This window comes from Topomyia yanbarensis, chromosome 2 (assembly GCF_030247195.1).
Source record: "Topomyia yanbarensis strain Yona2022 chromosome 2, ASM3024719v1, whole genome shotgun sequence".
Lineage (NCBI taxonomy): Eukaryota > Metazoa > Arthropoda > Insecta > Diptera > Culicidae > Topomyia > Topomyia yanbarensis.
In genome coordinates this window covers 332,828,798-332,885,509 of record NC_080671.1, presented here as the reverse complement: position 1 = coordinate 332,885,509, position 56,712 = coordinate 332,828,798, and the positions used below count along the sequence as shown (strand labels likewise).

Below are 56,712 nucleotides of genomic sequence, written 5' to 3'. Positions count from 1 at the left end.
ATTCAACTTGTGTAAAATCTCTAACGGTTTCGAAGGTAGTTTGGATATCTAAACCAGGTGCGCTACTGTCGTCATGTTTTTTTGTGGCTGAGTGCGACAGAATTGACAGCGGTTATTCCTCTACCCAGTCAAACTAGTCCGGAACCGATTCGGACTTCCAGCATGAATTCCAGCTTAAATGCGTCAACGGATAGAGTCGGAATCGGTTGTTTTCTTTGAGCTAGATTCCATGCTGAATCCATCCAGGATTTCGAACCGGTTCCGGAATCGATTTGACGGATAATAGGGATAGGTTGGTGTGACGGCGCTAGTGTTTTTCGTATATTAATACAAATATTTACACACGTTTTTTAAATATTTTTGTTCGATCATGGATGTCTGTTCTCTGTGTTTATATTTAGTTATTGCAATAAAAGATTTAAATAAAACGAAGTAAATCGTTTTCGTTTTTTTGCAATGAGTAATAATTTAAAATACCTGCTTGCAATATACGGCTTCACGTAATAATTACGTTTGGCTTCAAATAATTGTTATACTTCTTTCACATAATTGTTACGTTTGGTTTCATGTATATGTTACGTGAATTTCCGTTAATAATTATGTCAAAAACACGTAACTATCACCTGATTAATCCAATATTGAAATTGGTTTTATTTTACCGGCCCATCAGATAGAATTTACGTGAAAAGTGCGGTGGAAGAGATTCACATATGTTTTCATGTAAAAGCAACATGATTTATTTTTTGAGTGTAGCATTTCGTCACAAACCTCCAAATGACGTAACCAGGGTAATGACGTAGCTTGACGGTAAACCCCTCCCCCTAAAACTGAGTATGTATTGTTAATTCTCGAAGAAAAAGCCGCGTTTTTAACTTCACACATTTTCAAGAATTTTCCATTGTAATTAGCAAAACTTGAAAGGTTAAAAAATAACAGACGGAACATGAACCATCCAGTACAGGAACCAAATAATTTGCTCACACTTTGATTTTGGAATCATATACAAGGAAACAGGAATCGCTTACGAATTGAAAATTGGCTTATCTTTGTACTTGCAAGTATTGCATTAACAGGTAGTTCTGAGCAGTTAGATGAAACGGGTAAGATTGTCGAGATATCTGGTCAACTCCTATTCCTCCGTAAAAAGCTGCTTTGCATGATATGACCCCCTACTCCCAAATAATGCTAGTCCTTTATGGATGGACCCTAAACTATTCGACCGTCAAAAAATGCACCGCACCTGGCCTTATTTTCACCACATGCTTACAAGCTTTGTTTCGATTGGTGGGGCCTGTTGATGTTATTATCCGAAAGCCATTAATAAAGCAATAGCAAGAATCCAACACACAAAAAACGGCATATGTTTTCACCTCCTATTTTATCATCTCGCAACGTGATATTCTTGCCACCAGGGCGATTAAACCAAATGAAATATTTCGCATCGAACAAAATATTTCAGGATTGCATCAAGCGTTATAAGCGTTACTATTTAAGTAACTTTTGAACTGCTTTGATAAACAAAACTATCCGGAAAATAAAAAGACGTCGATTTCAAAACTGTTCATTTGGAAGCAAAATAATTGGATGTGAACTAAAAATGAGTAGTGAAAATTCCAAGCAATCTTTATTGGACTTCGCGAGGTATTTAGTTACAAGAATGTTGCAACATTTACTTGAACTTTTCGTACCCTTTCAGATCGCTTGACGCCGTTGAAATTTTTTCCCTTAGCAATGCTTCCAATCGCCAACTAACTGCCAAACACTCGACTCAAACGTTCCGTTACATTATCGTCATAGATCTGGAGGCAACCTGCTGGCCGAAAGAGACTCAGAAATGGAAAACTCACGAGATTATAGAATTTCCTGCAGTTCTGCTAAATCTAACTAGCGGCCGAATTGAGTCAGAATTCCGTCAGTATGTTATGCCACTTGAGAACCCTCGCCTGAGTGAATTCTGCACCGAGCTAACCGGCATCCGGCAGGAACAAGTCGATGCAGGAGTACCGCTTTCAACATGTTTCATGTTATTCAACAAATGGTTGAAAAAGGTCCTCACAGAGCGTAACCTTTATTTACCGAAAACGGATCCACGGGACAAGACAGGCAACGTAGCCCTTGCCACGTGGTCCGACTGGGATTTGGGAGCATGCTTGAGCAAAGAGTGTACCCGGAAGCGAATCAGCAAGCCGCCCTGTTTTGATTTGTGGATTGATGTTCGGGCGATCTACAGGGTGATGTATTTTTGTTATTTGATAGGTGTTCATATTCATTTTTATTTCTGTTGTAACAGCAATTTTACCAGGGACGGCCGACCAACTTTGGAGAATCTCTGGAACGTTTGGGAATACGATTCGAGGGACGACCTCACAGTGGGCTGGATGATTCGCGAAATCTTGCCAGATTAATAGTACGAATGTGCAAAGATGGTGCCAATTTTGTAATTACAAAGGATTTGAAACCATTCGATGTAGTAAATAAACAATAGACCAGTCATTGGTGACTTAACCGGCGTACTTAACATTAAAGCTGTACGCACACGGAGGTTACACACCACAAAAATACCATGAATTTTGTTCTAGCTATTCCAACGTGACAACAGCAAAAGCATTGGAATAGGTAGAACAAAATGATAGCCAATATTTTTTGTGGTGTATATGTCCTGTCGCCTCGTGTGCGAGCAGCTTAAAGTTTTTCGGTTACATAATCGATTATTATTGCGGTTTCATAATCGATTGCAAGCTGGAATCCATTCAGGAATACCGAATCGATTGACTTTAGAACAATACTAGCGGATAGACATTTTCTTTTTTGTCGCTAATTTTATCTTTCGTCTCGCATAGCCTCTGATTCGGCTGCATTTTAACAGGACTGGCTGTATTTGACGTTAAGAATTTTCGTATTCGCCGAGTCCCGTCCAGACTTTTTGGTCGTATCCAACGGAGCTCTGGCAGGTTTAAACGGGCCATGATGTATTTGAGTCTGACGCAAGAGGGCGCCTTTTTCTATGTGTGAGTGCGGTTGTAGTATTTTTTTGAACGAAAAGGAAGAAGAAAAGCACGTGGTGTGTTTCTTTGTTTGGATTGGTTAATGATGTAAATATTTACTATTCGCGGGCCTGGCCACCATACATTTCGATTGGTTTTTTTTATATCATCCTCCAGAGGCCCGGGAAGCTAGCAAGAAACCAGCACACTCAAAAACGGCGTATGCTTTACCTCCTATTTTATCATCGTGACTCTAACGGAATTATTAAACACGGATTGAAATAAGTCGCTAAGACGACGCAAAGCAACGATTCCGACAGGCACATAATTACCACAGTTTATAGGCATTTGATAATCATATTTCACTGAGAAACAAAAATATACATAGTAAGCATACTTTCTATTCCCGTCTCTTTTACTCTACTGTAATTTTTATGCACTTTGTAGCATATACTTTTAGTAAGCATTCAATGAGTGGATAGACCTAATATGTCCAATGCATCAAATTTGCAGCACACGAAACAGCAGGCAAAAGTATGCTATCGATGCATACATAAATTTCTGCGTGTATGTTTTCATACTAGTACCATCTGTTGGTGCTTTAATTAAACTCTATTTCATTTAACCAATTTTGACTAGATTCGGGGGTAACTGGATTATTTGGAATCGACAACTGCATTTGAGTCGCAATTTCAGTTGGATCTAACCAGAATTATTGTTTAAAACCTGGCGGAAACTTTTGCTCTTTCCCAAATTTTATACTAAGCCATTATGAAATCCATATTTGTTCCAATCAGATTAACACTCCTAGCCCTAAACCCAAAAAAGTTACGTAGAGCACCAAGCCTCAAAATCGTTCAATGAAGGACGTTCATTGGACCAACGTTGAACGACGTCAAAATAACCGTTCAACAGATTTCCATCCGTTGGACCCGTGTTAAACGATTTTGAAACAATTTGTTGAGCTTCTCAGTGGGTCGTAGATGTGCACAAGTTTGAAAATGGGTTAATATTACGGAATGAAAATACAATTTTTCCATGACAAGTTTTTTACTCAATAAATGTACTGCATGTATGCAATACACAATGCATTTTTTCAGCATTACGACTAATTTTGTGGCTTTTGTGCTCCGCGTAATATTTATTTTGTGACAGTGTTAATACACCGGGCCTTTAACGTAAAGGCTAAACTAACGTGGTAGCGTGCGCCCATAGACAAAAACCCGTTATGGTACTCGACTGCGTAACACCTCTAACGCTTTGCTGCCAACATGAACACACCAAAAAGCATAAATGATAACCGTAGGTACGCATACACATCAGCAAATGGCATAATTTCGTGAATGGCGTCTGTCTGATGCTTGCCCAAAAAACGGTGGCTCGTATCGCTTCAAATTTGCATTTATTTCCAGTGAAAAATTGTTTCAAAATAGTGTAATTCGATTGCTAATCGATCCGGGCATAGATTAATCAAGTAAGTGCAATAAATTCTATCGATACAAGTGAGTTTTCCGAAGTAAATTCCATAGCTCGGTAATTGTTTTGGAAGAGACGCGCGTTTTTCTGCCTTATTGTCTTTCTCACTACGATGGATGGGAAAATTTGAACTCGATTTGCGAGACGAGAGAACGATCTCACCCGCCCAGCAGCATATTTACCACCACCAATGCTGCTCATGTCGCTTCTAATGTGAAACTAGAAAAGCGCTGATTTTGCACCGCCGTCGGGTGGTTTTCGCTTGCTGCTATTTTTGTGTCCCTTCCTGATCTGGTTTAATACTGTGTCTCTCTCTCTCTATTGATTCAGGTGAAATGGAAAAACGTCGTGCAACGAGAGGCGGAGGGTCAGTGGCCTCGAGCGTATCATCAACCGCTGTTGTTCCCGGACCCGCGGAAATAGCGAAACGTGGTCGAAAATCGACAGCCCGCAACAGATCCCCATCACCACCCCCAGCTCGTAAACCGTCCCCTGGCCGTAAACCTTCCCCTGGAAGATCACGAAAAAATTCACCTCCCAGAAAAGCGTCCCCTGGTCGAAAGGCTTCGCCGGGACGAAAACCATCACCAGCAAGAAAAGCATCCCCTGCTCGGAAGGCATCTCCGGCACGAAAAGCATCGCCGGCACGAAAATCTACTCGGATAGTACCTGTTGCGAAAAGCGTGGTGTCCACAAAAATCTCTCCTGAACAGAAGGATGAACCAAGGCGATCTACGAGGATAAAAATTTCCGAGAATCGGGATAAAAGTCCAGCACAGAAGAAGCCACTTCGCGACCAGCATTTATCGGTCATTCTTGACGAAACGGAGAGACAACTGAAGAAGAGTTTGTCACCGAATACAAGTCAGAGGTCAACTGTAACGACGACGGGTCGAAGCCGTCCCTCTGTTTCTCGCTCAGTCAGCGTAGTCAACGAGTCTCAAGAATTTTCCGATCAAGAGGAGGTTGAATTTCAAAGCTTCCACAAAGACGACAATGGAATATCCGGTAAAAAGTCGTACTCCAGGCGAAGTGCTACGAAACAGCTGCAAGAGCTTCGTGAACTCGGTGGTAACTGGGGAGCCGCTGCCGTTATATTACTCGTACCAGCTTTCATTTTCTTCACAAACCATTTTTGTTCAGGAGCCGCCCATCGGGACTGCACCTTCAAGATACCGGAGAATTTGGACGAGTTTAAGATGCTATCTACTTATTTCAACCGAGAAATTGGTGTTATTTTTCTACTGTTCACCTGGGGAATTGCTTTAGTAACTGCCATTCCTATTGGGAAAGCGATTAAAATCGTGGACGATATTCGAGGACAACAAAACTACACATTCACCGGACTGTCCTGTGCTTTTTCTGCAGGTTTAGCCATATTCGTTGCCGAATACTGTTACAAATATCCGATAATCTCGATCATCAGTAAAGGCTACAATCAGCTTTTGGTAATCAGTTTGGCGTTCGCTCTAATAACTGCCGGTTTAGCATTCTTCAAATCGCGGTACATATCGCAGCTAAACTGGAACCCATACGCGAAGACGGGCCACTTTATCTCGGACTATTTTGTCGGGCGCGAAATAAACCCGCTGGCCTTCAACGTTGTGAATTTAAAACTGGTCCACTACCACATCTCAGTCGTTCTTGCCCTCATCTTTAACACTATCATTCTCTATCGTAATCTGCATTTCCCTATGCTGCCGGCGGATCAGGAACTAACTTTTCTGGAAAAGATGACCTTCACGGCGAAAAACTTGGAATTCGAAGTCACTCCGGTGCTAGTCGCAACCCTCACCATCCTCTACCTGTTGGATCTGCTGTCATACGAACATCATCTTACGTTTTCCTTCGATCTACAAAGCGAAGGTTTCGGTGCCTTGTTGCTCCTCCGATACGCTGTTTTTCCATTCACGCTAACCCTGCTGCCGAAGTACGTTGCCGCCCACAAGCTGGCGGATGTGCCCCACTGGGTTCTCGGACTGGTGGCTCTGCTGGCGATCATCGGATTAATCATCAAACGCTCCAGCAACCGGCTCAAGCATCAGTATCGACTTAATCCCCTTGGCGAGAAGTTTATCGGTGAGTACAATATTATGCTTTCGTCTACGATTGTATAACATTCCCCCGAAAACTATTCCCCAGGAGAAAAAATACCGAAGCTTTTTCCCCAGAAACACATATTCCAGAAAGCACTAATTCCCAGAAAACTGATTCCCAGAAAGTACCAAAGCCCAGAAAACTTTCACCCAGAAAGAACCATAACCCAGAAAACTGTTCCGCAGAAAGTACCAAAATCCAGAAAATTATTTTACCGAAAATTTCGTTACATTTAGATCATGTGTACTTAAATATTATAAATATGCTATTCACAGTATTTTTTAAATATTTACGCATTGTGTATAAATTTAAACGCATTAAAAAGATGGAAAGATCTACGGGTGATGATTATATGTAAAATGAAAGCTTTTGATTCCTATTTGATAGAAAAAATATTATAATTGGTTTTGAACTAATTTTTGCATTTAAAACCGCTTGCTCCGCATGAGTCAATAATGACGCAATTGCTAATTCCGGTTCCTATAGATGCAAAACCCATTGATTACTTTTGGAGCATGCAACTCTGGGTACATTTGGCCCACTATAGCTGCAAAGGGGCTCAAAAATCAAGGAAAACTCACTATTTCAGTTGTTTTTTTTTAGCAAATTTCTATAATAAAACTTGTGTTACCTTGCGAGTTTAGTGCGAACTACAAATCAAGAAATAATTAACGGCGGTTGGCATGTTAATCAAGCGTTTAGCTTACTACTGCAACTAGTAGTACACCGCGGCTATTGGAGCACCCACCCTATGGTTTGTTAAATATTCAACAATCGTCGATTTTCGATATTTGCGGCATCGCGCCGCGGAAATATCCCAAAACTCTATAATACATTTGAGTTGCAAACACATGTAATATTACCTGAAGATCTAGAAACAAAAAGAGCTCCATTAGGTTAAATACCTAATAGGACATCTCAAATCTCTATCGCTTTGCGTGCCATTGACGATGATTGAGCACAAAGCCTAGAGCTAATTTTTTTTTCGATTTCTTGGTACAATGGCAAGCGACGTAGGATTTTGTGAAATGATGTTGTTAATGAAAAAGTGCTGTAAAAGCCATTGAAATTTTTTTCGATTTTTTGAAAATTCTACTAATGTAACCCCTTAATAACTCGATATTTCCAACAACAGAGTACTTAGCATAGATCAATAACAACGTTTTCTAGCTTAATACTACTTCATTGATTGCATAGTTTCAATTTAATAAAAACTGTTGCATACGGACAGTTTTTAGAAGAAATGAAACATTTTTTGGTAATGGCTTTCGAATTTCACTTTTGAAGACGAAAACCCCATTAGCCGAAACTTTACTACGATGTAATTAACCCATCAATGTCACAAATGACGTTTCAAGGTCGCAGAGATGTTTGTTTTCGTCGTTTAAAGTTTGAAAAGCCGAAACATGTATCTTCAAAATAAAAAAACAAGATCCATTCAGTAGATCTTTCGCAAATTATTCCCAAAAAACACCTCAATTTTAGGCCTCGAGAGTAGAGGACCCCCTTGAAATTTCGATGGTACATAATGCAACAAACATCGAAGAATGTTATAAAAAATCTTTAATATGATAGTTCGAATATGTTTTTCCTATTTTAGCCAACTTTTTGCTCCAGCTATTCCTTAGTGTGCTGGAAAGAATGAATCAACCCCTATGTTTGAGAAAACCGGTCAGACGAGTGGATAACAAGTGTCATTCCGAGGGCTATTTGGCATACATATTCAAAGAATTGCTCATGTTTAAAAGAAGGAGTCAACTCCTATGTTCGAATAAACCGAGCATACGTGTTGATCACAGGTCATGCCCTTATTGATTCATCTGCTACATAAATTGCCATCCACGGGTCAATCGGAACATTGTGCATTGAACGAACGTTCCTGCCCTTAGTACACATGCTCCTTCCAGATAAATCAGAATTTAACTACAAAAAAGCTCTAGAACTGATAAAAACCATAGCAGCCAACAACAATATTATAATTAATCCGTCGATTGTATTGGCAGGTTTTGAAACCGGTGAGATAAAAGCTATAGCAAGGATTGTTCCCAATTCTTTGCGATATGGTTGCTTTTTCCACCTAACGAAACATTGGTGGAAACGGATCCAAAAATTGGGATTATCTGGAATTTATTTGAAAAGCATGCAAATGCAGATCTCTTTCAGACAAACCCAGGCCTTGGACCGTTTGCAACCTCAAGATGTGCCTGAAGGCTTGGGTATTGTCCGTGCTTCAGCTCCGGAATAAATGTCCCAGTACTTCGATTACATAAAAAATACATTTTGGGGAAGCGAAGGGTTGGAAAACACTGCGCACAGCCACAGGCCAGATTTTCCCTTGAATTATGGACCATGCGACACCCTCAATGACATACCCAGAGCCTCAAACGCAATAGAAGGGCATCACAACCAATTAAATGCACTCTTAAAAGGTACCAGTGACCTTAAACTTTATGCGGTTGTGAAAGCATTCAAAGAGGAAGAGCAGTCCACGTAGGCGGAATATATACGATATCTGCAAGGAGATATGATAAACCGGCGTCGCTGTAAAAAACAGGTAGGAGTGACAAAAAATTAAAAGAAGTTCTAATTGCCGACCAGGAAGATGGTACAACATTAAGGTTGCACAGAGAATGCGCAAAATTTGCAAACGAAAAAAGCAGTTTTTTTCCACACCGTATGTCAGATCTTCATAAAAATCAATCAGCGTATGTAGAATGTTGTTACAGTACTGCTGATTGATTTTTATGAATATCTGACATACGGTGTGGAAAAAAATTGCTTTTTTCGTTTGCGAATTTTGCGCATTCTCTGTGCAACCTTAAAAGACACCATTTTATCAATAGATCTTATATTACAACACCAAACCTGAATAATAATACTAATAAATAAGTTATCTTCAGTTAAAATACCTCAATTTCTGGGAAATGGTTTTTTCTGGGGTATGAACTTCTGGGTATTTGTTCATTCTGGGTAACGGTTTTCTGGGCAAAAATACTTTCTGGGAAAAGGTTTTCTGGTGATTGGTACTTTCGACGGAATGGTTTTCTGGAGAATGGTTCTTTCTGGGGAAAAAACTTCGGTGTTTTAGTTTCTGGGGAATGGTTTTCGGGGGAAAGTCGTACAACCTTCGTCTACTTTTGCTGTACGATAGAGCGACGTTTTGGTACCGTTATCTAACGTTAGCAACACTTGCTGGTACGTACGTTCGAATTTGCATCGGAATGTGAACGACCTTCGCAATCGAGAGTGGGAGCGGGAGATGCAACAACTGTATTGTGTTGATGCGAACAGTGCTTAGCACCTAACATAAATTACCGATGCCGACTCCGACTGATTTATTTCCTATTACACGAACCTCAATCAGCGGAGAACTATCTAATCAGTAGTAGAAAGTACGACTTAGCTTTGTATATCCAGCACTATACTGCCGTTAGCCGTATATTTGTCCCATGTTCTATGGGATTCCCTGTATACAGGGGACAATTATGTGTAGAGCGTGTGGTTAATATTTTAAAGTTTTAACACTATTTTATAGCTCATCAAAAAAAATCAATTTATTTTTTTCGCAGATCTGGAAACCTTACCCACCTTCCAGGGCCGGCGTCTTCTGGTGGCCAAATGGTGGGGATGCATCCGCCAACCGAACTACGCAGGAGACATTCTGCAAAATGTTGCCCTGCTGCCGCTGCTGTACTGGCGCTTCGCTTGGCCTCCGCTTCTGGCAGTTCTTTTCACTGTTGCTCTGCTGATCCAACGGGCCCAGCGGTTGAACGATCGAAATGCTAAGAAGTACAACTCTGCCTGGCAGCGTTACTGCTCCTCGGTGCAATACATTCTGGTGCCCAAGGTGTTCTAGATTTAGCCAGGGGAACGGCTCCCACACAGACACACGGAACGAACCGAAGCGATTCAATGCGTTTGTATAAAGTGTTTTTTCTCGTACAGTTTGTTTGCTATTTTAGGCTCTAGAGTGACGTTCTATGTTAGATAGCACCAAATCTTGATGCAGACACAGACACAGAGTTTAGACAATTAAGAGAGTGCGACTTCACTTGTTCGTATGTAGAGATAGACAGCAGGTAGTGTGTAAGCTAGTGAAATGAAACCAATCATTGGTTGCATATTAAGGTTGCACAGAGAAAGCGTAAAATTTGCAAACGAAAAAAGCAGTTTTTTTCAACACCGTATGTCAGATCTTCATAAAAATCAATCAGCAGTACTGTAACAACATTCTACATACGCTGATTGATTTTTATGAAGATCTGACATACGGTGTGGAAAAAAACTGCTTTTTTCGTTTGCGAATTTTACCCTTTCTCTGTGCAACCTTAAATGGTTTGTTTTCTTTAATTTACATTTTTTACATTCATTTTTAAATGGTTTAAAGATTAAGATATAAAAACGATAGGCTTCGTTAGTAAAATATTTTAATATATCGAAGTTTTGATTATTAGGGCTCTATGTACTCCTAATAAAAAATAATTGTAAATTATATGCATTTTGAGCATTGCAAAGGCAATTTTACAATACGACTGTACAAATCGGATATAAGTTTAACAAAATCGAACTAAACAAAATTAGTTTTGCGTTAAATATAAATAAGAATTAAAATTTTACAAAAGACATTTTAAACACTTCATTTCTACAATTAGTTTTGCTGTACTAGTTTTAGTCTACTTTAATGATCTTCGCAAGGAGAAAAGATCATTGCACGAAGCACTCAACCGAATACACATACAAGCACACATCTATCGTCCAGCAGTGAGCAAAAGCCATTAGATAAACGAGATTCTCTAATTACGCTTGTGTTTTGAAACGATCTCACTGTACAGAATTGGTGTTCTAACAATATTTTAATTTGTGAGTTGCTTACTAAAGTTTGGTTAAGTTAGGTCAGAAAGCTGTGTCTCATCTACGTTCTTGCAAAAAAGAAAACAAAACAATAGGACCCGATTAAGATCACTCTTTTTAGGATTAAAGATTTACAAACACAACACCCAGGTTTTTTAGATGGAATTGACAATATCACAAAGTCATAAACAGTGATGGATTAAAAAAGATAAGTCTAAATATATATTTTGATCAGTATACGGCCGCAGTCGGTTAAATAATATTTCACAGGGGTAGTGTTTTACATCATCTTTCGCTGTTAATTCGCACATGGAAACGGTCAATCGATATCTACTAAAATACCATCACTGACGTTGAACAGATCTTCTTCATTGGTTTCCATCGGAGTGCTCACGAGGGACTTTTCCAAGTCAGTGCTTCGATTATGGTGGCAGGCGATAGAGAGCTTATCGAAACCCAGATCAACCAGTGTGTTGGAGAAATCGGATGATATACTGTCTTGCTGTAAGAAAGAAAAAAATATTTCGTATTACAATCATTACATTTTGTATCGTGGAGAGATTGCATTTTTTTAGAGTAAACCTCACAAACTATAGTTGGAGACGTGCCGGGAAATATTATTCGTCAAAAGTCTACCTAATACCAACTGCAGCTGTGAGTTTGATTCAAATCACTAAAGATCGTCCCAGCGAAGAAGTTAGTGGCACGTCACAGAAGCGCCTCACGCAGCCGAAAGCATATTTATCTCTTAAATGCATGAATTTCGTTTTTACTTGGTACTCATTCGGGATGGATGCGATAGGGTAAAGTACCTATTTGGGTCCTGTTAGGGAAGGAACTATTTTATTAACTAGAGGAAAGTGAGGCAACGTGAGCATCCTAAGGTTGAAGGCTAAATCTGTAGCAAAAAAAACAATCCCAAATTTCTTCCTCTTTTTAGAATGCAACATATTCTTCACATTCAATTATCGAACATGCTGGAGAATTTCCAAAGTATTTGAAAATAATCATTGTATGCAAGCCTGGGAAAAATCGCATCACTGATCATTCCTTGGCAATTCACTAGTAATAATATTTCTGTTGTGAAGCGCCCAGCTTGCATAAAAAACGAAGGGGGCTACCCTGTTTGGCATAAAGTCACTTGGCATAACGTCGTTTGGCATAATGCCCATATGGCGTAAGAACTAATTTGATAGTGGTCATTTGGCATAATGGCCATTTGGCATAAAATGTACAAGGTATTGAATGTTATCAGGGCCATTTGGCATAATGGTCTTTTGGCATAAAGGTCGTTTGGTATAAGAGCCATTCCGCGTAAAGTATGAAAATACTCGGTCAAATTTTTAGTGAAAAAGCCTGTTAATAAAATTATCTTTCAAAAAATCTTTTATTGTTGAGCAATTTAATGTTTAATAATTTAATAGTTTATCAATATTATCATCACTGAGCTCTCAATCCCAAGTTCGCCGTAATTGATTCTAGATATTCGAGAACATTATTGTAGGAGTCCATGTTGTCCACTATCTTTTTGATGTTCTCGTCAATTTTCTGACTAGTAACTTTGCGTTTTTACCAGTGTTGCACGAGAGGTAGCTACTAATCGTTCCTGCTGTATGAATATTGTCATATATCGACCACAACTAAGGCGGATAATGTTATTCCGTTCGAATTTCGCGTCCCTCAAATGTAATACGCCGAACTCTGCCTTTTACGTAGTTTTCTTCTACAAATCGGGAAAAAATTTGAATCTTTGGGTGCTGACGCTTTTTGGAGGTCATTAGGGCGTGCACCATAGGAAAAATGTTCATTGGAGGGTGCACAACTATCATGAATGGTAAATACAGTGAAGACCCGATTTTATCAGCACCCGATTTTATCAGCCCCCGATCTTATCTACCCCCAATTTTATCAACTTTTCGACCCGATTTCAATTTTTGAGAGTTGGTAGTTTGATGGGCTCTAGCCGGCGAACTAAGTTGAATTCGAGTAAATCCTTTCTTGATCCTATTTTTCTTATCTTAAGAGATCCGAAATATTCAAAAAAAATTTTTTTTAATTTTTGCTCTGTCAGACCTCCTTAAAGGAAGTTTAAGCTGAATAATCAGGAAAGATTGTGAGGCTATATTTAAGGATTAAAGAAGAATATTTTAAGAGCTTTGGTTTCTTAAAAAGAAAAAATTATATGTCCCGATTTTATCAATGTCCCCATTTTATCAGGATAAAATTCACCAAAGAGCTGATAAAGACGGGTCTTCACAGTAACTGGCGAAATAAACCCGGTACACTGTCAAAAAAGCCATCTGTCATCCAGTACTTTGCAGAAGCTAATTTTTTTAAATGTTCGTTCGTTGAATATATGAGCACTCTGAACTTGTCCAAACTGGTATCAGCTAATAGAAATTTATCGCCATCTATCGAAACAGTGAGCTCTTGCGGGACGACAAATTCATTCAACGTTTTTGGCTTCTCGTATTTTTTGTGTGAGCCGGCTCGAGCGCGCTTCACTATTTTCCGTTGCGCATTCTGGGAAATACGTTGTTGAACTTCGTTTGGAAAAGTAGCAGAAACTAATCGTATCATTTTTGCCGGTCCACTACGATCTTCCGTTGCTTTTCTTTTTAATGCAGATCGGTATTTAATTTGTAACACGTGAATTGGATCATATTCGTGGTTATGTTCTGTTTTGGAAACTATTTTATGTATTCCATCACATTTTTTCGTAACCACTCGGGACCGACACTTCCGATCTGCGCCAGAGCTGGACAATATCAGTTCAGTTGTATCAGAACACGTGAAATTGATAGGCGAACAAACTGAGCCATCACTCATTTTACTGAATTTTCAGTTGAATGCATCAGTCACTGACATTGACTGCCGGCGAAGTGATATTTTAAACAACATACCGTTCGACATTGATCCTATGTTTGTCTGACAATGATCCGATGTTGGTCCGACATTAGTCCAATATTGGTGCGATATCGGTCTGACATTGGTCCGACACAAACCCAATATTGGCCCGACGTTGGTCTGACATTGGTCCGATGTCGGTCCAACATTGCCCGATATTGGTCCAACCTTGGTTGAACATTCCATCTTATATCCACCATCATCGTTTTTTAATTTTCTTGCTTGATCACTATCATTCAGTAAGTAAAATGATATTAGTGTTGAATTAATATTCATCCGAAAAGGTGATAGCTCAAAACGGGAGGATATCAGCTGTCAACTGATTTCACTGAAATTGTTCAGCTCCGATCTGCGCTCCCGGTCGAGTGACTTCTATCTTTACACTCCCAGTAATATATACTTTCCACCTGTGAATACAATAAAAAACTTTGTGAGACAACGTGATGTGTTCATAATCTTGATGAAAATGTAACGGCATGTCATCATGTGACCAATACTTGGGCGTTTTTTCTAAAAGACATATCTACAATGAGTGACTCTCATAGTTTACTTTCTCTTCTGTTAATAATTCGGTCGCTTTAACATTTATCCCTCAACTCTTTGCGTAATATGAGTCAAAAACAGCGTCTTTCTATCTGTACCAGCCCCCTGTCAAGGACGACGTCTCTGTACAGCCAGCATCACCGCCATGAAAGGCAAAACATTGATTTTGAACCGAATGATTAGAAGCTGTATTTAGTTACAAAATGTCGATTTTCTGAATGATATGATATTAAATCATTCCACAAGATGCAAAACGTCGTATGGAATGCTTGAATATCGAGCATAGTGCCGAACATAATTCTTTGTTTGGGGCTTTATAGCTATAACGCCCCATATATGTAGGTCGCTGTCAAACTCCATATGATGGTATAGGGTTGCCAGGTGGCAGATCTGTACTGTAAAATAAGTGAAAAGTGCTATAGTGACAACGTTATAATCGAAAGAGAAAGTAAACAAAGATAGTCACTCATTGTAGATATGTCGTTTCGAATAAAAGCTCTAGAATAGATCAAAAAATATTTCAAGCTAATATACGTACCTGTTTTCTGTTAGAATAGTACACAAATCCTCGGTAGCTTAGCACATAGTCTTTCTTTGAACTTTTCAGAATTTCTGGCAATGGCTCTACAGTCTCTTCGTCGAATCCAAGAAAATCCTCTTCATCTGACATTTTGGATTACAAGCACGTATGAGCTCTCCAACCGTTTTCCACTAAATGAATATGAATATATCGTGGAGAGAGCAGAACTACGATAGAGTGTACTGAGCTAATGAGTGCTGGATAATTATCGGTATCTCAATTGATTATGCCAGCAGTATATCACCACGCCACGTTTTTCACTCTATACGAGCTAACACGTCACACATGTCGATAGGTAATGGGATTTTCGATTGATGTCCCCCGGTGTAGTGGAGTGCACTGGTTTTGGACTTTCTAGCAGAAGTGTCAATGGAACATACCCAGTTTTCTGCACTTCTGGTAGAAAGTGCAAAAATGGTGCAGTTCCAGTGCAGTCCACTATACCGGTATCAATCAATGGAAAATCCCATAAGAAAGTTAAGAATGCGTTATTTGATAATAGTTCGTTTGGCATGACAATAAATAAAATAGGCTTTGGTTCGGCAACATGGTCATTCAAACTTCCAGAAAGCTGAGAGTGCTTACGCTGAACCTGCACCTATGATTAAGTATACCAGACAATCGTGTTGATCACAAGTTACCAGACAATCGTGTTGATCACAAGTTTACTAGTGATTTTGAAGAAAACCGGCGAATTCTCAGAGGCTTTGCGCCGATTCGGATCTTTTTCGCTGCATATTTAAATGAAACAGAGGAGTTTGTTTGCCATAAACTTGTCGTAAACCCAAACTAATTAAAAAACTAATTCATAGCCCCTATGTTTGAGTAATCCAGTCAAACGAGCGGATCACAGGTTTGCTTGCGAGGGGCCGCCGCTTCCGACGGCTGGTCGACGGTCACCCCACCCAGCGTATCCACAGCGACTTTGTACCGCTTGGCTCGGTTATGCTAAATGACTTTCAGCATGATCACTTTGTCAAATTATGGCAAAAGACCGTTTTTCCGAAGTTAAAAATAATTATACCGAATGTCTGTTATTCCAAATAACCTAATATCCGATAGTTTCAAGTTCCAGTAAAGCTTAAAAATTCGCTTGTGTACTTTTTAAGTATTTTGCGAGCTGCTGGTTGCTTGTGTTGGTTTCAATGCAATGTTGATATCAACCTTCGTAAAACTGTGCACTTAGTGCGATTCCAAGAGCTGCTCATGTTTTAAGGAAGGAATCAACTTCAGTGAGAGAAATAATATTTCAGTGTCAGATTAATTACATAGAAAACTAGAGTAAGCATGAAATTAGTGCTTTGAGAACTTTTGCATTTAGAACAATGTTGGTCATCTTATAAGAAAGTAAACATATTCGTGAAATTATTTTTTTTATTTTGATTATAGAGGTTTTAACCTTAAGGCCATTCTCCTCTTCGGGTTAGAAAAATCTCTAACCCTATATGTGGGGTTGGACTTGAACCCAGATGAGCTGCGTACAAGGCAATCGATTTACCATCTGCGCTATGCCCGCCCGCTATATTCGTGAAATGTCATTCAACAAGGAATCTGTAATGGTAATCTATTATTCATACGATAGTCTGTGAGTTTCAAACTACAGATCAGACCAAGGAAATAGGAGGGAATCTGCGAAAAAGAAGTATTTTTTGTACGACGAATCTACGAATACTTAGATTGCTACCCTTTTTAAACTAAACTACTATTTATACAATATGAATTTTAATTCCTGATATAAAACTAAATCACTCTCGATGGCCGGCTATCCAGAGTTTAAATACAAGAAAAATCATAACTAAATATCTTTTTGCTCTGAGTATACGTGTGCTCGGAGATTAACCATCCCACCGCATAAAACATATTCATTTTGTGGTCGCATTGCCTACTTGTGGCGAATCCTAGACCTGTACCTGTCCTTCAATCCAACTCCATAATACCTATGGAAGCGTCGCTGAGTCGGGGGCCTTCCTTAAGTAGGTATTACATCAACATTTCCTACCCTATCCTAAGTATCGGTGAAGATGGTCGTGGCCGGCAATAACGATTCTCATGCTATTGGTTTACTGAACTCATAAGAGATAAAGTTCATTCCCGATCATTTATCTCACAAGCAAGATGAATTGAGCTACCTATAGGCAACATGATAATCGTTAGTATGCAATCTACGAATAGCACCGTGCTTCGCAACGCAACGCAAATATGAAATTTAATTCCTGATATAAAGTATCTTCAACGGTATTGGTATCTTGCTTTCCAAATATTTGTTCTTTCGACGCCTTACTTTTGTTTGCTGCCTAAATTCAAAAGAAGGAAAAATCTCAAGAATAGTTCATATTTAAAAGAAAAAAAAACCTCAAAACAAAATAAAAGCTAAATGCAATTTATTATATATGTATAAAAAGGCAAAATCTCAGACGCTTTAAGTTATAATCGAAATCAAAAATATTTTCGAAGAGTTGGCACTATTCAGAAGAACGTAAACGCTTAGAAATTCTTAGTTGCATTTAAAATCAATGAAAATCGAAAAAAAATTCAAGTACAAAGAAAAAAGAAAAACTTAAAAAATGTTGGCTGCATAATAGGTCTTCTCAAAAAGTTCAATGTGCAATGGCAGTACTGCCCATGATCGCATATTTGTCCCGTTTTCTATGGAATTTCCTATCTTTATGGGACTGATTTGCGATCATGGGCAGTGTAGTTTTATTGAATTTGCGGAAAATTCGGATAGTTGGGATAGTTCATTTCGGGTAATGGTATTTCGGGAAATCCATCCCAGAGTATTGCCGATTTGGTAACCTATTATTTCAGTTATTGACTTACAGGTCTACACCGAAGTAATTAGGTTTAATTTCCATTGTGCGAAATGGCTTTATGCCAAATGATCATTATGTTTGTTACAGTCGATTATGTTAAATGACCTTTATGCCAAAGGCTTTATGACAAACGACCACTCGACTCTCGCTATGGTTACGCCAAGTTGCTTTATGCCAAACGAATTTATGCTAAATGACGTTATGCCAAATGACTTTATGCCAAATGGGCTTCCGCCAAAACGAAGCATAGCAACCTGCTATTGCGAACGCACGCATGGCAAAGCTGAAGCAGTGCTTGCACAAGCAAAACGGTTGCTATTTGTTCTGTGCATTCCAAATATGGGAAGCATCGCTCAAGAAACTTTTCGCAAGTGGTTCGCGACGAACTTTTAACGACCTTTTAGGACTCTCAAAACTGTAATACTTGTATGCGGAATCCTCCGTACAATGTTTTTTTCTACAATTTGATTTCTACAATCATACCAGGGGGAGGGCATGAAAGGTTATTCGATCGTCAAGTCATCTAGTATGTCAATCTATGAATCATCCGTATGGTAACTTGTTTGTCACGGGTACTAGGGCGAATGTGTCTTCTTGTGTACAAATTCGATTTTGTAATCCTGTGGCCATTTGCATATTTGAGTGTGTTCTTGAACGATCGCGCGGCCCGAGAATATGGTACTTAATTTTCGGTATGCGGTTCAGATGCTAGAATAAAGTCCCGCGATATCACTGGAGTTCCTGGTAATGTCGTGTTGTCTAGTGGACATGAGCGTCATTTTTTAGTGGTCCAACTGAAGGCATGAATCTAGGCTACTAGAACCGAGGCTAGGGACTGCCGGAGATGACATGTTCATGATCGCGCGCGTGGTTGGTTAAAGTCTGAGATCGCGTTTGTAAATTAAGAACTACTAAAACATTCATTCATTTACTGAGGTGTTGGTGGTGTGGATGATTGCAATTGCAAGGTCGCGTTTGTGTTATCGCGAAGGTCAGGGGCGTTCGTACGTTTATAATGATCGAGGTTTAGTATAGAGGTTTATTCAAGAAAAGGACTGGGTTCATGCAACTCTGGACTACCAGGTAAATTCAACAGGTTTCAACAGACTGATTATTTTGTAAAGTAAATGCGGGATGAAACATGAAAACGTAGAAGTTCTTCAAATATATTGTAGTTGAAATTCAAATTGCAAAAGATCAGTGGTGGGCAACGTTCAATGTGCTATATGTCGCCTTAAGCTTTCCATTACAGGCAATGTTTAGCATAATTTTTTTTCTAAAGGTTTATTTGACACGGCTCAATGCATTAGCACAACTGAGCCGTGGGTCCTTTAAATTTTTACAATGAGTAAAAAAATACTGAGAATGTGTGTTTGCCAGATCTTGTTGACGCAGTTTACTGCTGCGTGTTGAGATCCTTTTCTTAGGCGATGAAATTGCCTTATCCATTGCAGCTTGGGGGTCGTTATTTGCTTTTTTATTGATGATGCTAATTGTCGGTTTGGAAGCGGTGGTAGTAGTCCCTTCATTATTGGTCAATTGCGCCGTTGTTTTTGGTTCATCTGTAAATGACGGTGGCTGCTTGTTAGAGTTGGCTGTAGTAGATGAGTTTTGACTGGTTGCTTCGGCGCATGTATTCCCGTAGTGGCCTGTATGGTTACATAATTGGCACGTTGGAGTCTGCCGGGATATGTGATTAGCGTTGTTTGCTTTTGGTTCGGTGATTTGCATTCGAGAGTCATGTAAGAATGTTTAGTCCAGCTCCCTGCTAGGTAGCCATTTTGTCATAGCCAACATCTGCCTTTGTTAAAATCAAAACAACCCAATGCTATTGCACGGGCGACATAAACCTAGATGCAGCTAGGCCCATCATATGTTGACTACTGTCAAAGTCCGTATATCTCCATAGCGGATGACAGGAGTGACACCCCCCTGGTTTAGTCACTTGTATCCTCGCAATACGAACGCCGTTGGGAATACCGGTGAAAAAAATTCCAAGTGTCATTCGTAATAGATTCCACTTCTTTGTATTGCGACGTAATTCGTTTGATGTAAGATTTATTAGCGCGCGGTGCCAAATCATGGATGCGAACGTCCACTAAGTCGTTTTCCATATACACGGATATCTTGATTCTAGTGTTATTAAATTCGACCTCGTGTTGCATGTTGTTCAATGTTGTTACAATGAAGTTTTCTGCCTATGCTAAACTTCTAAAAGTAATCACAGTTTTTGACGTGGTGTAGCTCCATTTTAACTAGTTGTTCCACCTCCTGAACTGTAGGTCTAACACGAAAATTGTTGTGCTATACTTTTGTGTTAATTTTTAAGCACCACTACAACTAGACCCTGTAAATCTATTATGTATTGACCATATTCATTTGAATTTTTCTTAAATAATATAGAAACCATTTGAAACAGCCTGCCACAGGACGCTTCTATCTACATCAGTGTTTTTCAACCGGGGGTGAATTCATCCCCAGGGGTACGTCAGATTTTGAATTATTTCGGGTAAATTTCGAGTTATTATCCTAATATTTCCATCGAATTATTGTCTCTATTTTATAGTCAATAATTCGAGGGAAATATTAGGATAACAAGCTGGAATTTACCCAGAATAATTCATAATCTTACGTACCCTTGGAAGTGAATTCACCCCCGGTTTTAAAAACATTGATCTACATCATACCCTATACGCCGTAAGATTTTTAGTGGAACAATAAGATAGACGAAAGTAATATCTAAATAGGGCATTCACCTATACCGGGTGACCACGCCTTTTGACAAAAACCAAATTAAATCCGTAACCAAAAGGCTGCAACTTACCTCCTGATTCAACGTCCCTTCCATATCATCCTTGTCGAACACATCATCATTTGCCTCGCCAGCATGACGTAGCCCATCAGTTAACCGATTTTCTTCACAAATACCGGAGTCCACCTCGTCCAGCGCCGATATTCGTATTCGAGGTAGCTCGCATAGATAGTCTTTTGTTTCTGCTCCGCTAATACTGTCATTGAAAGTTGCTGTACTGCCCTCTGACTCCTCTCCCGCCACCAGGGCTTGTAGCTTCCCAGATGGTGACGTTTGCAGCTGTTCGAAATGTACAATTGAACTCCTTCGCCGCGTTGTGGTCGTTTTAGTAGTTTGGCTCAACAGAAACAGCGAATCCGGGGACATGGTCGCTTTAGTGGTGGTCGTTTGTTGGAAAATGTCCTCGCTGTAGATGGTTTTGAAGCGTGGCGGTGCTTGACAAGTGGGGGATTGCGATGTGGTTAATGCTAGCTGCTGTTGTTGCACAGATGGGACAGCAAATTGCGACTGAACTACCAAAGTTTCGTTGGCATTAACACTACGCCGATTGTGAGATGATTGCTTTTCAGGAGTTCCCAAAAGGGTGGATGAAAATTCAGGCCGCAGCGTTATTTCATCCAGATTTGATAGTGATGAAAGATTCATGGTGCTATTGGCGGGCTGTGAAGGTTTCGGTTTCGACTTGCCTTGGGCAGTAATTTTGTTCAGCATTGAAAGTGGATTCATACGTTCTTTTCGAGCTGGCTTGGGTACGGCGAAAACACCGTCTGGACTCTGCTGAGGTTTCTTTTTCTTCGCAGAACGTGGAGTTTTTGGCAACTGATGGCATACACTAGATGAAAGCAGTCGCATTCGAAGATTCATCTGATGAACATGATCGTCATCTAACAGGGCTATTCGATAGCGGTTGGAAACTGGTTTAAGTCCTCCCCCGACGTCAGTGTCATCCTCAAAGTTCAACGATATTGGAGGTGTGTTGAAGATTTTATTTCTTATTCCTAAATCGTTGTTGAGCTCATCTGTCTCTTCCTGATTCTCAAGTTCTTGAAATTTGACATCCATGAAAGGCAAACTTCGTCTCATCGATGCCAATTCGTGGCATATATTATCAGATTTGACTGCGACTTTAGACAATTCCTTTAACTCAAATTTCAAGGATTCTATACTACGAACCGAAAAATTTGTTAAGTGCCGTTCGATTTCCGGCAGCAGGAAGGAAAAAATTTCAAACATCTTAACAGCATCAATTTTACCAGTTTCATCGAATACCTCCCGAAAATGGCAGGAATTATCAGGAAATAATACTTCCAGTCGATACAGCGTTTCCTTCAAATCGTCCTCTTTGATTTTTAATGCGATCTCCTTTGGCTCCAGTTTCCGTTTAGCAGAGGCTATTAGTTTATCGTACTCATTCGTAATTTCAGTCAAACGTTGCCGCTTTCCCTCATTATCATCAAAGTACGTTCTATTAAAAGTCCCCCAGAGTTGCATCAATTTTTCAAAACTCATCTGACTCGCTGGTCCATGGCAATTTTCAAACAGTTCCTCAATAAGATCATCAACTTCTTGAATCCTACCGTTAAGCAAGCTCAAATCCTTTTGCATAATCTCTCTCATACTCCCTCCAACATCCTCCCACTCATGGTGATGAGCAATTAACCGTGCAAGATCACTTTTTGCAACAATCTTGCCTCCCGTTCCGCTGCGAGTTCGTCGAAGCTGGTCTTTAAGCACAAAAGTAATCAGCGACAGCAGAAACTTCATGAATTTAATTCCTCCCGGCAGCACCACAGTGTGAGCCTTTATTTTTTCTAACTCCAGTTTCCCTTGCTCTATCAGCCAGTTTATGTACTCCACCGTTGAGCTGCGAAATGAGTTCTCTGCCGTTTTATCAAAGATAGGCCAGTAGAATCGTTTTCGAAATTCCTTTGCGTCGTAGATATTAAACAAGAAATGTATAACATGCACAAAAGCTTTAGTATTCGGTTTAATAAACATGCCCTGGAAAAGCAAATGAAAAATAATTCAAATAACATAAAACTTCATTCGTTAAGAAGCTTACTTTGGCAAAAATTGCTCGGAACTGTTCCGATGGCAAATTTCGTTTGGTGAGAGCATTTAGGCAGTAGAAAATTGCTGCATCTAACTGCTCCTCACCTGCACCGACCGTTGGTACACCAGGAAGAGTATTTTGTCGTTTCAAGCTTACAGTGCTGTTCATTGTTCACTAATTACACAAGTCACCGGGAATACAATATATAAATTTCATTGAAAAGCACACAATATCCACGCTAAACAGCAGGTTTTCCCGAAAATAAAACGAACTGCATAAAACTCGAAATTGACAAGCTGCGTTTTTGAATTCGTTGGATTTCAAGATGAAAAAATAGAAAGGTGGAGTTTTTGAGTGTGTTGCACTGAACGTAACGATCAAGTAAAATTTACGTGACAACTCACATAATTATTTTCCATGCAGTTTTTCACATGTGATGAGAAAGAAATGCATTTAATTTCGCTGATTTTTAAAAATGCATCACAAATAATCTGGCCCCAGTTCAGAAATCTCTATGTGATATGCCCTTCTAAATTATGTATGATATATATGAGCCACCGAAACTAAAAGTTGCAAGGACAGAACATGCTTTGTAAAACCCGTTTCAAACATATTAGAATATATAAACATAAAAATCGGACTGGGACATTCCTTTATAAGAGTGGGATAAAAAAACATTCATTACAAAAAACCGGAAAAAATATGTACGATTTTTACAAAGTAGTTTTTGTTAGCCGACTTTTTATCATCAAGATATACGGATGCTCCTACGAGCGATTTACATATTTATTTTTAAACGATTTTTTTTATACTGGAGGTTCATCCTTACCGAGTTTTACGGGTGAGAATTTTTAAGCGATTCTTATGCTGTAGAATTTCTGTCCGATTTTCATGATTGAAGTTTTTGTTCTATCCTTGCGACTTTTATTTTCGGTCGCTCATATGATATTATATATATGAAAAAGACTATACTCGAAAAGGGCCCAAAACATCCCAACACCGAGAAAGGAATCAAGATATACATTGAATATTCATTTGCTATAAACAAAAGGGTTAATCAGAATGAACTATAAGCAAATACAAACAAATACAACATATTTGTATTTGCTATAAGCTAATGCCTCGCCGACAAGAGTTTATGAGAGATGGCACAAAACTAGGGGCAGATCACTCTAAGAATGTATAATAAATTTGCATCAAATTGAAAAAAATGCATTTCATTGCCATTTTTGTATCAACTTTGCACTCTCTTATAGAAAAGTTTGTTCAACAATCGCCTTACAATCATCCCTTTGTTCGTCTTTGGTTGGGTGTAGACAAATATTATAAAACAACAAACACTTCTGTATTTCTTAAAAGACTGCACACTGGCGCCACCATGGCACAAAAGGTTACTAGTACACTGTAAATTGCATCATAAGTGATCTGCTTCCATTGACTAATCCATGTGCTGTTGTGTTAGTGCGAAATTGAAGTTAAATCGGCTGGATTTTTTGCTAAATGAGGTTAAAACAGATGGAGAATCGTACACTGATAAAAATCCAAAGGTTAATTCTATTTGCTTCAAACCGCTTATAATCCATAGATTGATATATGCATATGTGCAGAAGAAATGCTAATGTTCTCACGCGTACACATACCTTCTATGTGTCAACTGTATAAACTATGTATGCACACTAGACTGCCCAGAAAAATAATTAATTTTTGAAAACCCATTCGGTTCACCACTTCTAATCCCACCAGGAGTACTTGCACAAAATTTTGAAGCAAATCGGACCGTCTGGCTACCGGACCAACGTGCCTGAAGTTTGTATGGGATTTTTCGACAATTTACATGAAAAAAATCCACTATCTCGCATTTTCACCACTAGGTGGCACTGTATACATCGTATTATCACTTTAAGTAAAAATAAGAAAGATAATTTAACCGTCTACAACTTTGTCGAAGACTGCTAGTCAATCCGGCTATGCTAAAAGAAGTTATTAAACTTTTAACGAAGTGATGTCTGAGTTAGTTTTGCATAGGGCCTCCCGTATAAATAAATACCATTGCAGATATCTTTGGAACCATTTCCAAACCTTTCATATAATACTCACCATATTGGGAATACTACTGATATATTCCACCATTATAATTCAACTATTATACTACCATACTATTTTAGTTACCATTTCCAATACCTTCCGTGTATCCTATATTAGAGATTTGTATATTACATTGTACTTTTACGTAGAAGGTTAATATTGCTCTGGTGGTCTTTGTTATATGAATATCTGTTTACGCTTCTACAAAAATCTGTAGCTTAACATGATCAAAATTTCTCGTCTTGCAATATTACGGCGATAGCTCAGTTGGATAAAGCGACAGTCCACTTTAGTATAAACGAAACTCCCTTCAGAAAACGGCGCGTAACAAAATAATCTTAATCAATCGATAGAATTGAAATGTGGAGGGAATGAAACATTTTTTTCTCCACCAATATTTTATGCATCGCTAGATCTAAAATATGCATGTTACCATTATCTGTATAGTTCTTGAATGGTATGCTGTCCAAATCTATATGGAAAACCGCATATTTTGGTATGGTGACTGTTCTTAACGACCCGTTGTTTGTATGATCGAGTATGGAAAAACGACACTGGTTATGTTCGATATTATACCAGGCAATGGTTAATCTATTGTTGAACGAACCATATTGAAAATGGTTTTTCAACGTTTGATTCAACGGTTGACATATGGTACACATTTATGCGGGCTAGCAGAGCATGGTTGTGTATCAGTGCTCGATTCCAACGAACTATACAATTTTGTGAAATAACGGTTAGATTTAGCTCAATAGTATGTTCAGAAGAATTTTAGTACATAATACGAGTTAAGGTTTTAGTTTCAGCTGTGACCGCGTAGAGGGCGCCAATACTAACTTTTCATAGAAGAGAGATAGAATATTGAGATGTTCGGAAGAATTATTGCAAAATTCCTGTTCTACAACTTTGTGGAATGCACCTAATTTCTATCTCTCTCCGTTGAAAAGTGCCCTCTATGCGGTAACATGTGGAACTAAAATTTTCTAACCAAAACATGACTCATATTATTTACTATAACTCTTCTGAACATACTATTGAGCTAAACCTAGCCATTATTTAACAAAAATGTTTAGTTCATGCGTATCAAGTACTGATACACAACCATGCACTGCTAGGCCCTATGCAAAACTGAGTCAGACATCACTTCGCTAAAAGTTTAATAACTTCTTTTAACAAAGCCGGATTGACTATCAGTCTTCGACAAGGTTGTAGATAATCAAATTGTCTTTCTTATTTTCACTGACAGTGGTAATACGATGCATACAGTGCCACCTAGTGGCGAACATGCGAGGTAGTGGGTTTTCTCCATGTAAATTGTTGAAAAATCGCACGATTTCAGGCACGTTGGACCGGTAGCTAGACTTGTCGGTTGTACGTCATTTCGCGGAATACCATTTCCCGGTATACCATATTCCGGAAAACCATATCCCAGAATGTACTATTTCCCGGAAAACCATTTCCCGGAATGTACCATTTCCCAGAAAACCATTTCTCGGAATGTACCATTTCCCGGAAAAACCAGTTTCCAGAATGTTCCATTTCCCGGAAAACCATTTCCCGGAATACCATTTCCCGGAAAATAAATTAAACCACGTACCTTGCCACCACTCATTTTGATTACACTTGCTACGCAGCAAATGTCAAACAAACTACGAAATTCTCTCTATTTTAGAACATAAAAAGTAGTTTGGAATTTTATTGATTTTAAATGTAAGTTAGAATAACATATCAACAATGCTTCAGATATATTTATTTTGGGATTTTTATGGAGCATCTAAAAAATCCGGTTTTTCTTTCTTATGCATGCATGCTTCCTTGTCGTTATGTTTGGCATGTTTTTGATTTATATGTACTTTCTATTTCTATGTAGTTTCACATTCTTTTAAGTACTCTTTCAAAATATTCTTGGTGTTTTATTGGATTTAAGTACTAGTGGTCCTAACATACCTTCCCCATAGAAAATTTGACAGTTCATAAATTTCACAGTCGACCGACGACAACGGGTGCTTCGAGGTCGACAGATTAATTAAACGACCAAGTTGGGTTTCGTCGGTGGACAATTTTCGTCACCGTATTAATCGCCATATTTAATCTGTGTGAATCTGGTTCCAGTTTTAAACTATCAACTAATCGATCGATTTAATTGGTTGAAATAGAGCGATTTCAACAGATTTCGTCTGTCATATTTAATCGGTTGTCGCGTCGGCTGACGTCCATGTTAAACCCCCATAAGAGTCGGAGCAACAATCGACCGATTAATTGGTGGCATAGTCGGCCGATTGTGCCGACGCAAACCGATTTAGTCGGTGGGAAAATCGGGAGGATTTTCTGTGGGGTTATAATTTTTTGAATTATAATTGTTATTCTATGAGCTTATTCGCCTTCTTTTGGAGATGAGCAAATCATGAAAAATATTTTTGAATTTGTCTTCTTTAAAATTTGAATACTTTTTTTGGAAATTAACAATTCATAACAATCTTCTTTGAGACTTTGCCTTTTTTAAGCATAGTCTGTTTTCTAGTACTTTATTGGTTTATGAGAGCTTGTTTTTTATTAATATGATCAGAGAGCAAAGATAAGGTGTCAAGCGAACCAAACAAAAACTTGGAATGCAGAAGAATGTCATCATGTTTTATTCCAGCACTTTCAATCAATATCTATAAAGCTTATCATATCTTGATTGTAAATTTTATTTGTCGCGGAATAATGTGAAATAAAGAATAGAGGAGAATAGGTTAGTTTAGTTTAAAAGTTGGTAGCTCTCTCTCGGTGTTCCATCTAAATATACGTAAATGGAATGACTCATACAAAAGGAAAAAATATTTCTTTTTCACGGATTCCTTGTTAAAATAATTTAACAAATCCAAGATTACTCTTCTGTAACGGCGAAAATGAAATCTTTTGATTTCGACGATAAATTTAATTCATTCCTCTGGAAGACCATTCACGAAAAAAGTGGTTAATTGTAAACGCTCGTGATAATTAAAGTTTTTAGAAACCAGAATTCTCTATATGTAACCAGGCCACGTGTATGCAGGTCCACAAACATCTTGGAAGGTAAAAAACACATGATTCGTTGGACTGTTTCTATAAACTCGGCTCAAAATCTCTAGTGGATTGTTCATGATATTGCCTTCTATAAAATGATAAGATTTTGAATGCTATAGAATACCATATATGTAAGTCAACATAGCTCTGGATTTGTTCTTAAAGTTCAAATTACATGTTTACTTTAGATTTCAATAGTATAAATAATTACCGAGAAAAAGTACATTCCGGGTAATGCTATTCCGGGAAATGGTACATTCCGGGAAATAGTATTCCGGGAAATGGTACATTCCGGGAAATGATATTCTGGGAGATGGTACATTCCGGGAAATGGTTTTCCGGGAAATGGTACATTCCGGGAAATGGTTTTCTGGGAAATGACATTCCGGAAAATGGTTTTCCGGGAAATGGTAAACCGGGAATCGACGTACAATCAGACTTGTCCGATTTGCTGGTCATTCTAATGACACACATAACTTATATGTGCGAATTGTTATACAATCAGGTTTTAGGTGCCTTATAGTTATGAAATGTGAATTAATATTTCTTGTAAATACACACATTGGATATATGTGCCAGCAAATAGTGTCTATCTGCCTTCGCTAATTGCAAAAATCTATGTGTGAAATCAATAGGCATACCGTTTATATTTTTGAGTGTACACATCGCGAATACACATTGCAACTGTGTTGGTGTCCTAGGCGTCAAATAAGTCAATGCACAAAAACAGCGTAGTATTTCAAAAGGGACCAAAACATTTATCTGCAAAAATTGTTTAAAATACAATTTTGTAAATTCACTTATATTAAATCTATATCACACATGATTTTTGTCAATTTGTAGCAACACATAAAAAAATATCTGTCACACATAAACCGAAAACCGGTTTTCGGCTAATTGGCCACCAGCAGCCCGAAAACTGGTTTTCAGCGAAAACCGCTTTTCATCCAATAAAGAAATTGGCCGTAAAAGTTTGCCACATAGAATTTTGTTTCATAGAAGATTTCACATCAAATGTATGTAGGTATGTGATTAAAACAGTTCATTTTTAGCACATTTTTGTGCTCATGCATATCATGTGTGGGGAATGCATAAAATATAAGTTTGGATTTTTAACAGTGCAGCTGCTGACAGCAAAACAAAATCAACGAAATGACACTGACAGGTGCACAAAAAATGGGTTGCCGTGTCTTCAATTATAATTTGGCGTCTCTAACAAAAATCACATAAGCGTTATATTTTTATATCAAAACAAAACATTTTTGAGTATCAATTCCCGATTTCTTCCATTTTTGGCGAAGAGCGGTGTAGAAATAAGCAAAAGTATCGGATGATAGTGTTCTCTGTATAAACATGCACCAGTAGCCCAATATAACCGCAAATGATGGATCACCAACCACCGATGGGGAGCTTGGAAGCCGTTGGGGGTTTCGCTCGGCAGCGGAAGCATAAAACCGACCCGCTTTGTTGTCCTATTTGTGGTGTCACAGTACGATCAAATGAAATTGACCAACATTTTGCACTGGAAGTGGATCGGTTAGATAAAATACTGAAACCAAAAAGGAACAATTCTAACGGTCCGTACAGCCTCACAGCCACTGATAGGGCTTCACCAGTGGCTGGCCCAAGTGGAGGTAATTATGCAATAAAATTATCGAACGGACATCACGATTCGGATGACAAGATTGAATCTTCCGCGACAGTGGGCCCGGATGAATGCTGGGGTACTTATCAGAAAATTAAAAACAATCGTCAAGCGAGATTGAAGGTTTGCTTTATTCGAATAAGTGTGGTGTTTCAGAACTGAGCTCTACTTTTTCTACTTTAGATGAAGTCCCGTAAACGAAAGCCGGAAGATAACGTTTGTCCGGTGTGTAACAAAACTGTTTCGGAAGAAATTGCAATTCACGTAGATGCCTGTCTCCAAAAGACTGAGGTTAATGGCAATAGTGTTTCAAACAGAGCAAATGATTCAGACGACGATGACGCCAGCATTGACGTTGAAGGTGAAACCTTTGAAGTGTACGAATGGGCTGGTCACACGAGAGTTCGAACCACCAGTCTTTTGCACCAAAGCGGATCGGTAGCAAATACCGCAGTTCGTGTTACGAATGCTGATGATACTGATGACGAGCTGAACGTAGATGGTGATGAGACGCAGATATACGGACCGCCACAGTATTCGGAGCGAGATGTTATCTACCCGATGGCAGAGCATCGATTCAAGGACTCGTATCTTCGCGGTTTAGTGATGGCTAATGAGCCGGTGACAGTAAAACGTCCCGAGACAGACAATCCTTGTGAAGGATCCAGCAGAAATGTTACCCCTCATTTCACGCAATCATCCAGTCAAGTCGCTTTAAGCCCCGAGCAGCGAAATAGCGAGAACACCGATCAGATAATAGAATCGCTCAAGTCTAAAATCCGGGAATATGAAGGTTACATCCAGAACAGACCGAAGTGTTTAATCTGTATGGATGATTTCAAAAAACCAGTTGTCTCCATCTGCTGCTGGCATGTATACTGTGAGGAGTGCTGGCTCCATACACTGGGAGCGAAAAAACTTTGCCCTCAGTGCAGCATGATAACATCGCCTACAGATTTGCGCCGCATCTATCTGTGAGGTGAGTGAGGCCGAAACGTTTGGATAAGAGACATGATTACAGGTTTATTTCCTGAACCATTGACACTGCAGTACGACTGCGTAACTGATGCTACGTGAGAAAAATGTCGTTCACAGCATAACTGATACAAAGACAATAATCGATGAGGCGTGGAAAACTGAATAACAAATGGTATACAATGATAACAATGTTTCCCTTAATGATATATTTTAACAACATTCCATATGCCGATGAAAAGATATTAGCTCTAAGTTTCACTGTCTTTTATATACCGCAAATTATCCAGTTTGGAACTATTTTACGTTTAAATGAAATAAACCATTTTAAGCATTTATCTTGCTTAGATTTTACACTAGCTATTCCTCCACGTTTATACTAGGTCCACCAGGTTGTTTTGAGCTTGAAGGAAAGACAAATATCAAATCATGCCCTACTATGTCCAATTCGTACTTTTTCGTTTACATCATTCATTCAAACAGACGAGCTGCTCAATCATTTTCCATTCATTTTCGATTTCATTTACCCTGTGAATATCTCTGTACTGGGATATTGACTAGGTTTTTCAAGTAAAACTACTCTAAACATATTTCTTACTGTTCACGTAAGCTTGAAAAAGCAAAATATGTAAACATTTAACCTATAGTGGCCTCTAAAGAGCAGATGACAGCTTTGGTTGGTGAATGAAAAAGCATCAATTTGAAATGATTATGAAAGCTCGCTAACTTGAAAGTGAATGATTAAGGGAGGCTTTGAATTTGAATCTTGGTTGGGTTTGATTGAACTGAAACTTGGCATTTGAAAATGAAAATTTGCACTGCCTAGGATGTGGTTTGACGATTGGGTGTTCGAAAGTGATAATCGAATCGGATTGATGATCGTTGTAATCCAGAAAAAATTGAGATTTTTGGTGACAAAAAACGTTGATACAGAAAGTGTTAATCTATTCCGTCAATTTCCATATGATAATGCAATATTTTCCAAAGTTATTATTGTTACAATTACATGTTAAATAATTTTTATTGGCGGAAATATGGATTTTGGCTTCATAGGGCTGGGAAAAATTAAAAAATCGAGAAAAAATAAGACTCCCGTCATGACGTCATGAAATTGTGAAAAAGGACTGCAAATTTTTTTAACGATCGGTCTAGTAGATTTTGGGTTATGTACACCGCAAAAAAAGTTTTCGAAGAAACGCCTCCGGAGATTCACTGTCACTCGTTCAATTTTCAGCATTTTTCAATGAAATTTTGAGAAAATATTGTTCATTTGTGGCATTATTATATGAAATTTGGACGAATATCTTAACACTCCATAGCGCCACAGCGATTTTTAAAAAATTCTTTCGTTTTTACCGAATTAATCTTACGGATTTGGTTCGCCTACGTTTTTGTTCTCATGCCTGGCCCAAATTCTATTTTCATTCAACATAATTCATCAAAAGCTACAACATTAAAACTTGCTAGAGGACATATAACGCGATAGAGTCTTCATTATTAATAATTTATTACATTTATGGCACTGTTACATTTACCTTATAGCAAGAGGAATATGCAATTACAAACTTTTTTTTCCATTCAGTATAACTTATTAAAAACTCAGAAAAAGTAGTATTAGGAACGAGTACACACACAAGAAACCGAACCCACTAGTCGAATCAACTATCTACTTGTGCAATTCTCGTCAAATATCACTAGCACTACCGCTCCGGCTGCTGTTGCGTCTCATACGTTCGATAGGTTGTCTTCCTTGAATTCGCTTTCTTTTGGCCAGAGGACTTGAACTCAGCATCACAGCAGCAGTGTTCCCGAAAAACTCGTACGGCCTAGTGTACATGGAAGCCGTCCGTCGGCGTTTGAGACCTCCCAGGTTATCATGCACCGAGGACTCGTCGGAACCGGATGAAGACGGATTCTGCTGTCGGGCAGGAAAACGATTTTTCAGGAAACCAGCGAAGGAAGCAGCCTTTTTTATTATAGTCGATGAAAGTTTTCTCTCACTCTCAGAACCGCTGGAAGAAGTGGGTGCCGGTCCGGCGAGTTCTTCTTGGATATCTCCTCGAGTTGCGAGTCGAATAACGTTTGAAACGATAGTCCACAGTTTACCGCTGCTGGCAGCTGGTGATATTAGTTTTAGCTGCTGTTGACAAGATTTTGTTTTTGGCGACGAAATGAACACCTCATCCGAACCAGAAGCGTCACTGTTATCATCCGTTAGAATGGAATCAAAGCGCGAATCTCCTATAACTGAGCAGCTAAAACTTCTAGGAGGTAAAGCACATGGCGTACCCCACACATCCCCATCTTCATCGGCAGCTTCGTCTTCGCCTAGCCGAGTCATCTCTGGCGAGGCAAAAGTAATAATTTTCTTTAACATTCCTCCAGTTATTTTAGGCGTGTCATGATAGCTAAGAGCCAGTTTAGGATTTGCCTTCTGCCTGATGACTAAACTTTCATCGTCAATTCTTTGATTGTCACGGTTTTCTTGTTCCAAAATTTCGCTACTAGTCTGAGAATTCAAACTCTGATGGGTGTCGCAATACTCGGAACTAGGATCACCCATTGTAGAATCTTCACTGTGCGACTTTGGAAGACAAACCAGTTTTGCCGTCCTGTGAAACGAGGACGATTCGCTGGATGCTCTTTTCAGTGCTGGCGTCGTCCGTAGATCCAATGCAATACGGGAAGGAGAACCAGTAGTGCTATTTAGTCCACTACTAGCGGTAGAGTTGAAGCTCATCTTGCGTTGAGTTCCTGGGGCGAGCATCTTGGAATAATATCCATGCTGGGCAATTGCTCGTTGAATACTTTTCGACATGACCTGTCTAAGGGGGGTGGCGGCAACCCGGGATCGATTTCGACTGATCGCGCGTACCTTGTGAATTTCGTAGGAAGTCTGTGGAGGTGGCGTCGGATCATCAGTCTTATCAGAATCACTACCACTATTGCTGTTACGTATACTGGACATATGTCCCATTGCACTAGTGTAAGACTCATTCGTTATTTTCATGTAGGGCAGACATCCATGCATCATCGGAGTCGAAGTAGTTCGAACTAGCTTTTTGTTCGAACTGGGTGGGGCATGGAATCCCTCCTCGGATGCATTTACAGCTGAAATGTTACTAGTTGTACACAGCAAACTATCAAAACTCTGGCGGCTCTTTCTCATCCAGCGTAGGTTGATCATCGAGAGGGGCGTATTTTTTGCTTTGCTCAGTTCTCCAATTTCCTCGTTTGGGTCAGTACCGGTGTTTAGTTCTTCGGATATCCGGGGAGGCTTCAGCGTCAAGGTACGGCCTTTAACCTTAATTACTGTCTGTGGTAACAGTTGATCTTTTTGCATGTTAGAATGTTCCGATGAAACGGTACTGCAATTTTCATCAATATTTTCTTTGTTGTCCAGTTCAAGCTCAGGATGGACGACCACGACTCCCTCCATAATTGTTGGTATGTTAATATTGCTACGTTCCAAATAACAAGCGGTGTCGACTATTTCGTAGCCGTTCTCATTTGCGGTGAAACATCGAGCTATGGACTCGAAATCGGCAGCAGTGTGGAAGACCTACAATGGAAGGAAAAAAAATAAATACATCTACATATCCATTTAGCGATCAGTGCTGCAACTACAGAAAATAACCTCAAAAATCCCACCATACTAAACTATAGCACAATTTACCTTAGTACACCGGTTGCAACGCAAAGGCAGGTGTTCTTTCAAGATGTGCCCTACCAACAGATTAGTCGGAGTAATTTTGGTATCAATTCGCAACGGAAACGGTTTATCGTTGCAGATGTAACAAATCTGCCGAATGGCTTTCATCTCCTTGTGATTGTTATCCTCATGTTTCTGTCGGCACTTTGCACAGCAGAACACTTGCGAGCAGGTTTGGCATTGTACCTATAAACAACGTGAAACAGATTAATGCTACAACATACGAAACAAGTGCAGGTATTACCTCTCTAGGAATTTTCATGGCTTCTAATCTCTTGTGATCATGTAGGCCTGAACCGTAACCGTGTATCTAACTAGCGATCGAGAGTGTGATCAGTGTTTCATACGGGACCGCTATTGTTTCACAGCCGTGCTGCCAGAATTCGTACCAGCCTATGCAGTTCGCATGCGTTTCGCAGAAACAGAGCTTTTTGTATCGTCGCTCGCTAGTTCTCGTTTTCTAATTGCGTTTAGTGCACTTTGATGATTGCTATGAATCCTGAATCGTACTTCTTTTCTTCTTTGTTGAAGTTTTTCGCGAAGCTCTTCAATAGTTTCCCGTTCCGGTGCATAAGAGATGTGCAGGATGCCTCCGTAGAAATTTTTGGCATCCAAAAATTTCTTTGCTCTGCGAGCTTTTTCGAGCTTCTCAAACTTCACATGGAATACATCGGTGAATGCTTCAACATCAACTGAAAATTTAATCTGGTTACTTATATATGGCCAAAGTTTTATGCATTTTATTCTCAGGTCATTGTAGAAAACGTATATCCACTTTATGCGCTCAAAACAGCTATCGCATCACACATGAAACGTTAACCCTTAAAGACGCAAATATTTTTTTTTCGAACTTTGTGAAAATTGTTTCTTAGCTTTAATACGTTACTACGATAATTTTAAGATATTTTCAAAATAACTTTGCGCATTTAAGGGTTAAGCCACTAGCGATTACAATACATTCAAACAATGTTTTAGAGAGTAAAATCACCGTGGGGGTAGGCTGTTAAATCACATATATTTTGCGCATACCCAACATCTCACGTTTTTTGGTTACTTCACCCCAAAAAGAGAATATTGGGTAAGCGGTTTCGCATGTCTCGTGTACTAGTCGTTGAAATATTTGTAAAAGGTATTATTTATTGCTGTTTAACCGTGACAATCAGGTCCGGTCCAGCTGATGTTGGGTACGAAATACTTGCTAGACACCGTCCCCCTGAAAATCACAAAGCCGGCTTTTCAATTAGAACAAAATTTATTCAAAAACCTAGGGGTGGCATAGCGTAGTTGGTAAATTGATTGCCTTGTACGCAGTTCAACTGGGTTCGTTTCCCAACCCCGCACATAAGGTTAAAACCCTCCCCTAAGTTGATGGGTCTGACGATATTGCAAACATCATCAAACATATTTGATGCATCAGTGCTAAAGAACATCTAACAGATAAATTGCCTTAAAACGGTTATAGCGCCTCAAAAGTGGTCCATCGAAGTGGCCGAGAGGTTTTTGTAAGCCTTTTTTTACGTTTTGTGTTTTTTCATACTCTGCATCAGTCTTAACGATCAACCGCGAGCATGTACGCGTCGACTGGCCCTGGCCGACTGGCGGGCCTACGGGTTGCCACTATTTTTCAAAGAGTATCTGGCAGATCAACTAAAAATGTCTGGCAAAATCTGTCACTTAAAAGCGACCTCAAAGTCATCAATATTTATCAATAGATTTTTGATAAATTTTGGAAAATATGCCCCAAATTTCCAAAATGTGAGTGCAATCACTTCTTTAATTCAAAAATCTGCCAGAATGAGAGGTTTGTCTTTTTGTCTGAAAGCTGCAAAAAACTCTTGCTGTGCCAGATAAATCTGGCATAATGGCATCCCTGCCTACGTGAATTATTATGTGCTAGTCGTATGTTTATCTGTGTATGTGTTCGTCCGAGTATTTGTGACAGTTTGGTCAAGGAATAGATGCAGAACTGGCGTATATTATGGAATAGTGGGTTCCGGTGTTTAATTTGTTCATTCGATTGGATTCATTCGGGAAGGTCGGATTGGATAATTTATGGTACATTTATTTTACCGACACACGAGAATCATCCATTCCCGGTCAGCATAACATGATGAAATTTTAAACCATGCTTGAGACTTGTTTAATTCTATTAGAATGTAAAAATGCAATATTCAAAGTAAACCATGGTCTGAAATTTAACGTATGAATCGCTCCACAAATGTTCAACCGAACACGTCGCAAGGATGAATATTCAATGTAAAACAATTATTTCGAACGCAGTAAAATTCGCATAACGCGGGTCATGGTGTCTACTCAATCTGAATTTATACCTCCTTCTTCTCTACTATCTTGACGTATAATCTTTTGTTATCCTACCATTTCAAACGGGAGCACGTCGTTTGGCTTAAGTTCGTTTGGCATAAGTTCATTTGGCATAAGTTCATTTGGCATAATGTTCATTTGGCATAACCGTAGGTGACACATGCCGTCGTTTGGCATAATGTTCATTTGGCATAATGGTCATTTGACATAATGGTCATTTGGCATAATGGTCGTTTGGCATAATGGTCATTTGGCATAATGGTCGTTTGGCATAATTTGAAATATACATTGAAATCTCTGTTATATTAGGCGTTGACGATGCCTACTGTGGCTACGCCACATCACTTTAAACGTGGTGCTGTCCGACATCGCTCCGCTCCGTCGGACTTAAACTAGCTGATAGCCCCTATGTTTAAGTAATCCGGGCAAACGAGTGGATCACAGATTTGCTTGCAAGGGGCTGCCGTTCCGACGGGGGTATACAGATTCAAAGAACTGCTCATGTTTGAAAGAAGGAGTCAACTCCTAAGTTTAAGTAATCCGGGCAAACGAGTGGATCACAGATTCGCTTGCAAGGGGCTGCCGTTGCGACGGGGGTATACAGATTCAAAGAACTGCTCACGTTTGAAAGAAGGAGTCAACTCCTAAGTTTAAGTAATCCGGGCAAACGAGTGGAATCTGTGATCCACTCGTTTGCCCGGATTACTTAAACTTAGGAGTTGACTCCTTCTTTCAAACATGAGCAGTTCTTTGAATCTGTATACCCCCGTCGGAACGGCAGCCCCTTGCAAGCGAATCTGTGATCCACTCGTTTGCCCGGATTACTTAAACTTAGGAGTTGACTCCTTCTTTCAAACAGGAGCAGTTATTTGAATCTGTATACCCCCGTCGGAACGGCAGCCCCTTGCAAGCGAATCTGTGATCCACTCGTTTGCCCGGATTACTTAAACTTAGTAGTTGACTCCTTCTTTCAAACATGAGCAGTTCTTTGAAACTGTATACCCCCGTCGGAACGGCAGCCCCTTGCAAGCGAATCTGTGATCCACTGGTTTGCCCGGATTACTTAAACTTCGGAGTTGACTCCTTCTTTCAAACATGAGCAGTTCTTTGAATCTGTATACCCCCGTCGGAACGGCAGCCCCTTGCAAGCAAATCTGTGATCCACTCGTTTGCCCGGATTACTTAAACATAGGGGCTATCAGCTAGTTTAAGTCCGACGGAGCGGAGCGATGTCGGACAGCACCACGTTTAAAGTGATGTGGCGTAGCCACAGTAGGCATCGTCAACGCCTAATATAACAGAGATTTCAATGTATATTTCAAATTATGCCAAACGACCATTATGCCAAATGACCATTATGCCAAACGACCATTATGCCAAATGACCATTATGCCAAATGACCATTATGCCAAATGAACATTATGCCAAACGACCGTATTTGTCACCTACGGTTATGCCAAATGAACATTATGTCAAATGAACTTATGCCAAATGAACTTATGCCAAACGAACTTATGCCAAACGACGTGCTCCCATTTCAAACGGTCCATTGAACCATTCCATCATAGGTCTGCACTACGGCATCACAAACTCATCCATCACGGCCTATGACGACCTTGGCTACACGTCCTCGGATCTACCCGTGCGTATCTTCTCCTCCACAATGATCACCGAATCCCCTACCTCGATCGGTTTCGTCTCCTTGATCCACATGGTACGTGCGATGGTAGGAAGATATTCCCGCACCCATCGGCAACAAAACAGGTCTACCAGTGTTCGGCATAGATTCCAGTCGTTCCTGCAGGCCTGCCTTGGATCCAGCAACGTCTTCGGAGTCTGTATTACACCGCTCGAGGTCAATAGAAGAAAGTGATTCGGTGTTAAAGCCTCCTGTTACGCCGTCTCCAGAGGAACGAATGTTAGCGGTCTTGAATTGACCACAATCTCAGCTTCCACCAGCAACGTTGCCAACGTTTCTTCGTTCGGCGTTCGAGAAGACATTTCAGTGAGAGCGGTTTTCACTGGAGTGCTCCAGGTGGGTTGAACACCCATTTCGTGTTCGCGTTTGTGAACGTTTCGGCAAGCTGGCGCTCGATTTTGCCCATCCCATTAAGTTCGTTGCTCGATCCCACGAAATTTGTGCCCCTGTCGCTGCGAATCTCCACAGGTCTGCGTCCGACGAAACGCCTGATCGCCATCTTGCAAGATTCCGTTGAAAGTGTGTGAGTGACTTCGAGATGGATTGCTCGTGTGGTCATGCACGCTAACGGAGCTACCCATCGTTTTGCAATACTTCGGTTCACCCGCACGCCGATCGGCCTGAAATAGTCGATGCCTACGTAGAAAAATGGACGTACCTACGCTTGCAACCTGACCGCGGAGTAAAGCTGTTCGGGGCGGGTTCACCAGACGTGGCTTCTTGACTTTGCACATGGCACACGCCTTGGCTACCTTGCGCACGAATGGACGCAGATGCGATATGTGAAAACGCTGTCTCACCTCGTTCACGACAATCTTGCCATTGGCGTGAAGAAATCGTTGGTGGTACCCTTCAACCAGCAGTCTAGTCACTGGATGGCCCTTCGGCAATAGTATTGGGAACTTAATGTCAAACGCAGCGACGATCGCAGCACATATCTTGCTATTAGAACGTAGAACACCTGCTTCGTCCAAGTACGGAGACAGTTTGTATATTTTGCTGGTTTTCTCCAGTCGCGCCTGTTGTCCAGGCTGCTTGCCCCGCATTACTGATAAAGTCGCCACCTCCTCCGGATACTGTTCACACTGCACCCAACGAAAGATTGTTGTCTCGGTATTTGCTAATTCCTCTTGAGTGAGTGGTCCGTCCAATCGAGTTTCTTTTTTCACTGTTGGCTTTAGATTTTGTACGTAGCGAAGAACATTTGCTACCGATCGATCCAAATGTGTCAGTTTCGAGAATCGCTCCCAGTTCACAAGTTGTGGTACGATAACCTTCTTATGCACCAGGCACAACCTCAGCTCTTCATCGATCGTCGTGCCGGCTGAATCTGCATATACGGTCCATTCATCGTCTGGCAAACCAATGGCCGCCTGAGGACAAATACGGCCCTTTCCCCCACTTTGTCGCATCGTTGACGGCATTCTTTCTGGATAATATCCAACGCTATTGCTTAGGTTCTGACTTGGATAAAATCTCACCCACTCGGCAAGCGACAAACTGGCGATACCGATGATGATCCGAATTTATCCGAGCCAGCACCGTCTCGGAGTCACACCATAACACTGTCTTCCCGACTACCAACGAGTGCCCAGAGAGGATGGCCTTCATCAAGCGTACTCCGATTATTGCTGCCATCAACTCCAACCGTGGGACGGAGTGTGGCTGCAGCTACCTAAGATTTCCCACCGACTAACTCCACAGAAATCCCATCCAGAAATATCGCCCGAAAGTAAGCGGCACAGGCATAAGCTTCTTAGCTAGCGTCCACGTATATATGCAGTTGCAGTGACATGATATCTTTCACCGAACGTTGCGGAAAATAGCAACGCGGAACGCTAATCTGATCAAGATGATTGAACAAACTCGTCCACCGCATCCACTTCCCAAGTAACTCCCCCGGAATCAGTTGATCCCATGTCGTCTTCGCCCTCCACAGCTCCTGGATTAGTACCTTGCCGTGGATGAGGAAAAAACACAACAATCCTGCCGGATCGAATGGACGCATTACAACTCGCAATGAGGCAGTTGGATGCTCCGCACCCTCCGCTAGCGTCGTTGTAAACGTGAAGACATCGTCGACCGGCTTCCAGTACATCCCAAGCACGCATTCAGTTGAGCTGTTCTTGTCCAGCTGGAGACACTTTTCCGTGACTGGGTCGCTCCCCCCTATCCGTGCAAGAACCTCGGTGGAGTTCGAAAGCCAGTTCCGTAGATGGAATCCGCCAAAAGAGCGAACCAGTTTGACTTTGTGTACCAGCTTCAACGCTTCGTTAACGTCGTCAGCGTTGTACAAGTAGTCATCCACGTAATGCTCTCTGATAATTGCTTCGGCTGCAGCTACTGTCTTGAATGCTCCTTAGCGTTCAAATTGTGCCGAACACGGTGAACACGTCTCACCAAACGTAGCTGACACCTCGGGGGCTTGTGTCGGATCATCACGCCAAAACAGTCGTTGAATCTGAATCTGGTGAACCATCTCTTTCAGATCCGCGCACAGAGCGACCCGTTTCTCCCGGAATCCATATCGAACATGGAGCAACGTATTTAGTAGATCCGGCCCTTTCAATAGCATCGTGTTGAGTGCGACTCCATCCACTTTGGCCGCAGCATCGCAGACGATACGAACTTTGGACGGCTTCTTTGATGATGACCACTCCTAAAGGCAAGTACCACGTACGTCGGGGATCTGAATCGTCGAGCTCCTTCTGGGACGCTTTGTGAATGCACCCTTTCGCCTGGAAATCAGAATGCCCTCACACTTTCGCCGATGAGCAAATCCTTCTGCATACGCCTTTCCAAACACTGCAGTCGCCGAACCGCCATCTGGTATCTGTCCGGGAACTCGAAGTTATTGTACTTCCAGCGAAACCCAGCCTCGAATCGCTGTCCGACCCGCTTAGTAGTTTCCATCGGGGTCCAATTTGCTCGTTGAACTTCTGCGGATTCAGGATGGGCGACTTCCATTATACCCAGACTCTCGACTTCTCTACGAGCTTATGTAGGGTCTGCTCGGCCTCCTAGCACTCGCATATGTGGAAACTATGAACTATATCTCCTGACTTGTCCAGGCTGGCGTAAACCGTTTGTCTTAATCGTGATTTTGCTGCTATCGACTCTCCCGGTCGGCCATCCCGTAGCTTGAGTGTCGACGTAACGTGAGCGTTATCGTTTCCGATGAGGATACGAGGTACCGCTGTATCGTAATCATCGACCGGTAGGCCCTTCAGTTACGGAAAAGCTTCTGCGAGTTCTGCGTACCTCAAGGACTGTCGTGGTAAGTCTAGCTTGCTTACGGTGCGCACGTCCAAGAAAAAACTCGTCCTGCTATTTCCAATGCGACTCGTTGAGAATTAGCTTCTGATCTCTTCACATTCACCGTTCACTGTAGGCACAATGGTTGTGAATCTCCTACAACCCCAAGCTCCTTTATCAACTCTTCGTTAATCAGTGTTCTCTCCGAGTCGTCGTCCAAGAAAGCGTACACGGATACAGAACGATTGTTCCCAAAGTCCAGTGACTAATACGAAATAGCCTAGCCTTCCCAGCGGAATGATGGTTGGTGACAGCTTTGGAACTACTTGATTTAGCTTCACTCGATTCTTGCTTGGATCCATTCTTCACCGAATTGACGTCGTTCGTAAATTTCTTACAGTCATTTCCCGGCGACTTTCAATTTTCCCTGGCCTGCTGGGCTTCATTTATGTCCCATGTGGAGTGCAGCAAAGGGTGGTGTCGCCGTTGACATCCGTCGATATCGTATTGCTTGCGATTCTTGAATGGGCGCCTTCCGTGTGCTCCAAGACAGAGCCGACACAAGCCGAGTTTATGTATTGTATCCCAGCGTCCGTCGACCATTTTCTTGCCGAACTCTGAGCAGTCTGTCACCCGATGCCCCGGGTTTTTTTCAAATGAAACAATCTGGCCTACAGATGATCACAGAAATTCTGTACCGCCATATCGAAACCGATTAGCGTATCAAGTCTTTCCTGTTTTGGCGCAGGCACCCCTCGGATCCTCTGCAACAACGTATGGATCAACAATTCCGGTCTACCATATAATGTCTCCAGCGTAGCTAAAACACTCGGGACGCTCGCTGGTAGCAACAGTCGACTCCGCACCGACTCAAGCGCGTGCCCTTCAAGCACCGTTGCAACCGCGCCAAATTTACCTCCTTCGAAAAACCGCACGTCTGAATAGAATTAACGTACGAGCTAATGAATAGCGACCAGTCTTCCGGATTACCAGAAAAGATTGGCAACTCCTTGTTCATAATGTGTCTTGCTGCCAATTGTCGCGGTATCGGTCCCCAATACGCCTGCTCGTCATACAACGGAGGTTGCTCCGCACTATCCTGGAACTTCGCAAGCTGTGGTTTTCCCTGCGATCCCAATTGGATTTCTGGTGGCACTGTCTGCCTTCTCGAAAACCTTTGCACAGCGGGGATCACAGACGGTAATGGTTGGCCTACGTACGACTGGAAATGCTCTTCTCCCAGTAATTCTTCCACTATCACTGGACCTCTTCTCGGGCCTGTGCTGGCTTGATTCACTGCGGTCGATTGCGCGGCGACTGCAAATTACCGACAAACGAATTGCCTCTGGATCAGGCTGGGTGAAAGGAAAGGGATAGTTTTGGAAAGCATACTGCTGGGGATTACATTTGAGATGCTTTTGCTAGGCCTCGCGAGCGCGGAAGTAACCGAGCAAATGTTAGTCTGACCTCTACCAACTATTACCGACAAACGAATTGCCTGCTGGAGGAGGCTGGGTGAAAGGAGATAGTTTTGGAAAGCATACTGCTGGGGATTACATTTGAGATGCTTTTGCTAGGCCTGGCGAGCGCGGAAGTAACCGAGGAAATGTTAGCCTGACCTCTACCAACTATTGGTGCAGTTGTGCTTTCTACTCGATCGATAATACCCCCTACACGCTTGAATTTTTCTGCCGAATCTCAGCTCCATCGGGGCAACTAACCTCGAATGGGCGGCCTTCCACTGCTGTACCTTGCTGAAGGAACTCTGCACTGAGGCGTTTTCATCGTCTTCCCCATCAAGGTCGATCACCTCTCTCAAACGGATAACTCGTTCATTACCGTCTGCTCTAGTTGGAATTGCCTCCGCTCAAACTCTGCTTCCTTTTTCTGCTTCTCTTGCTCCACCTTCCGCTTGTGCTCCCGACGCTTCAACTCTATACGCTTCATAGCCAAAGTCTTCTGGGTTTCAAGTCTCTCGAGCTGTAGCGAGCCCTTTTTGCTCCAGCACTACAAGTTGAAGAGCTCGAAAAGCTCCTGCTTTGCTGTTAGCCTTGCTTCCGGGTGCATCAATCACCGGAATCTGTGCCGACGGTCTCTGACAGTTTGAGCATGTAAACGGTCGGTCTGTCGATGCAATGCTGTGGTTTACACCCACACTGGTGAAATGCCACCACGAATCGCAGTGACAACAGCTTATCATCTGATCCATGTCAGGTTCATTGCACAGGTTACAGTGTGTTTCCACGATGTGGGTACTTCTTGTGCTATTCGGCATAGCTTCGCGGTTATGTCATACTATCTTTTAGATTTGTTGGGTGGAGCAACAGCAACACCTTAAGAAATGTATTCCAAGCGGTATCAGCTAAAAGCTGATGAAATTGATTAATATTACTCTTCATTGAGTATTTTTATGGCTACTTACATCGGTCAATTATTCTATCTTGTTAATTTCCCAACAAGTATGGTTATATAACCATACTCAAGTCACGTATCACCTAACCTCAATTGTGCACAATTAAACCAACGATATCAAAGTGGTTGAGTGCCGTCCTTGACCTTCTGGTACCTGTTCGGATTTTATATTTAGCATTTAGACATGTCGGAACGGACAGCATGATGTAACAAGTTACTTTACACTTGTCCGGACATGCCGTAGACTCAGGTGATTCGCATTTCTAATGCAAAAAGATCTTGACTCCTACGGTAGCAGACAAAGGGTTAAGTCGCCGGTAAACTCTAAGTTTGCACATATGACCCTTCCACGCTTTTCTAAACTTTCTCCTTTCAAATCATTGCTCTCCCTTGAGTACTATGACTCTTAATATACCTTCCAGTCCCTTGCTAATTTAATGGCATCATTGTCTTTAGCTGGCGGACCGCATAAGTTGTTCCAATTCCATAACCCGATTGCAACGGCTCTGGACCTGCTGCTTTCCGGCCGATTTTACTCATTAGGTGTATGAAAAAGCGAGCGCATAAACAGACGACTCATCGCTAAGCTAGGGTCAGTGGTGGGACACGATGAACGGCAACAAGCTTTTTGTTCTTGATGTGGTACTGATGCGTACTTTACAAAGTTAGAAAGATCTGATAACCGATGAGCACAGCCTTATAGCCTCGTTGGATCTCTCCAAGGTATACGACACAACTTAGTACCATGGAATACCTGCCACCAAATCGAACCTCTTCTACTGTAATACTACTTCAAATGAAGATCTAGTGCGTAACATTACCATCGATCGGGTAGCTGTTCCGAAAACAAAACAGTTGTGAAAGGTTGGACCGGACATTTAACTTCTGGGAGCGTTGTAGGATGGTGAATATACCCTACGATTTCAGACATCGATATTTAAGAATGATTGGGGCCAAACTACCGCGTGGTAAATGTACGACAATTAAACAAACTAAGAGTCGGGGATCCACCAGAAAAACAATAGTCGGAGAGCTACTGGCGAGCTGATTCCGACAATGCACGATATTCCACACTGATGGGTCCAAATGCAATGATAGAGTCGGAGCTAGGCTAATGACATAGCGAGAGCATCAAGCCTACTGAAACATTGGATGCGCCGTACGAGTGGATCACAGGCTTGCTTGCGTTTCGGATGACGAGTACGCGGCCATCTCGTACGCCGTATCCTTGGACTCAGCTATGCAGCATAGCCACATTAACCTAGCTTTCCTTTAAACCTTTTCGGAAGAACAATAAGGTTAATAATGTTTATGAATCTACCACACTAAACTAGCATATTTTCAAAAGAAACACGTTTTGCGCTTACAGGGGATGAAGTACCTAAAGTAAACAATTACCATATTTATATCCGAATATTATGAATATTACCATCCCCTATTCAAAATATAATTGAAATCAAATGATATGCGTTGTTCCGCACCTATTCATCCACTCCCAACTTTCCAAAAGCCGGAGCTCCCTAAAAACCCAGCTTATACAGCAACACTGCCTGCAATGGATACTTACAATTTCCGGTCGCTCCGATACTCTCGGTCACGTTATGTACGAGTTGAACCGTACCGTAACGTTGGAACTCGTTTTTCAGCTCGCGAAGCAGTTTGATCTGCGGAACACCGAACACCAGCAAGTGCCGAGATTCGTTTGCAACCGAATAGACCTGCCAGTTTAGGTGCACAATGAAACGCAATTGGAATAATTATTGTAAACAAGACCTTGAAACATTCGAATTGAAAAAAAGAACTTTTACCTTAACTGCCGTCAGCTTCTTCGATTTACGATACAGTGGTCGGTTGCGACAGTATTTGAAGCGGATATGGTGGCTCAATTCGGAGTTACTTTCCGGATCACTGCTCATCCTTCGATCGACGAGGCCATATCGTAAAGCGAAAGTGTAGTTGTGTAGGCGGATGGCTGCTGCGTTTGACACTCGGTGACTTGTTTATCTTTTTTTAATGCCGGCGGACCAGGGTTGCAACTATTTTTCAAAGAAAATCCAACAATTATGTTTGTCGAGAATTCAACTAAAAATGTTAAATTCGGGAAAATATGACCCACATTTCCAAAAAATTTTTAGTAGCAGCTATGTCTTATATAAATATACACGGTTAAATAAAATTACCTATAGAATAAGTTCTTTTAACTTACTTTTGAGTTGCGCGTCGCTTTCGCACTTATTAGTGTTGTCAAAATCAAAACGAGAGGTTCGACTCAGTCGAGGTCTTCCGTGGACGAAGGTACTTTTGAGTTGTTTGGGGTATACTCAAAATTAGGTAAATTTAACTTAATTTGAGTACAAAAAACCTATCAATGAGTTGTAATTTTTGCCGTGGTAAAATGGAAACTACCTTCGACACGGTTTACCTAATTTTACCTTCCTCCACGATACCTTGAGATTGAGTCAAAGGAAATCAATTTTAGATAGTTTTTAGTTTGCGTGTATAATTTAAAAATCTGGCAGAACGAGAGGTTTATCTTTTTGTGTAAAAGATGCAAAAAGCTCTGGCTGTTCCAAAAAAATGGCATAATGGCATCCCTGCGACGAACAGAGCCTTACGATAAGAGAGTCACGCAAAGAGAAACTGACAGCATTATTCTATCATAATCTCGCAAAATTCTTGAAAGTGGCCAAACACGCTACCCGGATTTGAGTTCTTGTCGCCCGGTCTTACGAACACTTCTGCAGTTTCCTGGTTGAAAACAATCCCGTTTGATTTTGCCGTCTTTGTTTATTATTTTCCACCAGATAGTGATGTAGTGTTTGTGTCATGTGACGTGTACGTACATGAGCCGTAGAAAAGTAGGGTAACCATATCAAGCGAATAAAAAACCAGAACAAACACGCGCAGTTCTTGCTTCATAGCCATCATCGAAAGTTACATGACGTTTTTGGGAAAATCGGCGATCATGAATTTGGCGGATGAGATGAAATATTTTGAAATCATCTGTACAGGACCGGCGAGGAGCTATCAGCACTCAACACACGTCATTGAAGTAAAGCAGAAACATAAACGGTCCCAAGTAGCTTCCCTACACAGCAAAAATAATTGTAAAAAATGTCGATACAATAGCCACTGAATGGGCATCAAATATTGACGCAATGATGAATTAATCACAATATTGTTATGTTTTAACTGTAATTATACCTCAATCACATAATATCAAATAGTAGGAAAGCTACGTGAATATTACATCTTTTTTTAGATATTCCATTTGAATTGGCATAATATTGTAATGAAAATTATGTACTGAATTCACCCCGCCACAATGGTGAAATATCAAGCTAATGAAAGTTCTCATCTTCTCATCTTTATCAATTGCATATTTTTACACGATTTGATGTAGCATTGCATTCAAAAGCATGCACATAATTCTTTCTATTGAAATATTGGCCGTACTTTTCCAAAGGAAAAGCGACGATTATTTTTCGTCGCAGCAAGATTCGTAGCGCTATTCGGCGAACGATTCGTCGCAATGTATTTCTTGTAGTTCAATATATAGTTAAATTATAATGATGGAATATATCAATAGTATTCCCAATATCACGAGTATTATATGAATAGTTTGGAAATTGTTTCGAAGCTTTCTGGAATGGTATTTATTTATACGGGATGCTTTTTTCAGACCAATATATGATGTTTTGTCCCAGGGGCCCAGGATAAGCCTAAGATCGACGATAAACCCGATGGTATTTATGAAAAGTGAGTTTAATGGCATTTTCGTTTCCGACCGCGCAGTACACCGATGTACACGCTTATTTTTTTTTCACCGAACCCCGCATTTTTTACCAGCATTTTTTACACAGCTGAACGTTTCGCAATAAGTTCAGTAATTTGTTTATTTGACGAACGTTCGGCGAAAGAAAAGTTTATTTGAGCTGTCAACTTTTGCAGGGTTAATCGGTAAAGTATAACAAGAATTCAGTAAATAAAATACTATTGTGTCAGTACTTTTTGACGTACAAATGCATCCGTAAATTTTCTGGCAGAGACTGCTCTGCTACCCAGTAAAGTTCAGCCGGAAATGAACTGGAATTCTGGCTGGTTCCAGTTCGTATTCCGGCTCCAATGCAACAACCGATTCTAACTAGAATCGGTTGTGTCACTGGAGCCGGAATACGAACTGGAACCAGCCAGAATTCCGGTTCATTTCCGGCTCAGCTTAACTGGGTAGATTTCCGCCAGTCAGAGATGCCAGATTTGCAGACAAGTCTGCAAATTCGCAGACTTTTAATTTAAGCTGCAGATTTTTTCGATGACGCAGATATTTTCCGTTTGGTTGCAGATATTTGCAGATTTTTTAGTTTGGTTGCAGATATTTGCAGATTTTTGAATATAAAGGCTTTTGGTTACACTAGCTTGCCGCTCATTTTTTGTACTTCCCAGACTTTTAAAATTATTATTGCAGACATTTGAAAAAAGTACCTGGCATCTCTGCTGCCAGTCTTGGGTTGGCAGCCCTGTAAGATTTCTGCGCGTATCCTGTCGGGTTCTTGAGCTAGAACTAACTCGGTTTCACTCGCGTTTTCTAGCAAATTTTGACAGGAACCGAGCAAAGCCCAGGCATAACTCGGACATAAACTGTGCAAAGATCCTGGCAATTCCTACCTGGTAGAATTTAGCACGAATCGATCAAACCATCTGACAAAGATGTGGCAGGAAGCGTACAGAGATTTTGGCCGTGCATTCCTGGCTGGACTCTGGATAAAAGTGAGCAGCATCGGTTGGTTTAACCGCTTCTGTCAGCATTTGAGCGAATTCTTTGCCAGAATTCTCGCACAAATCCCGCAAAATGCTCGCAGAAACTCTGCCAGCATCAATTTCTCTTTGCTCAACTTTTGCTAACTTTCTGCTTGCTACAGTGACTGGGACTGAGTTGATCGGTAAAAAAATACCGAACGGCAAAATCGAAAATAAGTGTATAGTATAGATGCTACACTCATTCAAAGTTGGATGTAATAAGTCTATCTCTTTTTTGCACTAAACTGGTGCAGCACTAGATAAATACGAAAATGCTATAAATCTGGTGAAATAATCTCACGCACACACTCTAATATTATATACTCGTTACAACTGCCTTAGTTTCAAAATACATAATAACTCCAACGTCGTCCAACGCAGGTAAACATAAAAAGAAATCTAATTTGTCTACCGATGCAGACCGCAACGGTATAAAAGCCGGTTGAAACATTTCTATGGCTTAGTTTATTGTTAATATCCTTGTCACTCTAAGAAAAGAAGGTTACTATATCGTTCAACCAATAAAGATTTTTTGTGTAATTAGTGTAATAAATTGGAAGACAGACCCGTTTCTGCACACACAAACCTAAAAAATATATTTTCTCTGTTTATCTGTGAATAATGTTAACGAAAACTGCCAGCATATTGCCAGATGCGAATGAACGAAGGTCCACAAGATGCGAAGAAGAAAAGTCAAAAGAAAGGACGAAAAACCCGGTGTGGTTCTGTAGACGACGGGTCACAAACGTGCCTTTGCATTCCATCATCAATCGTCAGCCGAAAAAATCGCAAGCCTTGCATATTAAAATTCGAAGGGCTCAAATTTGTTGGAATTCAAGTGCAGTGCCAAATAAGCAGCAAGTATTTATGTAAATCTTGTGAATTAGCGAATGAGTTGCAACATATTCTGTATGCTTGCATTTATAAAATTGGATTTATTTCTAACCTCAACCTTGGCGGTAAGTTCAACTTGAGTTCTTACCTCGGGCAAATACCAGAGGCGTCATCTAAGCAATGGCTCGTGGAAAGGAGAAGCGTGAACCGACTAGTAACGGCAATGCGCCTCCAACAAAAATGATCCGGTCATCTCACAAATGTAAGTATATGGAGTAGGTATTATGCCAGTGTTAGGGGTGTTCAAATAATGCTAATCTTTTTTTCTACAGTCGAGCTATCCCTGCCAATATTACCCAAGTTGAGCGGCAATGTGCTCTCCTGTGGTCAAGGCGAAGTAGGCCAGCTAGGTCTCGGCGAAGATGTTATGGAAAAGACGCGGCCAGCTTTGGTCGACGGTCTGAAGGACGTCGTGGAGATTTCTGCCGGTGGCATGCATAATCTCTGCCTCACACGAAAGGGTGAAGTGTATTCCTTCGGATGCAACGACGAGGGTGCACTCGGACGCGTCACTGCCGATGATGATGGAGCAGAATTTCAACCGAGAATTATTGAACTACCAGCACCATGTTTGAAGATCTCTGCCGGCGATTCCCATTCCGCCTGTCTGCTGAATGATGGACGCGTTTACGCTTGGGGCTCATTTCGGGTAAGGCACCTTTTGTTCTGTTTTTTTTTTGTAACGGTAATGTCAGTGAACAGCTGTTGGCTGTTTTCCCGCGTGTTATCTACATTTGAAGACAAAATGCATTTCCTTGTTTCCCCTTTACAATGTATAGGCTCGGTTGCCAAATTTTGGAAGAGAGAGATTATGCTAAATATATTTTTCCTGTTTCCTTTTTCGGTCTTTAACTACCTGTTTGTGAAGGGACGCTAATTTTATCTCTACTTTTTCTCCGATTTTAACTGAAATAATTTAAAGCGAGTATCGAATGGATATTGGTTTTCACGTAAGAGGGGCTCAGTGCAAGAACGAACCAACTTAAATCAAAAGTGAGTTAGGTGTGTGAAATATGAAAAAGGAGCTATCATATTTGAATAATTTAATTTTTTCTTTTGAATACTGGCCAATCCAATCCATAACATTTTTTCTTTCATAGCAATTAGTGGTGTCTTTATTTCTGGCTACTTCCGCATTTCATCAAAGCAAGTCCTCTCAAAATATAATTTTTTTTTTCGTCACGCTATTTTAATTGTTAAATCAAAACTTACAATAAATATCAAAAAAAAAAACAAATATTTCCCTTGTATGTCAAAACGAAGCTTTTGCCTAGCTGTGTCATTCTTGCATCGAGCTCCTCATATGTAGGCAACTGGAATAAAAGAGTAGTAGATTTCAATTTCGTTTGCATACTGCAATACTATCATTACGCTGGCTCACACCGACAAACGTAATCCGGAAAGAGCTTCTTCTGGTCGCCCCGTCCCAAGCATGGGGTGGGCACCTTAAAGCTAGTGTTAATCTCGCACTTGGAGCACCCACACGAGTACCTGTTACTCAACAACATCTGCTTCGGGAAGGTCTGAGAAAAAGCATGTGGAAATGTCACAGCAAGACACCTTCTTGAAAGAAGGGTTTCGTAACCAGAAAAATGTACCCGTTGTTTGGGTACGTTTGGCTTTCTCGATTCCGCGTGGTTTTGTCGAAGGTAATTCGGTCGAATCTACGGGACGAGAATAGCCAATTGAGAATGCGAATTGCTAGCATTTTAAGTACAATCTGCGAGCTGCGGTAGTCTTCGCAAGAAGATGCATAACCGTAGAACTCAATTCAGACTAATCTAACACTAGCTTAATTTTGGTCTGCAAAGACGAGAAGTTCCGGATGTTTGCGTATGAGCTGGTGCAAAGGCAAAACTGTTGGGAAATTTCAATTAACGGGCCTTACTTTTTTGTCATTTCCCCACAGGATTCACATGGAAACATGGGTTTAACATTAGAAGGAAACAAACGGCTTCCGATTGAGGTCCTCCCTGGAATAAAATCAGTGGACATTGCATCCGGGGGAGATCATTTGGTTATTTTGACCGAGAATGGCCATGTGTATACGGTTGGATGCGCTGAACAAGGACAGCTTGGTCGAATATCTACCCGAGCGGCCTCCGGTGAATCAAGACGAGGCAAAACAGACCTCTTGAAGCCAGGAATTGTTACACTGAAAGGGAAGTACGTGTTCGCAGACGCCATTTGGGCTTCGACTTACTGCACGTTTTTCAAAGATCGTCACACCTCCAAAATTTTTGCCTTCGGACTGAATAATTATTGTCAGCTCGGCATTCCAAACCCAAGTGAAAACATTGTCAAACCTGTATTTGTACCGGAACTAACTAGTTTTACGGACGTTAAAAGCATCACAGGAGGGCAGCATCATACTTTGGTTTTGAAAACCGACAACAAAGTATACGTTATCGGACGTAAAGAGTATGGGCGGCTTGGTCTAGGCAATGTAACTGCCGATGCAACAACGCTTACTTTAGTTGATACGTTAGCCGATAAAAAGGTAGTTGAGATTTCCTGTGGCGAAAGCACGTCGTTTGCCGTTACAGAAAGTGGAGAAACTTACGCATGGGGTATGGGTTCGAATCAACAGTTAGGAACCGGCAGTGAGGATGACGAAACCAAGCCTGTACTCATAGTCAGCAAACAGTTGCAGGGCAAAAAGGTACTTAAGGTTTCCAGCGGAGGTCAACACAGTTTGTTTTTGGTAGAGGAAAAGCCGTCCAAGGTAAGAAATCTCGCATTCTTCCGTCATTAGCATAAACATTAACTTGTATGTTTCTTAACAGGACCCAACTCCAGTACCGGAGGCAAAACCTGTGAACAAATCAAAGAAGAATAAGATAGCAGAAGCAGAATCATCATCCGCAGCCATTCCAGCAGAAAGCAGTACGGAAACGGTGGCGTCGACGTCGGAGAAATCCACTGAGAAACCGAAAACCAACGGTCATCATGCTGTTGATAGCAAGGAAGAAATCATCAGCGAGGCGTCAGTAGATACGGAGAAAAAACCAGCTGCTAAAGGACGAAAGCGGAAGCTGTAATGTGCAACGGGACGCGCAGTAGAAATATTTACAAGTAAATATTTAAGATTAGCTAGAAAAAGGAAGTAACACTTAGGACTAAGTGCTTTATTAGGTTTGTCAGGAAAAAAACTCATTTTACCGTTTCATTGCACTGTCTGTAGACAACAATTGTTCATTTTTTCATTTGATTGATTTGCCTCGTTCCTAGCTATGTATTGTAATTATACCGTTTCTTATGTTATTTTGTTGTTAGTGCTATAAATTTGGCGCTAAGGCCAACATTTTCGTTTCGGAACATTGTTATTAGTATTTGATCTAGGAAGGAATAACGAAAATTAAACTGACGAAAGAGTCATGAACGTAGTAATCTTCTAGATATGATTAAGCATGTATTTATTTGAACCACGAATAAAAATAAAATGTTTAAATGAATTCATCTGCTTTCGGGTCCTATTAGTTCGGTTTATTGATGTCAGTTTGTGGTTGGTATTTAGTAGGCATTTCTTTCATGGCACTGAAAGGATGATAGGATAGTTTTATTTGAGGGGACGTTAACTCTGGTTATTCGTCCCTGCGATGGAACTGAAAACAATTTACTGATGTCATCGCTAATTCAAATTCCCTTTGCGAAATATTATCGCCTAGCGTCGATTTTTCGAAGTATATTTTGCTTGATATCGTCATAAAATTTCTCGTACTGTAGTTAAAGAAATTCTAAGTCCATGTAAACAAGCTTTTTGGAGTGTCATAAAAGCTAACACTCCTAGCACCATTTTATTGGCCTAAAATGCCTAAAATACATCAAGGGGCGAGGTTCTTTACTTGTTTTATGACATGAAAATTGAATTTTTTCGTGACGCACTTCTTTACCTACAAAATGTCCTATATGTAAGCAATGTACAACGCATTTTTTCCAGCAGTTTAAAATTTTAAAGTCTCAGTGGAGCACGATCATTGCATACATACAGGCATTATCTGTAGTTGATATGTACTCCACTGCCTTCGACGTATGCAGCGCTCCGCAAGGTCAGAGAGGATCCGGAGCTGACGAATCTGGGTGAAGATGTACCATATGTAACCGAAAAGGCGAGACGCTCTTCGAATTGAAGGAAGATCCCACGATTAACAGCTCAACTACTGGGCGAAGGGACAGCTTATCATCTGCCATAAACCCGAAGACGGTGGTTGTGTACAAGGACCGGGATGGTTTCTTGGCGGTAGCCGAGTTGAGATGTCGAGGTGCACGTGACCATCGGGTTAAAGAAGAGGTTCGGAGGAGCACAGACAGCGATGATTTGTCTACTGTAACCATTGATGGCAACCCGCTGGAGGTAGGTAAAGTTACGGTTGGATGGCCACGAGTGAATAAAGTAGCGGACATATGCTTCAAACGTTTCAACTTTGAACATTTGGCAGGGACTTGCAAAGGCCTGAATAGATCCAGGATGTACTGAAAATGCGGGTCATCTTGCAAGAGACTGCACGCAAAAACCGAAGTGCATATTTTGCACTCCAGAGGGCGGAAACGACCATCAGACGGGTGGCTTCAAATGCCCTGCCTACAAGAGGACAACTACAGAACAAAGGTGATAGGGATAAGAAAGGTAAATCTGAATCATTATGACACCGCACAGCAACTCTTGCGGCAGTTTGCGACAGAAACTATGTGTAATGTCGCATTGATTGCAGAGCTGTATCAAATCCCTCCTGATAACGGTAACTGGGTGGTGGATAGAACGGGAATGGCTGCGATACAAACTATGGGCAGATTCCCCTTTGTAATCGCTAAAATCAACGGCGTCATTACAGCTGTTACGCATCTCGAAGCTAGAGATGGGAGCAGTTGACCGAACTGTTGATCGGCCGAAAGCCGGTAGTCATTGGTGGTGACTTCGATGCCTGGGAAGTACAAACACAAGAGGGTATATCCTGCAGGAAGCTCTTGCGAAGTTAGACGTACGATTGTGCAATGAAGGTTCCGTAAGCACCTTTCGGAGAGAGGGGAGCGTACACGTGCTGTTTGTCTCAGAGCCAAAAGGCGCGTTCAGAGAGCAGGATCGAAGTCAGGTGGAGAGGAGCTCAAGGAAGGGTTTCGAAAAACTAGGGACCCTTTAAAACGGGAGATCAAGTTTGGCAAGTCATTGTCACAAGGCCATGATGAAGGGCACGTCGACGCCAGTTAAAAAGTGTACGGGTAAGCTGAAGAAATTCGTTGAGGGTCTCTCCGAAGCACGATCCGACTACCTGGTCACCGAACGGCGAAGAAGAAGTAGCAAACACTGATGATCGACTGACTAACGACAAGATTGTAGAAGCGTTCAAGTGTTCTCAGCTTAAAAAAATATGGCATATCTGGCTCCTTGGTGTAGAGAAATGTAGGTAAAAGCTAGCTTTTCTCCACTAAGGAGAAAATTGTTTTAAACCACTTTTGGGCATAAACGGAACCAAATCTATAACTAAATTAGTTATCGGAGAGGCATTTCGAGTTCCTCTCATCAGAATCCGAACCTAACTTAGTGACAGGACTGATGCTAGCTCCAAACAACGAAAACACAATTTATGCTTTGAGCAAACCCCTAGTTCTTCGGACAGCGCCGGTGGTTGAGTGGTAAGTGTGACCGCCATTGATTCCAGTTGGTCTGGGTTCAATCCCAGCCAGTTGAGATTTTTCTGAGGTAAAAAAGCTGTGGTCACGTCTTCCTTCGGAAGAGAAGTGAAGTCGTTGGTCCCCGGTCCATGAGTTGATGGATCGATATCTAGTCCAGGTAGTGGAGTCACCTCTCTGGCGTCGGCAATGAAGAAGTAGAATCCAACTTCTATACTTACTAACAAATATCCTCCTCCCGTGATACTTGTGGAGCGCGAAGTAGTATATACGGCCTCTAGCAAAAGCAAGTATCGGACTAACATTCCTTCTATTTCCTTCCGCCGATCTTCATCGTGTTCATCAATAAACACTTTAGGATTACCAGGAGTTGCACATTGAAAAAAGTTTGGCTACTCCCAAGCATAATATTACTATCGGTCATATCATCGGCTGTTATATTTTCTGCTCTTCGTTTGAGTTGAATGTTATACGAAAACTACGCGGTGTTCGTAGATTAGATTAAATTGTTAATTTACAACGTCTAAACATTGTGGTTTATATGCGGTGATTAAGAACGTTTAAATAAAAGTGTTTTGTGCGATAATTTTCCAACAGTTTCGTTTGCTTACAACTGCCGAGGAGCCATTGTTCATTGGCTATTCATTTTCGATTGTCCCGTAGCGGTGGAGAATGGAATGCAAAAAATGCTCACTCAATCAAAATATCACTTACCTTTTATATGCAAAAACATGTAAATATTTTCCATAATACTTTTCACATGAATGTTATTATTTTCACACATAATCTTTTCTCTCTTCCGTCCTATAAAAACCAGTATTGACTACAGATATATGTTACGTGATGTTCAGTTAATTTCTATCGGAATGCCACATATTTTCTATTTGAAACCTATATACCTTTTATCTGATATTCAGATGATCGTTAACTAAATGTATAATAGCAATCATGTTACGTGAAGAGGGTTTATCTGATATTCATGCGATTGATAGTTGCCTATATAATAACATTCAAATGCTTTGATAGGTAATGAACCTGGGTTGAATAAAGGTGTGGAGTATCCTTGTAAAGTCCAGCCGATTATTGAGCCGATATTCTAACTGACTCTAGTTAATATCCGGTTT

The 56,712-nt window shown here is 40.8% G+C and overlaps 7 protein-coding genes across 7 annotated transcripts; 4 read left to right on the top strand and 3 right to left on the bottom strand.

The window, feature by feature from the left end:
* The first annotated feature begins 1,402 nt into the window (after window positions 1–1,402).
* On the top strand, window positions 1,403–2,523 carry LOC131681327 (3'-5' exonuclease Snipper). Its single transcript, XM_058962081.1, has 3 exons — window positions 1,403–1,641; window positions 1,697–2,231; window positions 2,291–2,523. The coding sequence occupies exons 1-3, from the start codon at window positions 1,598–1,600 to the stop codon at window positions 2,483–2,485; spliced, it is 774 nt and encodes a 257-aa protein (XP_058818064.1). The 5' UTR covers window positions 1,403–1,597; the 3' UTR covers window positions 2,486–2,523.
* A 1,782-nt stretch (window positions 2,524–4,305) lies between these two features.
* On the top strand, window positions 4,306–10,775 carry LOC131683951 (lamin-B receptor). The gene is made up of 3 exons (XM_058966369.1): window positions 4,306–4,458; window positions 4,791–6,539; window positions 10,127–10,775. The coding sequence occupies exons 2-3, from the start codon at window positions 4,796–4,798 to the stop codon at window positions 10,411–10,413; spliced, it is 2,031 nt and encodes a 676-aa protein (XP_058822352.1). The 5' UTR covers window positions 4,306–4,458; window positions 4,791–4,795; the 3' UTR covers window positions 10,414–10,775.
* Window positions 10,776–11,607: 832 nt separating this feature from the next.
* Window positions 11,608–23,425, bottom strand: LOC131683950 (augmin complex subunit dgt6). The gene is made up of 3 exons (XM_058966368.1): window positions 23,126–23,425; window positions 21,076–23,064; window positions 11,608–11,910 (listed from the first exon to the last, which is right to left on the bottom strand). Exons 1-3 carry the CDS (start codon window positions 23,282–23,284, stop codon window positions 11,728–11,730), a joined length of 2,331 nt encoding a protein of 776 aa, XP_058822351.1. The 5' UTR covers window positions 23,285–23,425; the 3' UTR covers window positions 11,608–11,727.
* A 6,021-nt stretch (window positions 23,426–29,446) lies between these two features.
* On the top strand, window positions 29,447–31,223 carry LOC131683948 (E3 ubiquitin-protein ligase RNF220). Its single transcript, XM_058966365.1, has 2 exons — window positions 29,447–30,017; window positions 30,078–31,223. Exons 1-2 carry the CDS (start codon window positions 29,631–29,633, stop codon window positions 30,870–30,872), a joined length of 1,182 nt encoding a protein of 393 aa, XP_058822348.1. The 5' UTR covers window positions 29,447–29,630; the 3' UTR covers window positions 30,873–31,223.
* A 1,154-nt stretch (window positions 31,224–32,377) lies between these two features.
* On the bottom strand, window positions 32,378–34,962 carry LOC131683946 (mitosis initiation protein fs(1)Ya). The gene is made up of 3 exons (XM_058966363.1): window positions 34,826–34,962; window positions 34,546–34,767; window positions 32,378–34,431 (listed from the first exon to the last, which is right to left on the bottom strand). The coding sequence occupies exons 1-3, from the start codon at window positions 34,841–34,843 to the stop codon at window positions 32,554–32,556; spliced, it is 2,118 nt and encodes a 705-aa protein (XP_058822346.1). The 5' UTR covers window positions 34,844–34,962; the 3' UTR covers window positions 32,378–32,553.
* A 12-nt stretch (window positions 34,963–34,974) lies between these two features.
* LOC131683949 (RNA-binding protein 48) lies at window positions 34,975–46,335 on the bottom strand. The gene is made up of 3 exons (XM_058966366.1): window positions 46,078–46,335; window positions 45,837–45,987; window positions 34,975–35,273 (listed from the first exon to the last, which is right to left on the bottom strand). Exons 1-3 carry the CDS (start codon window positions 46,183–46,185, stop codon window positions 34,975–34,977), a joined length of 558 nt encoding a protein of 185 aa, XP_058822349.1. The 5' UTR covers window positions 46,186–46,335.
* Window positions 46,336–49,760: 3,425 nt separating this feature from the next.
* On the top strand, window positions 49,761–53,415 carry LOC131683947 (regulator of chromosome condensation). Its single transcript, XM_058966364.1, has 4 exons — window positions 49,761–50,162; window positions 50,233–50,609; window positions 51,870–52,685; window positions 52,747–53,415. The coding sequence occupies exons 1-4, from the start codon at window positions 50,081–50,083 to the stop codon at window positions 52,999–53,001; spliced, it is 1,530 nt and encodes a 509-aa protein (XP_058822347.1). The 5' UTR covers window positions 49,761–50,080; the 3' UTR covers window positions 53,002–53,415.
* The last annotated feature ends 3,297 nt before the right edge of the window (window positions 53,416–56,712 follow it).

What these genes read in the sequence shown, in the direction of transcription:
- LOC131683949 (XM_058966366.1), bottom strand. Translation starts at nt 46,185, where the DNA reads ATGAGCAGTGATCCGGAAAGTAACTCCGAATTGAGCCACCATATCCGC. An exon ending in AGAAGCTGACGGCAGTTAAG is followed by an intron (nt 45,988 to 46,077) that starts GTAAAAGTTCTT and finishes CTAAACTGGCAG; the next exon opens with GTCTATTCGGTTGCAAACGA. An exon ending in TATCGGAGCGACCGGAAATT is followed by an intron (nt 35,274 to 45,836) that starts GTAAGTATCCAT and finishes TTAAATTTTCAG; the next exon opens with TTGATGTTGAAGCATTCACC.
- LOC131683950 (XM_058966368.1), bottom strand. Translation starts at nt 23,284, where the DNA reads ATGAACAGCACTGTAAGCTTGAAACGACAAAATACTCTTCCTGGTGTA. An exon ending in TCCGAGCAATTTTTGCCAAA is followed by an intron (nt 23,065 to 23,125) that starts GTAAGCTTCTTA and finishes TTGCTTTTCCAG; the next exon opens with GGCATGTTTATTAAACCGAA. An exon ending in AAGGGACGTTGAATCAGGAG is followed by an intron (nt 11,911 to 21,075) that starts GTAAGTTGCAGC and finishes TCTTTCTTACAG; the next exon opens with CAAGACAGTATATCATCCGA.
- LOC131683948 (XM_058966365.1), top strand. Translation starts at nt 29,631, where the DNA reads ATGATGGATCACCAACCACCGATGGGGAGCTTGGAAGCCGTTGGGGGT. An exon ending in ATCGTCAAGCGAGATTGAAG is followed by an intron (nt 30,018 to 30,077) that starts GTTTGCTTTATT and finishes TTTCTACTTTAG; the next exon opens with ATGAAGTCCCGTAAACGAAA.
- LOC131683946 (XM_058966363.1), bottom strand. An exon ending in GTTGCAACCGGTGTACTAAG is followed by an intron (nt 34,432 to 34,545) that starts GTAAATTGTGCT and finishes CTTCCATTGTAG; the next exon opens with GTCTTCCACACTGCTGCCGA.
- LOC131681327 (XM_058962081.1), top strand. Translation starts at nt 1,598, where the DNA reads ATGAGTAGTGAAAATTCCAAGCAATCTTTATTGGACTTCGCGAG. An exon ending in TCTTTATTGGACTTCGCGAG is followed by an intron (nt 1,642 to 1,696) that starts GTATTTAGTTAC and finishes GTACCCTTTCAG; the next exon opens with ATCGCTTGACGCCGTTGAAA. An exon ending in ATGTTCGGGCGATCTACAGG is followed by an intron (nt 2,232 to 2,290) that starts GTGATGTATTTT and finishes CTGTTGTAACAG; the next exon opens with CAATTTTACCAGGGACGGCC.
- LOC131683951 (XM_058966369.1), top strand. Translation starts at nt 4,796, where the DNA reads ATGGAAAAACGTCGTGCAACGAGAGGCGGAGGGTCAGTGGCCTCGAGC. An exon ending in CCTTGGCGAGAAGTTTATCG is followed by an intron (nt 6,540 to 10,126) that starts GTGAGTACAATA and finishes TTTTTTTCGCAG; the next exon opens with ATCTGGAAACCTTACCCACC.
- LOC131683947 (XM_058966364.1), top strand. Translation starts at nt 50,081, where the DNA reads ATGGCTCGTGGAAAGGAGAAGCGTGAACCGACTAGTAACGGCAATGCG. An exon ending in GATCCGGTCATCTCACAAAT is followed by an intron (nt 50,163 to 50,232) that starts GTAAGTATATGG and finishes TTTTTTCTACAG; the next exon opens with TCGAGCTATCCCTGCCAATA. An exon ending in ACGCTTGGGGCTCATTTCGG is followed by an intron (nt 50,610 to 51,869) that starts GTAAGGCACCTT and finishes ATTTCCCCACAG; the next exon opens with GATTCACATGGAAACATGGG.